Source organism: Plectropomus leopardus, chromosome 2 (assembly GCF_008729295.1).
Source record: "Plectropomus leopardus isolate mb chromosome 2, YSFRI_Pleo_2.0, whole genome shotgun sequence".
NCBI classification, from domain to species: domain Eukaryota; kingdom Metazoa; phylum Chordata; class Actinopteri; order Perciformes; family Serranidae; genus Plectropomus; species Plectropomus leopardus.
The window spans coordinates 19,327,199-19,386,923 of NC_056464.1; the positions used below are offsets into that span (position 1 = coordinate 19,327,199).

Sequence of the window (59,725 nt, forward strand, 5' to 3'; positions counted from 1 at the left end):
AGGAAGGATCCCTTTCAGTCCTATTAAAGTTGCTCAGTGGTGCATTATCCAGATGATCAGTGCCGCGTCTGCATCACAGGCCCCAGCAAGCACACGAGCAACCTCCACCAGCCGAGTCGGCCACCTCTGTTTTAGTGCTCTGTTAACTTAAATGTGGATAAAATGATTTAATCCTGCAGCTCTTTTAGATTAAACAAATCGGACCAAATGCATTAAATCTTGATAGTGAAATAAGTTATTTTTCGGGGGGTTTTGCACAAAAAAAAAAAAAAAAATGTATCCACTGAAATCTTTCGAGACCCATGGCATCATGTGACAAGCTTGGGAGGACTAATTACAATGTTTGGCCACCACGAAAATTGACTTCAAAGCCTGGAGCACTTCCTGGGAGCCTGAGCTTTACTGAGCATATATGCAATGGGGAAATACAACATGAATTTAACCCATCTAAGTGAAACAGAAGAATCTTTGATAGTCAGCTTATGCTCATTGCTGGTGTGAATAAAAACAAAAAAAGCCCTTTAAGATTTATAGTTCCTGGGGAAATTATCTAGTGGGCAGTTCCTTTGAGAGAGTTCCCAGAATGGTTTGGTCTGAAACTGTCCGATTTATCCTCTGGGAACCATGACTGTGCTAGAATTACAATAGTTGTTTACATATTTCAGTCGGGATAAAAATGGTGGGCCAGCTGACTAATTGATGTTGTCATCCATAAAGTCATGGTTCTAGCATGGAGCTGTCTTCACATTTTTTTTTCAGTCACTATTTCAGCCATGTTTAACAGAGTAAACTGGATAACAGTGATGGTCTTCACCTCCAGCAAGAGCTAAAGGAAAATGTCCACACCTGAACTGACAAAGACTTAACTGCAGTATGAAAGCGCGATGAAAGAGCGTCTGTGTGCTTTATATTTTGTAGGGGTGGAGTTTCTCTCTCTGTGTGTGTTTGTGTGTGTGTGTGTGTGTGTAGGTGTAGGTGTGCATCTCTTTGCTCATTCTGTGTTTGATCCTCAGTGATTGTGAGTCTATAAATCCCTTGACTTTCCTCCTCCTGTGAAGAAATGTCTGCTGCTTTGCTTAAGCTGATTCTCCAGAGCTAACCTGTCCTGCCTGTCACACACACACACACACGCACGCACGCACGCACGCACGCACACACACACACACACACACACACACACACACACACAAACAGCGTGAATGAACAGGATCTGATCCATTTCTTCCACCGCTCTGTGTTACTCTATCTCTCGCTCAGTTCAAGTCATGAGATTGCAGTTACAAGATTTGTGTGTGTGTGCAAGTGTGTGCACTGGGGAAGGAGTGAAGTACAGTATGAAGGATGTGGTAAAGCAGCCTAATGGTCAGCCGTGTTTCTCTTCTTCTCTCTGTCGCTTTCTCTGTTGCACCTGCAGAGTTGTGGCAGGGTGACAAAACACACACACACACACACACACTCACACACACACACACACGCACAGAGTTCATATTTCATAATTTCTGACAGACAGTGTGTGTGTTTGTTGGTTTATTAATTGTCAAATGCTTTTCCTGGTATTTCGTGTGGATTATGATGAGCTGCTTCTGACCTGGTGGTTTCCTTTCATGTGTGTTTGTGTCAGTCGGCATTATCAGATTAGATAATCCTTTGATTTCAGAAATAGAGTCTTGCCTGATCAGCATTCTCAATCTCGTCACCTTTCCTCTCGCTGCAGTATTTCTCCTTCTCCCCTCTGCATCACAGTGACAGTTTGGTGGATTATAATGGAAACAGTCAGCATCAGAGACTCTGATACAAACAAGAGCTAAAGAGTTGGAAACACAAGACTAAAATATCACCACTTTACATTATATTGTAAAATTTGCAAAAAGATGCCAGTGTGGATGAAAAGGTGTTGCACCAGGAAGTGCTGAAACCGTTGATATTTAATTGGGTTCTCTTTGCTCCAGAGAAACATTTCATAAAGTGATAAAAAAAAAATGTTAGCTTGAGTCTTCAGACCTTGACAACATTTTAAGGCTTCACTATAAACAGTTATAAGAAAGAATGTGTGATAAACCAGGTACAGTTGTAGAATAAAGACACTGGATAATGATAATATATGTTACCTGCACTTTCAGACATTCTGGTTTTCAACGTTCACAGTCGTGGTTAAGGGCTGACAATACACTGCAGAAATCTCAACAGTTTATTTCTACAGAATTCTCATCAGTACAGCGTCAAAACATTGATCATTCAAGTCCACCTTTGTCTCTTGTCACAAAGTGTGTGACAGCGGTCATTTATAACGACGTGGGGGAAATAAGTGTATCAGCATCATGCAGACAACAAGCAGATGCTGAACATGTTGAGTTTCATTTACATTAATATTTTAGTCCACTGAAATGTTACTCAGAGTTTCAAAATTTCACACACAGCACAGCCCTTGGTGTCTCTTCCCCTCCCTGAAAAAAACCCCCTTTTCACTTTCTTGTGCAGATCTAGAAATGACAATAGATGGAGTGAGGCCTGCCACATTGCACCCTCTGTGTCCTCCCCTCCCTTCTCTCCCCTCCTCCCCCCAGCTCCTCACCACATCAGGATACACTTGTTCTGGTGAATTCCGGTTTCAAACGGAACGCTGCTTTGCTCTGGTTGTCTGCAGGACCAGTATTAAAAGCAGGCACATACTGTCTCTCGGTGGCCCTGTGGTCAGGGAGGGGGAGTCTCCAACGGCCTGTTGTACTCACACACCTTTGAAACTTCACCCGCTCCTGCTTCCTCCCCCTGAGCCTTCCTCCCCTCCTCATCCTTGACAGCCCACGTGCTCATGCTTATCATTACATGAGCAGATTATAGAATGAAAAGTTCCTTCAACTGCAGGCCACAGATCCTCACCTCCTCCCACCTCCTTTGTGCCGTCACATCACTTTTTTTTCCTGCGCCGGTGTTAAATCTGTATGGAGAATAACCCTTATTTTCCATGTTGAAACTATATTGAGAAGTTTAAAAAAGTTTTTAAATCTCTTCTCACTGTACTTTTTTTTGACCTTTGACCTCCAACCCTAATTGCAGTGCCCCTAGTGTTAAAAAAGGTGTCATACAGATGTTTTCCAGTTTGAACTGAGCCTTAAATCCCCTTAAAAACTCTATTTAAACATATTGTAAGTCAAAACTGTATTTTTTTCAGCAGTGATTCTGGTTCACTCATTTGATACATCAAAACCACTGACATAAAGTCACATTTTATCTGAAAAATATGGCTTTAATATGACATAATTTACCGTTTCATCAAGCAGTTTTCACATGAACATGACCAAGTTTTCGTCTTTAACTGTTTATTTTCATACAAAGCACAATATCTATTGTTATGTAGCTTATATACGCAGATTGTTTCTGCCTCTTTGTGTTTGTGACAGAGTTGCAGTTTCTGATTTTTAAGTGCCAGAGTGATGGAGGGAGAATCATTTCCCAGATCTGCTCTTTGTTAAGCAACATTGCCACCTGGTGTTAGACAGAGACACACTTGTATAGTCTCACTCTAAAAGAAGTCAAGATGAGAGATGATGGGCTTTAAGCAGTTTATCTGTGAAAGCTGGATATATATAAAATGCATGACCATCTTTTTGGTCAGCCTTTGGTCTTTGCAGATCCTCTCTGTGACTGAATTAAATCTGAGAAAAGACTGGAAGTTGTATTTTTATTAAAGTGAAATGGCAAAGTGTGTTGTGAAGTCTGCCTTCACACACACAATATTGTCACTTTTTACCCAGACTGCAGCTGATTACAAGGATTACTAGATGATCAGTTAAGATGATCATTATGGATTGATGGATTTTAACTGGTTATAAACAAAATGTGATAAAAACAAACACCAAAACCAAAACTAAAACAAAATGTATTGCAGTGGCCTTTTTTGGATTTGACTTTTGTTTATATTATCTCTTAAATCTCTGTGACCATCATGACTATTCAAATTAGCTTGTGCATCACATAATAATCCCAGATAAGTCTTCTTGTGAATATCTGCCTCTAAAAGTGTAGAGAGCGCTCTATAAGGGCCAGTAATGTGGCATAGAGATGAGTTAGACGTCTGTTATTAATCTGATTCCTTCTCATGGCACACGGTAATGAATGACACAAGTCACAGGGGAACTTCCCTCAGAGCAGAGCAGTGTTTCTCAGAGGGATGTGCTGGCTAACCGCTGCCCAGGCTGGGCTTCCGGCCCTGGGGCAGCAGAGCCTGCCGGTACCCCTCACACCCTGTAGCACCACCACTATCACCCGGCTCCAGACACTGTGCCAGGATACTGTGGTGACACCACCCACACTGCCTCTGTTCCTCCCTTGTCAACAAGACTGATGGATGCAGAGAGGAGAAAAGAAGAGACACATTGATAGTAAATGAGACAACAGCTCCGAGTATGGAGAATTACATTTATTTATTTATTTTTGGGGAGACTAATATAGAATGAGGGATAAAATATGAAAACAAGACTAGGGTAAAACCTAGTATATGGCTGAACCATGTACAGTGGTTCCTTGGTTTTATATTAAATTAAGAGACAGGCTGAAAATAAGGCAAGGTGCCTGTGGCCCCGGGCCCCAAATCACTACATCTGCCCCTAGTAAAAATAATGATAATAATAATAAATAATAATGTGAGCTCAGCGACATGGAGTAATGCACTGTGGTGTTTCAAAATAATTCCATCCAAAGTCTGACTAAAACTGAAACTAAAACAAAGTAGTCTGTAAAAGTCTAAAGAAATCACTTTCCAACCCTGAATATTTGGCTGTTGGTTTATACAGACACTTTGGTGCTTTGAGGAGAAGCTCTGCTCTGTTTGTCCGTCTCTCTCTCTAACCACGTTGCACTGTCGGACGATCAGCTGTTTGATGTGCAATGATGAAACGCTGCTCAAATAATCAGCTGGATTCTACAGTCAAAGTCGTTCACTGCATTACATGATTGTTCAACACTTCAGCTGTCACAATGTTTTGGCTTGAGATTTGCTTTGGTGTCATGAGAGTATGAGACTGACGGTGAAAGCATTTGTCACATGCCTGGATTGTGAGAGTTGGCAACCCTAAAATATATGTTAAAATGCAGAACAATAAACTTAAACACAGTCACATAGCAGAGGGGAGCTGCTTTCTCTAGAGCTGATCATTAACACATCCTCCCTCTGCAGCTCCGGTCGGACCAGGGGATGAATGTCCCTGTGTGACCGGTGGAGGCTGTGCTGCCTGCAGCCGCTATCAGAGCCAAACTCCATTGATGCCAATAGTTTGTGAATCGTCCTACTGCCGCTGATTAACAAATGGAGAATTCTGTCTTTGCAGCAGTATCCAGTCCAACACTGTTACATGTAATATTCCCTTCAGTTTCAATCAGTTTCTGATTTTCTTCTTCTCTTCAAAATGGCAGCAGCACCCGTTCAGACACTGTGACACCTATCAGTTAATAACATTTAAATAAATGTAGGTTTGTGTGTTACAGAAACAGCTGTTCCTCAAACAAACTGCTGAGGTGATCCTCTCACTCTTCTCCGTCCAAAACTGACAAAACAACCGCAGGTGTCTTTGTTAGCTGTCCATTTTGCCATTTTTGTTATCCTGCTTTCAGAGAATGAGGAATAATGTGACACTAATATGGATGTCTCTGTCAGCTTGTCCACTGTTTCCGAACCTATTTAATTTGAAAGAACAGCAGCCAATAGGAAAACAGCTGCGGCACAATGGTGCAAACTCTATCACTCACTCACTCATTCACAGAAAACCAGAAGCCAAACAGAAGATGAAGATGGGTTGAAAGTGAAGGTACAACAGATTTATTTTAACATAAATTGTTTTTATTTGTATTGAGCTGCATTTTAAAGGGTTTATCATGATGTATAAGTTCTTAAAGATAGACATTTTATTTAGACCAACAGGATGATTTGCTCATTTTAAAGTGACCCGCGTCAAATGTTAATAGTTACCTTGAGCTAAAATAAAGCTTTTTTCTCACTCACCAATGTGTTCAGGAGCCACCAGGGGGAGCAACATGGAGCCTTTTTAAACCTTTTCAACCACTAATACAAGGCATGCACACACACACACACACACACACACACACACATACACACACACAAATCAAATGAGAAAGCTGATATGTATAATGGCCTATATGGTTGATTGATCTTGATTACTTATGATTAACTGTCTGCTGTGTGTGTTTGCATCTGTGTGTATGTGCTTTTGTGTGTTTGTGCAAGTATATGTGTAAGGGAGACAAAAGGGGGAAAGGAGCTTGTTGCTGCTTGACAATAATTAAGGCAGCATGATCAACCCTCTTAAATGAAAGCTATTTTATTTCCATTGTGCACTTGTTTTAATGAAGTCAAGCGCATCGTGCACCTCCTTATCTGCTGAGAGAACCACCAGCCCTTTTTACACAGAGATCGCATTATAGGCCTGCTAAGAAGTCCCTTCAGCCCCTTTTACACTGCCTGTTCATGGCGGGAAGATTGCGGCCTGATGCTTCTTTGCTTTTCTGGATGAAAGTTACAGTCTCGGAACCTTTAAGGCGGCAACCGAATTAGTAACAGTGCTGAATCGACCAATAATGAGTTATGCATGCAACCCACCGGAGGAGATTTAAAAAGCAAGACAACCCTGTTCCCCCATTCCACTACTGTACCTTTTATACAGATCAGCAAGGCAAAATAATGGTCTGATAGGTAAAAGGGGCTACTAAGTGTCCTGTATTTGTGTTGTGTGTGTGTGTGCATATAAACAGTGTGTGTGAAATACCGTGGCTGGTCTGGAGTCTGCCCGCAGTGAGTCTGTGTGTTTAGATCAGAGTGCGCTGAGCCCCCTCACTGGTTAATAATAGACACCCTGCTTGTTGGAGGGACTGACAGCTCATCGTGAACACTGCTAAAATAGGTGCAGCTATCTACACACACAGTGAGACACACACACTCACCTCCACACACACAGACAAGCATCACACGTGCACGTCACACACTAACTCTAAACTCCCAGAAAAGCCTTTGTGAAGCTAAGCCAGGGAGAGAGCCGCCCGCCTGACGCCAACTCCGAAAAGCAGGTGAGGCTAAGAGTGTGTTTCTGTGTGTGTTTGACTTGATAGTGGTGGGCAGAGGGTGGTTTTGTGGTACTATGACAGGGAGGTCAGCATCAGTTTGTCGGGCTTCAACCTGGGAAAGTATGAGCGAGGTAAGGTGAGAAAACTGACTTGTCCAAAACTGGGTTTCTCTCTGTTTACTGTCAAACCATGAGCTTTGGGTTTGTTTCTATAGTAATACAGACAGTCCCTAAATGCTCTGTCACACAAGCGACACCTTGATAAAGTCTGAGGTGCTGTCTCACCCAACTGTTAGAGCCTCCATTTTTTCTCATTACAACATCTGACCTAAAACATGGTTGAGCTGTTGCAGAGAATATTGTAATGTATCATGGAGCTTCAGCAGATAGAGGCACATACAGTTTCTAGTGATCATCCATGTATTCTTTTATGAACCGTTTGTTTTGAGTTTCTTCTTCATCGTGTTGAATGCGAATGTGTGGCACTGCAATAAAATCACTCTTTAGATGTAAAAACAATGAGTGTGTAGACATTTACTTCAACAGGCATTCCAGTGGTTAATTAAAGTACCAACTAATGTTTTGTTTAATGTACAATAAAGATTTTGGAAATTTATTACAATAACAACTTCTACAAGGAGTATTTCCAATATCTATTTATTTGTATCACTGTTATGGAATAATGCTTTAAATGTAGTAGAGAAGTACGGTGGCTGAGACTTCAAACAAACTGCAACTAAAATGCTTTGTAGATTCAAAAAAACAAAAGCACATTAACGGAAAAGCCACAACAGAAGTGAGAGTCAGCAGATGTTAACAATAAAACTTGCCTGTTTGAGAAGTAATTGAAATGTTGTTTGCCAGCTAACTATGATTACTATCGCAATGTGATTATCACAAATAAGTTATGTTCAGTATCATTTTTCAGGTTTATGTAATATGCCATCTAACTGTAGGCCATTATGAAGCTAGCTACGCAGTATGCAGTATGTAATTTAGCGAACGTCAGTCAATCGTATGAATTAAATTTTCCTACAAAAAGTAATGCACTAAATCAGAGCATAATCCATGTAATCATGAGCTTCTTATTCATGCATAGCCCATGTATTTTGGAAGGCTGCGATCACTTGACCAATGTGCTGACGGCAGTAAAGTAGGTGGTGATCCCGAGCAGCCCAATAAGGAGGCAGATGTGAAGGAGTGAATTTTAATCATCACCATGTTTCTTTTGCCTAAATCTAACCGTCGTAACTTTACGTCAATTACATACTTTTATGGTAAGGACGTAACTGCATTTGTGGGGCACTAATTCGTAAGATATCATACAAACTGTTGTAAGAGTATACGTTGTATGGAAACATTGTGATGTCAAGGCTGATTTATGGTAGGTCGACTGCTCAATCCTTTTGAGAAGTGTCACTCAACAGAAATTTAAGAGTTGTATATCATTTTCAGTTTCTGGCTTTAGAATTTGTATTTTCTGTTAATGTGCTTAAATGTTTTTTGAAATTGCAAAGTGTTTTAAATATGTAGTCCTTTCAAAACATCTTGGCCAATGTAGAGAAATCCCCAAAGAATATAGTAATGTTGAGTGTAGCCTCAAATAGTTAGTGAATATTGAGACATTAATTTTTGCATATTTCTTTCTTTGATCTATTAGCTGCCATCTGCATGTAACTGATGTGACATGAAAGCTGCTCTAAGTGTAGTTATGTCCACACAGTGACTAAACAAACAAAACTTGGGTTTACGTGATTATCCGCGACAGTTGTCAACATCTTTAGGATGTTCCCACAAAGTTCTTGGGTCTTGTCTTCATCTCCACCCTCTTGAAGGAGTAGCGTTCTCCAGTTCGTCCGTCTGTCAGGATGTACCATGTCCCCCAGTAGATGCCGTTGGTCACCCCACTGTAGCGTCCACGGTAATACCGTCCATTCAGGTTAGCGGCCAGGCAGGCATCGAACCACCAGCCTGCACCATAGTAGTGACCACAGTTTCCAGCTGCGTAACGGTCGTTGTCTCTGTCTGCCGTGCTGAAGGATCTGCCATCATGGTTGTAACGTTTGCTGTAGCTCAATGAGTTGCCTGCATCACCAGAGTACTCCCGAGCTGTTAAACGATACCTGGAAGAAAGAGAAACAGCAAATGACACATTTATCAGGGTTGTGCGTGTTTACCAAGTGGATAAAACACAAACACAATCAGGCATGCACTGAAAAGTCATGTAATTTCTTAAACAAAAGACCCAAATTCCATTTTAGTCGACAGATGCAAAAAGCTAAGAAGCTTGATATCATTTTACCTCGGCCAGGGATGTTATGTTTTTGGTACAGTTGATGTGTTTTTCTGTAGGTTCACACAAAAACTACGTGCCTGATTTTCATGAAACTCAATTTTGGAGTGGATCCAAATTACAGAGTGGATATTTTCAATTTTAGTTAACAAAGCATAGGTCCCTCTAGTTACTACATGAATGCAGCAGATAAGCTTCAGGGTAGAGGAGTGTCTTATTAGTCAAAAATGATTTTCCAGTTGTTGGTCTACTCTAGTTTAAAGCCATTGAAAACATTTTTTCAATCCAGTTTCTTGATTTAAGGGAAGGGGTCCTGCATAATCCAAGTATTTTCCGCCATAGCTTTATTTCATGACCAGTTTGTTTTGGTGGGGTTCAGCGGTAAAAATGTGATTGTACGTACTTCCCATGAACCAGTGACAGTTGAGCAACATTTGAATCAAAACATAATGGCAGTTTAAGTGTTGTTGGCTTGTTTTCCCAGCATTGTCCATCAAACAGAACCTGTGCCTGACACAGCTCTTTTGACGTCTTGATCTTGTGCCTTGTTGTACCAGTTGTCTTGGCCTTTCCTGATCCTTGACAAAACTTGGACTATTGAGAACTGGTCAAGTTATTTCCAATTGCTGACTTGGGATCAGTTGTACAAGTGTTACCAACTTTTCTCAGCCTTTTCATCGCTTATTTCGCAAGAATGATGGCTCTAAGATAAGCATTTGCTGCCACAATCTGCTGACAGTAACATCACTGATAGAAAGATACTCGCTAGCTACATCAGCTACATGAAATGACAAAATGTCCACCATTAATTCTACTGTAATTAAATTTGGTGTCACCAAACATAATTTGAGAGCAGTTTATTCAAAGAAGCACCATACCAATTGTAAATTTTGCAGCATAACAGATAGATAAGTCTTGTTTAGAAAGATTAATTCTGTCCATCTGATAACTCCTTATTCACTATTTTTGCATTGGAAAGAAAATATGGCCTATTTTGATCTTGAATAGGACTTGATTTGCTCTGGACTTGGTCTTGCCTTGGTCTCAAATGTCTTACTTTTTACTCAGACTTGCCTGGACCTGGTCTTGGACTTGACTTGGACCTGACTAAGTTGGTCTTAACTACATTCCTGCAATCAAGCCCAAGCAAACTACAAGCACATGATCTCAGTGAAGCAGAGTGCTTTAAGACAGTTATCCACCTATTGCAGAAAGTGTGTGTGTGTGTGTGTTTGTGTGTGTGCCACTGCGGTGCATTTCACCTCTGTGCCTCTGAGGCAACTTTGAAGTTGTTGTAGGTAGCTTGTCGTTTCTGCTGGTGCCAGTCCTCCAGCTCAATGCGGAGTTGGTGTTGGCCAGTGGAGGTGAGGGCGTGCAGCGCTGCGTTCCCCAGCCAGTGCTCTCCCTGCGGACCACCAAAGCCCTCCTGGTATTCCTGCCATGTCCTGTTGAAGTCCAGTGAGCCGTCCCGTCGATTCTGGATCACTGTCCACCCACCGCCTGCCGTCTCCATGTCACATTTAGCCTGAACCAAAACAAAGACTTTGATATTATAACGCTGAGATTTTAGTGATCCACAGATAGCATACACATCTCTAAAAGCAGAGGAGTGTGGTGAGGGTCTGTCTGTGTGTTTTACGAGTGTGGTGCATTTGAAATACCTCCAATGCTGGCCCGTGCAGGTCAGGCTGGATGGTGTAGATTCCATTCTCTTTGATCCCGAGCCTGTAAATCTCTGCACAGTCCTGAGGATGTAACCTTTCCAACGGGGCTACTGAGAACCACACACACTTTTATTCAACCAATACTTCCGCAACATCTGTATCATGTGGTCACACCTGATGCCCTCACCTGTAGGTGGATGTTGTGTGATGCTTTTTAGGAAAAGCAGCAGGTCTCTTTCCCCCTCTCTTCCCACAGCTGCACTCTCTGTCAACCATGAGAAAGATTAGGTCATCAGTGAGACTTAGGGGTTAAAAACTGAAGCTTTGTCTTAATATGCAACATAGAGGGATTTAGTTTGTATGATGTCTCTTAAATCTTCACATCGTGAGCCATATACTGTAGTATGTGTGTCTGTGTGTGCATGTACATAGAGTTTTTCTCATCCCTCTCAGTGCAGTTAAATTCCTATGCACTCACCTATGACCGACACTTAACAGGCCTCATTGAGGTTCTGTTTACTATGTGTGGGGGAGTGACTGTGCTGGCATTTCTGTGTGTGTGTGTGTGTGTGTGTGTGTGTTGCAGAGGTGGGGGATATAAATGTGTACTACTCACCCAGTCGTTTGGCCATCGCCCCAAGGGCCTGGCTGTGACAGTGGAGGTCACACTCTGTCAGCACAGCTGCCATTAGTGCCAAGATGGTCCCTAGGGAGTTGTTCTCCTGGCCCCCGTGACTCCAAGGGCCCCCTGTTTCCTGGAGAGAGCGCATGCAGCGCTGCAGCTGAACGAGACGCTCCTTGACACCTCCAGTCTGCAAAGACAGTGCTCACAGGTACTTCTTCATAAGACACTGCCAAACCCTCTTTATTCATCACAGAAATTTCATACCCATATATGCTGTTTAGTGAAATAATGCTGTAAAAAAATGAAGCTGTGCATGTGCATAATCTTGTATCTTTCACTTTGGAAAATGATGCTTCAAAGTCTAATCCACACTCAAAATTTACAGTTCAGTTGTCTTTGTGTCACACTCAATCTGTCTCTCACACTTACATCAGACATTGTTGTCACGTCCCTCACACACACACCTGTTGCAGCATGAGCTCAGCACAACCATATGATGAGGACATTTTTAAAACAGACCTAATTTTATCCCTTCTTTGATTGCTGACTGTCAGTGCTCCATGGCTGTTAGGTGGTGCCAAGTTTAGTGTGCCGACTGTCCCGTGAGAAAGGACCTGCTGACCTGTGCCTGATAGTACACTGCTCGTTGTCCCTGATACTGGTGCCGCTCTGCTTCAGCTCTTTCAGTGTTTCTGAACCACCTCATTGTTACATGGCTGACAAATATCTGATTAAAAGTAGCATTATCTGGCCTTTCTTGGAATAACACTTAAAGATTTATTAGAAACAATGAGTCTCATTTAAGCATAGCACATGCTTCCCACTACACTGTAAGGGATGTCGCTCACCTTCTGCTGAACCTGGGGGAAATCATGCCTGGGCTCCACCCTCCGAGGAGCATCTGAGATGGCTGGAAGTGAAACCCCCATCCTGCAGGCTGCTGTCCCAGTTTGACCCTCACAGGCTCCGGTACCCATTCCTGCTCCTGTCCCAGGCTGGATGGGAGCAGCCACCAGACTGTCCCTGCAGGGAGGGTTTTTGCAGGCCGGAGATGCATGCGAGGACAGCAGTGCTCCCACATACAGCGACAACAGAGGAAGCAAACTGAGAGAACTGAGTGGAATCATGGGAAAGTGCAGAAATGCAGGCTTGTCTTGACCTTTGTATTAAACTCTTGAGCAGTGGTCCACCTTCTCCTCCAGAGGAAAAACCTTCTTTCTCCGAGCTGTAAGTTGTTGATTCTCAGAAAAACTATCACTTCACTTTTGCTATATCTCAACTGCCTCTTCAAGTGGAAAATAATCGCTGACTTGCCCTTTTTTGTTTTAGATTTTTCTATTATTTTCTACCCTTTGAGCTTCTTTCATGGTCTTCTTCCTCTTCTTTTTTTCTCAGTTCATCTCACTGACGGTCCTCCTCTTTCTCCTGCTCTCTGTCTGTTAGTGAGGTTGCTTTGGCTCAGATTCCTAGATAACTGCGGCACTCTTTGCTGTCTGACACGGACTAATGCACCCACCCCCTGATGCGTGCGCACACACACACACACACACACACACACACACACACACACACACACGCTGTCCATCTCCTTAACTCATCTCATTCTCTCTCTCTTAGACTCTCACACAGCCACACGTTTGCATACAGACAGACAGACAGACACACACACACACACACACACACGCAGGGTAACAAACCATCTCTCACAGATTAATGGATCTTTTATAATGCTGTGGATGAGCTCTTCGCCTGCCTTTGCAATTATTCCTGTCTCACATGCTGTATGTTCATGCTAGAGTCACTATCCTTTTGAGAACCCCATACCCATTCTGAACAGACTTTAACCTCCTCTCGCCCATCAATGTGCATACGCGGCAATGTTTGCAGAGATGAAAATGCAGCAGATGCTTAAAGTATGTGGCTCCTTTCCTGCTGTGCACCATTTTCTCACTCACGTCCTTTTGTGTGGCAGTGTTTGTGTGTTTACAAACGCGAGTTCCAAAGAGGCCATAAAGACTTGACATTCAATAGGACCGAGAGGACAGGAATTCCTCTATAAACACCAGTCATCAGGATTCTGCAGAGGCACACTCCCACTAACAAGGAGCACAAACACACACATGTAGTCACATTTGCACATGAACACAGAGCAGGATGAAATCAAGATTAGATCCTTGGAAAAATAATGTGAAGCTGTTGCTCTGATGAACCAATGACAGCTCTCTGAACTTTAAAAAAAATTAAGGTGTGATTTTAAATGAAGACTCAAGAGAAAGTCAGAATCCTAATTTTATGTTACTAAATTCACACACTTTTCTCTCTGTAAATAATTAGCCTGTTTAAAAATTATTTTAGATCAATAATCAATGTAACACTGGGAGTATAGTAAACGATAAGATCTTTACAGATGCTACAGTTTGGAAATTTCTCCAATTTCTTTTTAAAAATGATTTTGCATTCATTTATTGATTAGCAACAGAAGAAAGAAGTGTAAAGGAGCCAGAGTTAGCTTATATAACTTTATTTCATCTGTTGTCTCTAGCCAGATGTTATAAAGGTACCCTCAAAACAAAATAAAGTGGCATTTCTATTGAAGTCAATACATACAATATAATACACCACATTCACCAACGAACAATGCCACAGTAAGACCAATGGAAAAACTATATGTGACTATTGTGAGCTAATCATGGTCCGTTACATTCAAAGATATAGTAACTTAAGGTCAAGCATTTTGTTATTAGGCTATAGCTCAAATTAATTTTGTGTATGTGTTGCTAAGAGAATAAATTTGTGATTGTGACTGACAGATGTGCAGCATTTGCAATGCAAACATTTCACATGTTATAAATACAGTTCTGCTGTTGAAAATATTGTGTTTTTGTCTGTTACCAGAAATCACATTTCCCTACCTAGTTATGACTTTGCAGTGCATCATGACTTGATATTATTATATCAGTATCTCATAGTCCTCCAGGATATAGAATCAATTTCAGCTGGCAGCTAGCTAGCAATTTTCAGTTTAATGCTCTATCAATTTAATGTTTTTGTAATGTGTTATTGTATCCCAAAATGTTTTGTCATATTTTAAAGGGATAAATGAAACTGTGTTTAATTGGGTGAACAGACAAGCCTTTCATCACATCTGTCAGAAATGCATTTTTAAGATATAACATGACTGACACATACAGCAGCAGGAAGACATTTTCTCTCATGGACTAACAGTCTGCAGACAGGCTGTAAAGGCTGACCTGCATCCCCATCTTTGCATGTATCTCCAACACTGTCTGCAGTCAATACCACAGAGTGCTGTGTCGCTCTACAGAGGTTCCAAAACATGAATGTGGACTAATGTCCAGGACCATCAATTCACTTGGTTCATTCATTCAAAGTGAATTGACACTGTCCTCTAGTGGTGGATCATCACAGCTTTCCATCACATGAAGATAAAAAAGTAGCACTCATGAGGGGAGAAGTTAAAGTACTGTAAGAGCGACCTCTCAGAGCGATGAATTCATATGCACACACGTATCCTATGATGATCATGTTAAACTGTCAAAAGCTCCATAAAAGTTACTAAATGATCCATGAGACTGTTTCCAAGGGCGAGAGTGGACTTTAAACCTCAGCTTTCAAATGGGCACTACATAGATTTTAAGTTTATTTTCATGGTCATGTCTCCATGTGACAAAGTCTGAGACCTGATGATGTCGTCAGGGTTATCTTAGCTTCGGCTTAAGGCATAAACATATTGACAGAAAACGTGATGGGCAATAAGGAGAAGGGGTGGGTGGATCAATACCCAAATATATATGTAGGCTATAGGCTACAGATAGAATGTTTTTATTTTGAAGATCAATTATAGCTTCAGCAGGATCAATCCTACAAAAAAGATCAGTTTCTCTATTCCACAATTGTATTTCATGAGAAAAACAACCCATGCAAACAATGTTCCATTATCCTGAATACATCCAGTGCATGCATGTTTTGCTTTTCAAATGCTGTGTTCAATGTCCAGGTATGTATGCTAGTAGCCTCATGAGATTGATATTTTAGTTCAGTTGGGTCTAGAAAATTGGTAAATGTTGCATTTTCAAACTTTAATTGGTCACTATAAGCTATTCCTTTCAGCAAACTGATTATTCACCTCATAAATCATGACCCTATGTGAAAATAGATAAGCACTTTTGATAATAAAAATGATTTGCATCGGTGATTAATATCAGCAATTCTGGCCCCAAGCGGAACCTGAACATGTAAAGTTTACAATGGTTGCTCTATCCACCAAATTGCAATATTAGTATACCAAGCATCAGCTGCATCTACAGAGCCAGAATGATGACAAAGGTGAACAAGATTGTGAGTGACCAGAGGCAACCTCTCACCTGCTCTCCTCATCTGTTGGGCAGTAATACTGTCCTCCTGTATTCACTATAAACAGTTCTCCACAGTCATTAAGTTTTTAAATGGGTAATGCACCAGCATTTTTTCCCAGTTTTCCAATGCAGTGTGGACACTTTTTTCCTGGTCTCAAAAGATGTCCAGCTGGTCTGGTGTGTTTCCCACTACATAATTCTTGAGTGAGCATAAATGAAAAAAACAATTTTTTGGTTTGTGTGACTTATGTGATATTAGTATGTGTGTGTACTGTATGGCATGGACTTTGTGTTTATGTGCTAAAATGCCTCCTTATATTTAACAAATCTATCCATCTGTTTATCTATCTATTCCAATCTAACCACTGCAAAAATAGTGGTGATTTTTGGTCTTTTATTAAATTAAATAAATATTTGTGGGCGGAGATGATCAGTGCGCGACGTGTGACGTAGCACGCAGGCGTTGTTTTGGAGGAGGAAGTGAAAGGGGAAGAGAGAAGCTGGGGGTAACAGAGAGTTAGCTCGCTGGCAGGCAAGCCTTCAAGAAAAGTGCCAAATTTACACACCGTTTGTAGATAATCTGCCTCGTCATTTACGGCACGATTTTGTTAGTGTTCACGCGAAGGGTAACACGTTTTTGTAAGAGTTTGAAACAAGGTATTGCCAAATTAACGCTAGCTAACGAGTTCGGTGCCAGCGAGCTAGCGAGCTAGCTAACGTAACGCCTAGTTAGCCACTAACGCTAACTGTCCTGAACAATAACAGCTAGTTAGCTAACAGTCAACTCTGTGCCCGTCAAGAAGTCGCCGCTCCGGTGTGTTACAAGTTGAAAGTAAGTTGTTGAGATGACTTGTTCATGTACACAATGTTTGCTCACTCATCTGTTCGTGTCATTGTCCTATTAACGCCAACGCTGTAACAGCTAATGGTGGTGCAATGTTTTTCGAGAAGCTGGTTGACAAAAACAAGGCCGTCCCGTGGCTCCTCCGGGTCCATAAGGAAGGAGAAGCGGGGAGAGGAGGTCTGGCCAACACAAGATGGTCAAAAGATGCCCCCTTTTGTCAAATGTTGACAGAGGGAACATTTATTTCGCTGCTTTAGGTTTTACTTGTCGTCCACGCAAATTGAGATGGAGGGTGCGGGCACACTCAACCTTTCACCTCAAAATCAAACTGAGCTTTTGATTCATCGTTTACCTTCGTGGATTTTAACAACATGTCCCGATGTTGGCAAGTGTCGACTTTATATAATCTTCTGTCGACAAGCTTGTGAGAAAAACAATCGGCGTTTCTGCCGTATGTTGCCGGGCCGACGATGTTTTTCTGCGTGAAGTTGTTTTTGTTTCGGTTGTGACTCATAAGTCACGCAGGTACACGTCCTTCAGTTTACTAGTTTGATCACTGGAGTTTGATTTAATGGTCTCGTGTGACAACAACGCCCATATCGTGTGCCAAAACGCTTGCCAAGATGAAGTCTAACCAGAAATCAACTTCCATAAAAAAGAAAAAAAAAAGATCTTATTCAAATTTAAGTGATGTCTTAAATCTTGTTTTTCAAAGTCATACTTCTTGTGTAAGGTTCAAAGTATGAAGACTGAGACATTTTCTGCTCTGTCATTTAGTTTGTAATGATAAGTTGTAGTAGTTGACAAATGCTGACTGTATTTGTTTCTAAAGCACCTGCCAGGTAGATTTGATCAGCTCTAACTGAAGGCTTGTGTTGGCATGTGTGGTTAAATCTCTCGAATTTAATTGTTCAGCACAACTTAGATCCATGGAGGCTCTTCATTGTTAAACGTCTGAAACTTTTTTCCACAATTAACATTGTAGCATACCGAGCTGCCTCTCATTTCACACTGCACAGTGTACCTTCCAGTTTGTTTCCACAGCACTGGAGTACTTACTGTAAGTGTTTAAAGTTGAATGTTTAGATTTTTCTGTAGCTTCATGTGGAAATCATTAATTTTCCTCAAAACATTTATTTTTGTCACAACATCAGAGGGCACAAAAATATGTTATATTGTGTAAATGTAGGGGACAACTCCTTTTGTATTAATTTCCTAAAAGAAATGTTTTGCCACAAATGATGTTGTGTACAATTAATGCTGTTGTATCATTAGCTTTATTCAGGTATTTTAAAGTGATTTGTTTGCTTTTTATTCTGTTAATGTGCTGGATTTCGACCATACTGATTTGACCCCTTTTGTTAACCCGGGGTCACTGAACCACCTGTTATTCACATTTTGGGATCCAGCCAAGATGCATGTTACGCAGCTAACCAGGAAACATAAAGTTGGCCCAACTTGATACATGAACTGAAGATGGGTCTGAGCATTGTGAAACATCTGAAGCCATCCAGAGCTATATTTAGTCTACAGTTTGTTTCTGTGTGTGGGTGTACCTGCATAATCCATATCAGAGGTGATCTGTGAAGTCTCGCTGCTTGTACCAGTGATTTACAGGCGCTGGGGTGAATATGTCAGGACTTTCACTTGAGTACAACACATGAATTCATGAACAGTTACATTTGAATATTTGAATGCAAAATCACAAAATGAAAGAATTTACACAATTATTTGAGCTTTTTCAAACAGCATGAAAAAAAATACTAAACTGCCTATGACACATTAACTAATTTAAACCAGCAGTACTAATTTCTTAGCACAGAATAATGACAAAGGACACATATAAATCCAGACACAACAAATTATTTCAAAGAAGTACATCTTTTATCAGAACAATAAACCAGTACAGTAAATGCCATTTTCTGCAGTGACATATCATCATGTAATTCCACAGACCTGCAGATAATGTGTAAATAACCTCACATTTTTAAAAATATATTTATAGAGATTCATTGAGTTTGTCACAAATTGCTTTGATACTAGTGTCACTGAAATGTGCATGTTGGTGTATGAATGTATTTCTGAAGTCTTGAGACAGAATAACGTGAACTGGTTTTAATGGAAACCATCCACCTGATTTCCTAGTTGGCACTCAGGAATCAATGTCTAACGCCGAAAAAGGTTAAAGACCTGACTTGAGTTTCTTTTGTTATCATGTGACTGTGGTCTTGGCATGTCTAGACTTTAGTGTTGTGCTGTTGCCTCTGTCAGCTAATCTGTCACTGCCTTACTGTGCTTCACGTACTGTGCTTCACAGAAAGGCGGTCACTGGAGTGCTGCGCTCGTTCCATACAGAGAGAATGCAAGTGTGTTTTCCAGCTCCTGGTGGGAACTGAAGTGTTTGTGTCTTATAGGCTCAGTTTTAGAATTTGGATTCAGTTTAACAGCTCATGATTCAGTGTTAGTTTAAACCAGAGTTGTGTTTTTTGTATGTTTGTCTTAAACTATTTAAAGTAAGTAAGTATTGCTTATGTTCTATAATTAAGTTGCACAAAAAGCCTGTCTGAGGCAGCAGATCTGTTGGCATGTCTGAAATGCCTTTTGTGATTATGTATGTTTGCTTACGGAAAGAGCTGATGGTAAGTGGTTTCTGCTAAACCCTTGATTAACATGCCATTGTGCTTCACTGCCAAAAAAAGAATTAAATATTAAATACTAAATATTAATATTACACTCAGAAATACATCTGCCAGTTTGTTTTTGCAAACAGTGTATAAATACCCATGTGTTAATTTAAATGTATTGAGTATCAGTTAAGATAATCTTAGGTGTTACAAGGAAATGTTGTATAAAAGGCCATATATTCCCACCAGAGTGCTGCCACTGCTGCCATTCTCACTGAGAATATGCACCCCTACAGAAGACTTTCTAACTTTTTCTTCACATCAACAACAGTGTGCTGGACTGACACAGATAAGACAGAAGTGTGAAAAAAGATAAAGCAGCCCCTTATGAAATCAATGTTTATTTAACTCTGTTTAGCCTATTTGAGGAAGGATTACAGATAACCCCACAAGATTTGAACGTAACCAATTTTTGTTTATTTTACTGCCCCACATTTCATTTTGTGACCTGAGTTTCCTCCATTAAACGTGAAGTCGTTATATTTTTGTATGCCATGATGAAATCTTTGAAGGTTGGGGGAATACTGTAGATTAGCAGAATGAATGATGATAGGAGGGACTAAAGATGAGCCTATATCCCAGACACCAAGTATCATGATTGCTTGTGTAATGCATCTCATTGTTCCCTTCTGGCATTTCTACAATTACACCGTGAACTTACTCACTTTTGTTGAACCATTGTTGAATGAATCACCTCCCCAATTCAGAAACTTTCAAGGGAATGTCATTTACCATAACCCTGAAAAAATATAGTACTGAGAAACTTAATTTATTGTTATTTGAGTACATAATATGGAAGTAGGCACCTACTATAGCCAGGTACAGGTATTATAAAAAACATCAGTTGATAGCATTTAAACAGGTTACTGTAAAGAGAGAAAAGAGTTTGTAGCCCGCCATGACCAAACGTTACCAGTACAAAAAATGGGAATTACATCAGCTAGAGAGGGGCAGTACATAATTTGTTCTCGGTGGTGTATTGTGCAATAAATCAGTGCTGGCTTACTTCATTTTGACTTTGAGGAAATGATTCACTTTATTGCACTACTAACGACTTCATTTGAACATTCACAAATACACAGATTGCCTAATGGTGAATTACAGCTAAAAGCAACTTCACTTACTATGTCTTTGACTGACTCACCAAAATCATGGAGAACAGCAAGATTTCTGTTGCTTTGTTGGGGAACACCCCATGTTACGCTAATTTATGTTTTTAAAAATGACATTTAAAGGCCCTTCTTGATGCTATCACTTCATCTTATTTGATTTTCATCAAAAGGTGTTTTGTGTGATGCAGTTATGTGTGAATATGAATTAGGACTGCAACTAACAGTTGTTTTCCTTATAAATTAATCTGCGTAGTAATTTCATAAGTAATTGATTGATTGTTTAGTCTATAAAATATTTTAAAAAAGTGAAAAATGCTCATCGCCTTTTCCCCTGAGCCCAAAGTGGCATCTTCAAATTGCTTCTTTTGTCCATCCAGCAGTCTAACACCCTAAAACTCTTTATTTACTATCATAAATGAAATAAAATAAATAGTTAATTTTTTTTATTTAATTTTCCTGACAAATTAGTGTGTAATTTCAAATTTGAAAAAAAAAATGTTGTTAAAAAAGAAGACACTTTTACTATAAAATGAATGAAACAATGACTTGATTATCTAAATAGTTGTCAATTCAATTTTTAATGAATTGACTAATTGTTGCGACTCTAATATGACAGACATTATTGCTTTTGCTAAATAAATGCAGTGTTCCCCAACTCAGGCTGTAATGCTGGTCCGCTTACATAATCGCCCTATTTAATCAATCAGATATAATGATATCACCATGTGTAGTGACAGCAATGTTTTCAGAAAAAAATGCCAGATATGTCATTGCATTTGTGTAATATAGAGTGAGTCCTGTAGGAGGTAACTTCCTGTGGCGTGTGAGAGAGAAAGAGAAAGAATGATGTGTTCCTCGTGATTAACCCAACAGCTTAGAAAGCACATGACTGGAATGAATGGTATTCAAACCTGACTGGTCCAAGGCCATAAAACTCTGCACACAAATTTGTAGACGAATGTTTTCCAACGGTATGGTCTGCACAGAAACAGATCAACCTTTGTATTGATTTTATTGTCCCTGAACAATAGAAAACTGGTTATGATGTGAGATGAACAGGTTATGAATCCACTTATGAGTGCTCAACTTTTTGCGGTTTGTCTTTCTGCAGCTGTGGAAAAATGACATCCAGGAAGAAAGTGCTTTTGAAAGTCATCATCCTGGGAGATTCTGGGTGAGTCACAAAAGCACGAGATATTTCTCACCTACATGTCAAAACCAGGAGGGAAATCATCAGTAAGGTCTTTTCTAAAAAAAATAGTTTTGTGGGAAAAAAACCCCCAAGTACTAAGGTATTATTTTTATTCTGACATAAATCATTGAAGAATGGTTTGTATTGGTGTCACTTCCTTGTGGGAAGGAGTTACTGCTCTGCCATAAGCTGTCTCCAGGCAGGAGAGCATGCTAAGTACTGCAAAGGAGTGTCTGAAAAGTAATTACGTAAAGGGAACTTGTTTCATAGCCTCTGATCAAGTTACTTTAAGTGTGATTACCATTGTGATTCTAGAAACAAGAATATCTACTTCTCCACCTCTACTGATCATGAGACATGTTTTGTCTGTGATACGGTAGCAGACACTAAACTATGGCAATGTTCCTTCTCTGCAAAAAAAAAATCATCTACAGCACTGTGAATATGGGTGCCAAACAAGGGGAAACATTCACTGATCTAAAACAAACACCGGTAATTACATCACTTCTACTATTGCTTCCCTTTAAGTCTGAAAAAAGGGAACATTAAGCCACGATATATTGTGAAACTACAATAAGCAAAATCCGAGATCGTATCTGGTCATTTCTCACAATTATGGGCCCCATTTTCAATGCATTTTTGTCCTATTGTGATAAAACCCAGATGTGTTTACCCAAATAAATGTGTTTCTGTTAGCAGGTTAAAAAATCTGTCTTAATTTGTTCAATGCAAATCAGAGTTAACACTACAGCCCAGCGAGTGGTGGTAATGCACCTGAAGCTCTTTGATAACTGCCAAAAACATCAGAAGTGGAATGATTTATCCACTTCATTAGTTCAGTTTAAACAAAAAGAAATATAACTAGGTACCTAACACTTATTCATAAACTAGCACAAAAATACTGGTGAATCATATGAATGGACTATCAGAGAGACAAACATTTTGCTCGCCCTCTTGTTTTCTAAGAGGTTTTCCAGGTAAATAGGGCATAAAAACTGAATGCTGCTTCTCAGTGTTTAGTATTGACTCGGAGGACACTAAGCTGACCTTTATCAGACGATCTGAGAGGTCGGGATAGTTCATAACAAAGCAGCAGATCAGAAATATTGTTTGGCCCCTAACCACTGAATGGTTTAGGGCATTGATTTGTATAGAGCCGTAGCACATACAGATCAATTCACTTTCACCTACACAGATCATTCGGTGGTTGAACTGATTAGTAATCAGTCACTCTGCTGTAGCTTTTTCCCTCTGGTGCTTTATAGGTGACAAAAATATTAATGTTCATTGGAATTCAGTGTCACTTCAGTTTCCATTATCACATATAAAAACCCTGTAAGTGGCTCTTTCTCAACCAGAGTTTCAGTGGAATACTGGTTTCACGTTTCATGGTATGAAAATCCATGTTATCATATAATGTTCATGGGGCTGCGCCCGACTCATAGTTATGCTAGTTTGGCAGTTTAATATAAATATTCCACGTTTCGTAGTTTTAACGTTTGAACGGCCTCAGTGGTAGGTTCAGTGAGTGCTGTAAATTCAGCACATTTAAGCAGAAGGTCTCTTCTCTCCTCTGTGCTGCTGACTGCATCTACGTGTATCAAAGAGTAGCATGAAAGTCCAGAGCACTCACTCCATAGGAAAGTCTGGGGACCAAAATGTCTCCAGAGGCACACTGCAAAGCACACTGACTCGACTCAGTCGACTGAGGGGGTCCAGCTGATAATTGAGATCTTCGACTTTCAAAGGGCTACATGTTCATTTGTTCAAATATGGTATTTAAATAAAAATGCAACTGGACAGAGAATCTCACCTGCACATCTCCTTTCCTCCTCAACTACAAGTCAGAGTTTTTACATAAACTATTTTTAGAAAGTTGTTTTAAGTTTGAATTATAATGAAACATTTGTTCAACCAGAAAAAAACCAAAACAAACCTCCTGTTTTTATCCCTTTAAAGGTCACTGTGACTAGAGGTGTCCCGCTCTGACTGGAAGGACTGGTACTGGACCCAATAGGCGCATTTTCATAACTGTTAGGGATCGATTATTTTGAGCACGCCCCCTGCCTGATCCTTTGTTTATATCCGCCATCATACAGGGGTTGCAAACAGAGCGTGATTTGTGGCAGGTTTTATTGTAATGCTGCTACTAGATCGAATTTCTACAGACTCAATATCAAATGACTCAGATGTGGATTGGAGGCAAAAAAAGTTCAGGACATCCATAATTTTAACCGTTAATAAGAAGAATAGTGTAATACTGTATATCGTGAAACTGGGATATTTTGTGATCATACTACTACTCTTACTACTACTACTACTACTACTACTACTACTACTACTACTACTAAATGAATCTCGGTTATCTAAAAACTGCATAATTCATACAAGTTATCAGTACCACCTAATATTTTTGCCCTTGGTTTAAATGAAACGAGTATCTGTTATCCTGCTTTCTGTTGCCTTCTACTCAGTGTTGGAAAGACCTCCCTAATGAACCAGTATGTGAACAAGAAGTTTAGTAACCAGTACAAAGCTACAATAGGAGCAGACTTCCTGACCAAGGAGGTGATGGTGGACGACCGGCTCGTTACAATGCAGGTAGAGTACGAGGTTACGTCTTGGAGGAAAGAAGCAGTTGTATTTGTACATTCCTTTTACTAGACACATTACTGTTTTGCATAAACTCCACTTCTGCAAATATTTGTAGCTCTTCTGGTTTGTCCTATTGTCTGTTTATTGAACTTCTTGCCTCCGTTTGGCTGTGCAGATCTGGGACACAGCTGGCCAGGAGAGGTTCCAGTCTTTGGGCGTTGCGTTCTACCGTGGAGCAGACTGCTGTGTGCTGGTGTTTGATGTGACTGCACCTAACACCTTCAAGACACTCGACAGTTGGAGGGATGAGTTCCTGATCCAGGCCAGCCCTCGAGATCCCGAGAACTTCCCCTTTGTGGTGCTAGGCAACAAGATTGACTTGGAGAACAGACAGGTTGGTTTCAGTGGATCATGTCTCCAACATGACCTCATTTTTAAATTATCACCCATCCTGAATTCAAAAGTCAGATTCCTCAAACACTTAACTACATTAATGGGTTTTTGTCTGTGAGTGCTGTTGAAATGCATCTGAGCACACAGCACACAGCACTAGTGTGGCTACTGCAGTGTGCTGAGCCCTCACAGGGCATCGAGCCCTCAGAGACTTTTATTGACATCACTGGCTCAAACTGCTGTATCAGGAAAGACAGATGACTTTACGTGGGCATAATAATTCCTATTGGTAAAGTTCAAGGCTGATCTAATCTTGAAGGTAGTAAACATCAGTGTTTGTTACACACTCTCAGTATGGCTCAATAATATATATCATATTTTTAGTATTTGATTAGATCAAATGCAAACAAATCAACATTGTACCTTCCAGGGTTCAACAATAAGGATTGCCTGATTGCCTGGTGCAAAAAAATTGCCACCTTGGGATGGTACATCTAGTTTTTCCAGAACTAATGATGGAAGTAGCTCAGGAGTGGGCCATCTTGCTTCCTTTACATCTCTGCCTAGAGTTGCACATGCGCATGACTGATTGGGCATATTCGAGAAAATGGTGGTGGGTAAAGACAGAGTATATGAGCTGAAGTGTAGGCGAGCATTTCCTGTGAATAGCAGTTAATACAGGGGATGTAAGAGGATGTGGGCAAAACTCCCAACTATGTATTGTGTGGGGTGCAAGTTTGCTAGTTTGAAAGTGAGGCGCATAAAACGGTGTCCTTTTTCGAAGGCACATCAAGCTTTAAAAAAAAAACAAACAACAACCCAAAAACAAAATGTTGCTGGAGTACCATAAGAAGAGCCGACAGAATCTTATTTGCATGACAGCGTTAATATTTGTTATGATTTGTGAAGAAAAAAAAGCACCCTGACTTCATAGGTCAAAGAACTTGGCACAGTTCTTGCTGCAAGGTAGATTTTGTATTTATTCTTCCCAGCTTTTCTGGACCTCCGTCATTTCAGTTTTTACTATCTAAAGTGTTCAAATGTTCATGCAAAAAATGTTGGTATGATATGCATCTTCACCACTCGGCCACTATACACCGCTGTTTATGACAGTCTTTAGAGTCCATAACGCTGGACAATGAAACGTTATATAGTACCTGTTGTATTGTACTTCCATTTTTCTCCACTATGTTGACCTTATTTTTTAATGGTGTATGATGATCTTAAAACTGTTTACTCAAAAAAAGAATGATGTGAAAAAATATTAATTTGAACATTTCTGACTAATTTTAAAATGAGTTTTCCTTCAAAATAAACCATGAACCCATCATTTCAAATTCCAACTTGCTATATTGATGAATCTCTTCCTCTAAATGCACACAGGTAACCACCAAAAGGGCTCAGGTGTGGTGTCAGAGTAAGAACAACATCCCCTACTTTGAGACCAGCGCCAAAGAAGCCATTAATGTAGAACAGGCATTCCAGACAATTGCACGTAACGCCCTCAAACAAGTGAGTACAACTGCTAGAAATGAAAAATGAAAGGGTGGATATGTGTGCTTTTTAATACCTGCACCCCTCAATGCAGTGTCTGTACAACTATGACACTGAATAATTCAAAACCCAGTCTATATTAATTTGTCAGTTTGATTTCTCCTGTGTTGAATAATTTCTCTCTTTTGCTGCCTTTCAGGAGACAGAGGTGGAGTTGTATAATGAATTCCCAGAGCCCATTAAACTGGATAGGAATGACAGAGCTAAGCCTTCAGCAGAAAGCTGCAGCTGCTAAGGGACAACTTGGACCATCTTCTCTCTTGGCTTTCTGAAACACCCTGTCACCAGTTACATCACCTGCACCTTGCTCCCAGGGAAAAGACTTCCCTACTGGTCTTCCTCCTTCGCGCCACTGTTCATTCCATCGACACGACCCCTCACGCAGTACGCTGCACACGGATGTACCCCACCACTCACTTAGAACACAAATTAATACACGAGCGTACACTCGCTTACAAATCCAGTGCCCAAAGATCACATGAGAGAAGAATGACACCCTTTCTGACCTCACAGTCCCCGACTCGATAGTGAGTGATCTCCTGACCCGCCCACCCACTCTTCTGACTGTGGCCCCTGACTCTCACACCGGGGGGTGGGGTGGGGGGGGCGTGCCATGTTCAAAGAGTGCAATTGGGAACTCTCGATGGACTGGCTGAAGCTCTGTAATGTGAGATGATGTTGGCTAATGTCAGCATCCCAAATATCTTTTTCTCTCTTTCTGTTTTCTCTTTGCTTTCTATCGCCCAGCTGTCAAATTAATCGAGTTGAACTTTATATATATATGCACACATATGCATATGTATGTATATATATATATTATTATTATTATTTTTTTAATTGGCTAATGTTATTTCTTAAGCCGATGTGAAACACATGCTTGCTTTTTGCACTTTCTTTTTATGTTTTTGCCTTTAAATATTATAGAGGGATGACTGATTTTGGGCAATGTCTGCTACCACACACCTTTTGGTAAGCTTCAAATAATACCTCCTCACTTGTTTTCCCTGTCAAATTTAACCCCTGAGAATCTGTTGAGCACCTTGGTGATTGTACTGCCTTTTCCTTTCAAGGTCGTGTGTTAGTGGGTTTATCACAGCCTCACTCTGCAGAAGAAATGTTCCTTAGTAGACATCAAGTAAAAGCTGATAACGCAGTCACGGTGTAAAATATGGATTAATTCCTTGATATATTAATATTTGCCTTTTATGTAACATTACTTGTACTGCTACTATTACTGCTGTATGTGTTATGTCCTTCATCAGACATCTTTCAGCGCTTATGGAATTACAATACGTGTCACCAACACAGCATACACTTGTCTTCTGTCATGTCTTTGTTATTGCTGTTCTCTCTATCTGCTTGTAGCTCAGGTTGGCTAAGTACTTAATATTTTTAATGGATTGTGCATTACGGTGTATAGATGATAAAGGTAAATGGTTTATGGATTGAACTGAAATGGATTTCCTCTCTTTCCATTTAAAGAAAAGATCCAACTTTTTGCCCTGGTATTACTCCTTCTCCTTATAGAAAAAAAAATCACTGCGATGCCAATGATGTTGTCAAAGAAAATTGGGACATCAAATAATAAAACTCTTGATTATATCAATGTTTTAGCATTATGTGTCTCAATTTCTGTTTGACTGTTAAGTTTATTTATTACAATTTATTAATTTAACCAATTTAATAGTGGATGCTAAAATTATTTTTCATCTGTTTTTTTCAGGGATCCCCAAAGTTCTTCTGCTGGAGGGCCAAAAACCTTGTGCCCCTTTCTCTGCTTCTCCTTTTTTTGCTTTTCACACTTAAACCAAACTGACCTCCTTTGCAAAGTGTCACTCTGTCCACTATGCTGAGATTTTGCAAAAAAAAACCAAAACCCAATATTACCTCCAACTAACACCTTTTTTTATCAGTCAAAAGTAATTGGGGAAGCAGCTTATTAAAATGATCCATGTTGAATTGAAGTCAAATAAAGGTCAGCATGATAGCATCAGCAAACTGTTTATCTTCCCTATATAACTTCTATTCATTCAATGTTGTTTCATTTTTTTCCCCCTTGTTCTCCCACATCCCACCTACAGTGCCCCCGCCCCCCTTTTTTTGTCCCCTCATTCCATTTTCCAATGTCATTATCACTCAGTGGTTTACTGAGTTGTAAATTGAAATTTCACTTACAGCCACAGCATAGATCCACCTAACTTCTAGATCAAAAGTGGTCCAATCAGTCAGAATATTCACAAATTTATGGGTTTGCATGGCCTTAAGGAACCGGTACAGTTTCTGTTTTCATTAGAAGGACTGTCCACGCAGTGTCGTTCGTCACTGTAATGGTTAAGAGTTCCAAATCCCTTTTGTTTGTTTTAGTTTTTGCGCCTAATCACATTAAAGATATTAAGTCTCTAAAATATCAGACATCCTTAAAAAAGCACACGTAGAATATTATGTGTGTGTGTGTGAGAACATTTTATAATCCCATAGATTTCCTAAAAAGACCCCTGTGTCCTAAATGGTGTGGCTACAGCCCTGCTCAGAGCCACATGTACCTTCCTGTATGCTCCAAGAATCAAACAGAAATTGCATTTGTGGGTCATTAAGCATTGATAAAGGTCATTCTGGAAAGTACAAAATTAAACGATTTATTTGATCTATTCAGCCTGACTATGGGTAAGACTATTGCAGAAACTCAAAGTGAAATATGAAATAACCCGTTGAACAAATATTTGATTAAAGAAGCAGGTAGACTGGTGTAGCATATTTTTATTCATCAAGCTTTTTTTTGATGCCTTTTCTTATGTTATTACTGAAAAACACAACTGACAGACTTTTATATTTTAGATTAATAATATTTACTGCAAACTGATAATTTCGTCATCTCGGCGTTTTATTTTGGATCCTGCTAACTGTGCTTTAAACTAAAGCAGGTCGGAAGCAAACTTGACTTCCGGTATGTTCACGGAAATGCGAAAGTAGGCTGTATGAAATTGTAACTACTTCCGCCTTCAGGGGTCTGACATTCAGAGAAATGGTAAGAGAAATTGAACATATGTACTGATTAACCGCAGTTTTACTATTACATATATATGACCTTGTCGATATTGAGTCGTCACGGTTTCATGACATCTATACAGAAAGACGCTGCTCGTGTTCCCTAGTCTAGCTGAGCAGGTAGTTAGCTGACAGGCTAATGTTAGCCGGTGTGTGTAGTCTGTGGTCCTAGCTAAAAGAGAAAACAGAGCTAGTAGAATCCTACTTCGTGCATACAGATGGAGATAGAATGTTACCGATGGTGGAAGTTCCAGAGAACACTTTGTTGCTAAGTAACGTAGAACGCGAAGTGAAGTTACAATGATACCCACAGATTCTTACAGTTTGGAACATTTATTTTCACTCAGATATTTGTAGATACTTAATGAGACACTCAACGTCGACATAATATGTGCATTCGTAATATTTCAAGCCCCCTTTTACAGAGGCTTTAAAATAAAATCAGTTTGTGAAATGAACAGATGTTTCATTTTAAAGCCAACATCTGCCGATACCGATGATGTGCCGAGATTATTGTGCATACCCAGTGTTTGTGTTTGCTTAGCTAGAGTAAGGTCAGATATGAGGGTGGTCTTAGAAACATTATCTGTGGAGTATAGTTTTATTATTATACCGGATGTCAGTATATATAATAAGTGGTTAAACATTTCATTTGAGTCACTGTTTGCTGATAATAGCGTCTGTTGATTTACCAGTCCAGCTTTGTTCTGGAAAATATCCCTGAGCAGTATGTCTTTCTTAAGCACATAAGTTTTGTTAGTGTCAGTGCAGAGACTTTAAATCAAACGGTTTGGCTCTGAGGAAGTTATTAGTTAATTTGTGTTGCAGTTAGTTCAATATGTACCCAATGAGATATAACTAAGTGCTATAGTGCCCAGAATGAAACGCCACACGTGATAATTATTAGTGTCAGTAACACTTTGACATTATCTTTTTGTGTAAGTCTAGGTTTTAAGGTTAACATGTACACATTTTAATATGTTTTTACTTAGTTTGCACTCTTCCGGGTGGATGAATGAGTCTTGTGCAGAGCATTATTTTTGCTGGAACTATATTTCGTTAGAAAATAGATAAATGCATTATACACCACAAACTTCTTTTTCTTTCTTTAATGGAAATAGCAGTTTTCCTGGCATTGAAGAGTTGAGTTGAATTGCTGGTTGTGTCATGTGAAGACCCCACAGAAACAACCAAAAGCCCGATCTAGATTGAGACTTATGCGTTCTGTTACCTCATACTGTACACGGTTATCAGGTGAAGTGAAACTAGGGAGGAGTGTTTAATTGAACTATTCACATATCAGTTTCAGTTGCACCTGCCTTTAGATTCAGATATTCTTCTTTAGGAATGAATCTCATATACTCTCTTTTGCTTTCTTCCTTCAGACGGCAACATTGCGCCCATACCTCAATGCCGTGCGTGCTACCCTGCAGGCCGCCCTCTGCCTGGAGAATTTCTCCTCCCAGGTGGTTGAGAGACACAACAAACCAGAGGTAGAAGTACGGTAAGTCTGACACCTGGGAGGGATTTAAAACCGAGCAGTGCATTTAATCTGAGTGTGACCTGCCTGCAGACATTGTGTGTAATTCTCCCACTTATAGGAGCAGTAAAGAGTTGCTCCTCCAGCCTGTGATCGTCAGCCGTAACGATAAGGAGAAAGTTCTGATTGAGGGCTCCATCAACTCTGTCAGAGTCAGCATTGCTGTGAAGCAGGTAAGTCGGTCAACCTGCTGTTGTGGTGCATATGATCATGTGTTTATACCCTGATGCAAAACAGATGGTTGCTTAGCAATTAGTGATGTATGTGGTTGATGTAACAATCAGAACTACATCTGTATTCTCGACTATTCCTTCAAAATAGGCAGATGAGATTGAGAAGATTCTGTGCCATAAATTCATGCGTTTCATGATGATGAGAGCGGAGAACTTTTTCATCCTGAGGAGGAAACCAGTAGAGGTGAGTGGGAGTTCCTATTCCTATTCCTTCTTGTGCGGCCTTCAGGTACCTTTTTACACGCTGTTAAACCTTTTGAACCTTGAGCAAATCGATTTTTACTTAACAGTTATGGAAAATTGCTCAAAATAGCACAGTAAGCAATGAGTTGTCCTGTACAAGGTAATGTGGAACAAAAATCAGCTATTTTGCGATGTGATGTGATTAAACATTACAAAGTTGTCTAGTTAATGTAGTTGGGAACAAGGTAAAGTTATCAGGAGACATGTTTTATACTGCTCAGAATCACCTTTAATTGTTAGATCTCTTGAATGCACCATGACTGAGTGGTAAATGTCAAATAAAATTTGCCACTTTGTTTTTAAGCCAGTAATGTTCTCCACAAATATCCAGAAAACATGCTGGAAAATTATTAGTTTCAAGTATTGGGAACCTTTATTTTACAGTTGTGTCAGTTGTTTGTGTTTAAAGCTTAAAACACTCTTTTGCCTTCCATCTTTATTTCCCAGGGCTATGACATCAGTTTTCTCATCACCAACTTCCACACAGAGCAGATGTACAAACATAAACTGGTGGATTTTGTCATTCATTTCATGGAGGAAATTGACAAAGAGATCAGTGAAATGAAGCTGTCTGTCAATGCCAGGGCTCGTATTGTCGCCGAAGAGTTCCTCAAAAATGTAAGTTGCAGTTTTTCTGCATTATTCATCACACAAGTGGTTTTTGCATTATATTGACATTTGGGTATCAATGACTTTTGTACAGTAGGATTTGTATTCTGTCAAGTATTATGCTGTTATTTTAGGACCTGTCTACACATATACAGATATTATTAAAAATGATATTCCCAAGTTCTAGAAAGGTTATGATATTGCTTTTAGATGCACTGTAACTTAGACATTGTTTTTGCTTTACTCCTACAGTTCTGAGAAAGAACGAGAAAACCCGGACATACATTCCTTTTGCAATCTTGGCCGTCACTGTGGAGCTTTCGCATCACAGAGCTCAGAGCGCACAAACTCTGATCAGCCAAGGGAAATCGAGAAACATAAGACGTACAGTAAAGATGTACTAGCCAGTGGGGTTTTGCCCTTTAACCTCAAAATTCCCTTTTGCTCAAAAGTGTTGACATTTGTATACAATGAATATTCACACCACATATTAATTTCTGCCTATATAACATTAGAAGTCAGGGCAGGTCCTTTAAAAAGGTATATGTATATCATGAGCACAGGGTTATATGGATTTTTTTAAGCGTATATATATATATATTTTTATCTATCTATCTATATCTATACATAGATAGGTAGATATATCTATAGATATATATTAATGTATGATATGCACATTTAATTTAGCTATGTTTTGTTATTACAGACCTTAAACCAAGAGGGCAATCAATTGGTGTACTTTTCTTGTATCAGTCCACAGAATAAAACCTATTGTACATGGAAATAATTAAAGTAAATATACTTGCTTAAATTGAAAATAAATAAAAAGATTATTCTTTGTATTTTGACAATTATTATTATTATTATTTTGCTATTCTATCGTGGTGTTATGAAGCACAAACAGCAGCAGTTTGTACCCAAAACATTGACGGTTTATTGAGATTTTGACAACCAGAGACAAACAAGGCATTTTAAATGACAGTTTCTTCACAGTAATGTACAGTATCAAATGTATAATATTACAGAAATTGTACAGAGTTCTCCAGTACCATGAAATACATGTTCATATACATAGAAAACTTACACCAAACAAACATGCGTGTACAGTTTGCACAGTGCCTTTTCACTGAGGCATTCATCGAAACAAAAACATCATTGGTCAGTCAAAGGCTGCCCTCTCTTATTGAAAGACTTATAACTTCAGATTTTTCATAGCATTTCACCATCCATCCCAAAAATCCTTTTTGGTTTCATATTATAGTAATAAAAAGGACAAGCCTGATCCCAAAATTTCTGATTACAGAACATAAGCTACATCTGTGCCAGTTGCATTTACATTTTTATTTTCATCCTTTGTGGTCACTTCTGATATGTTTTAAGATCGATACTAATCTTTGTTTATTAAGAGTATATAACTTATATGGAAGCCCTGAGGCAGAAGACAAAAACAATCTGGTGATTTATTATCGAAGTCTGATCTAATTTTTTTTTCTCTTCTGTGTTTATGACTTAAAAATTTGTCAAAAAAGGTTAGGATGATCTTTTTCAATTCACTGAAAATTATTTAGACAGAAAACACTTGGAATTTCTTTTGTTACACCATATTACTAAATGGACTTTTCTTTCATATATGAAAACAGGTTTTAAAAAATTGGATGTGCACCACTACCCCATGCTCTAATTAGGACACAAAACATTTTTTTTCTAGGCGAGTTTGATCCTCATACGCTCTAAACACACAAGGTGCATATACTTTGTGTTAACAAGTTATGTGACATTACAGTCTTGACTTTCTTTTGGTTTGATTAGCACTGACTAAATGTACACAATGCACACCTTGTTATGAAAAAAAGTCTTTCTAGTTTAAAGAAGTGACAGTAATGAGTTTTTTTTTTTTTTCCTGTTTTCACAGATGGAAAAAAAATTATCCAGGTAGAAATTTTTTTTCCCACCTGTTCCACCATTGCATTTTAATCTTTTCAAGAACATTTTTAAGAAGACTATCCTGGCAAAAAAAAAAATCATAAGTCATAAACACAAGAAAGGAATCATTTCATGTCAGACTTTAAAAAATGATAACCAATTTTTTTTTTTTATCCTCACTTGCCCCCCTCGTAACCACAATGGCATTTTTAATATAACTCAACAACTACCAAAGAAAAACACAGTTTAAAAAAATTCTAATGTTCATTCGTGGTGGGTTTTTTTTCAACAGTCAGGGATTTAAGACTTTTATCACAAGCATTTTAACTGAAGTATTTACAGTCTCTTAAGATTTTTTGTGTGTGTAATGATACTTGTTTTAAACAGTAAAAACATCAGAAACACTGAAAGCATATGGCAGTATACACAGCACAATATACAGTAAATATTAAATATAATTACGGAAAAAGGTTCTTAAAGATAAAGGATTATTGCAACAACAGCAAACCCACATATGAAAAAATATTGGCATTTTCCTTTAGTTTTCCTCACTGGGAGTTGAGCTACAGTGGCAGTTCAGTGAAGTTCACAACATGACAGATGTAAAAAAATGAATGAAAGTGAAAGCAGTGAAAGTGCAGTGAAAGTGCTTTTTTAGTCAGGGTAGTTGAACAGCACCGCTGTAATGACGCAGTCCAGAGGTCCAGGCAGAAAGTCTGATAAGGTTTCTGCAGGAACCTTTAGTTAGAGGTGAGCTGGGACTGTTTGCAGAGCGTCATCTGTGGAGCGCTGCACATTCACATTCTGAAACATGAGGAGAGAAAAGGGCCGAGTTATAAACTGACATTGCTTATCTGACATTTACACACTGACTTAAATTCATTGAGTACTTCCTTTATACTCAGATCTTTAAAAACAGTATAGTTACTCAGATATAATTTGTTTAACTGAGGCAGGATTAATGCTTTCAGCTGGTATTAACAGATATATAAATGGATGTTGTGGGGGCTGTTACAGTAGTTTCCAAATGACAGTTTTTGTCATTAAATACATCTCTTTTCAAGACATTTAGGCATGCTCATGGCTCAGAATTAAGTACCACAAAATTATCTAAATGACTATTATTAAACAAGACTTTGCAGGTAAAACAAAAGTCAGAATTTTACTCTAGATAACTACTGACATGTTGAGTTTTGTTTAATCATACATTACTTATTGCTTTCCTGAGTAAAACCATTCAATGTTTTACTCAAACCCCCACTGACGTGTAGCACGCAGAGAAGTGTACTTATGGACATATTATAGTTACTGTCTGAATGACTGTAACTAATCACTGATGTATTCACCAGAAAAAACTAACAGGAGAAAGAGAATTTTTCCAGTTTGGATTTTTATATTTACAATAACTTTCACAAACACAAAAAATCTGAGACACAAAAAAAGTACATTCAATGAAATGAAACATGTCCTCCAACAATGTGTTAACACTATCAGTGATTTTGTAATTTTATTAAATATCATTTTAAACAGTAAACATGATTCAAGCCGAGGTCTCGCAACTGAAATTTTAGACAGGATTCTGGAGGTCACTGCAGATTACGCAATCACATTTCAGCAGTAAACAAGTGTTAACATAGAGACAAGGTTTAGCTTTAAAAAACAATTCTGAATGACAATTATATTGTGCGTCAACTCATTTGCAAAACAAATATATGTTGAGGTTAAATGTACCTGTCTCTTGTATATGTAAGCATAGTAAAAAGGTGTTAAGTAAATAGAATTGGGGCAACAAAGAAACTGTTAAATGCTACATGCTTTTTAAAGACACATTTAAAAACAATATTAATGTTACGTGGTTGTTTTCACGTTCCCTCCTTCAGTCACGATCATATTTTTTATGCCATACACATAACACATTTGTGTTCTATACTTGTGGGGAACTTCATTTACCCTAAATTGAACTTATCCCTATCCTTATACCTTTAACCTAAACCTAAACTCAACTCTAAAACCAAGTCTGAACCCTCACACAGCCCTTTAAAGGGCCAGCCTAAATGTCCTCACTCCCAAGGTCTAAGTCAAATTGGTCCCCACAAATATGGACACATGGTACATATGCACACATGTGCAGGCACATACACACACAAACACACACACACACACACACACACACACACACACAGAGCTGTGTGATTTGTCCTTAATCTGGATTTCTGTTGTGTTGTTCGTACGAAAATGTAACACTGAGGAAAATATGGTTGCCCTGGAAACAAAACCAATTTGAAAGCATATGCAGCATTTGAGTAAAGAGTACATTAGTTTCTTTCTGAATGATGAATTTTGCATTATTTATTTTTGAAACTAACTTCCTTTGTGTTCTGTGTGGTCTGCAGTTTTTGTATTTGGTTCTTTTCTCACTTTGCAGAGTTTTGTCTAGAAAATGTCAAACTGAAGATGCGTTCTGCATCTTATCTTGTTTGTCTCTTTTCATGTGTTTTCTTTGCATTGCATTAAGCTCTCGGGGCTGACGAAGAAAAGGACTTAACAGACAAAAAAAACCCCAGCTGCTCAGACTGAGAGACAAAAATGAAATGTGGAAAAAAAGTGCTGACACGATGGAGGTAGAAGTGATGTCACAGTTGTCTTGATTGCTGTCAAGGATCACTGGTGAACGGAGACTGAACACGGCTTCCTCTGCTGTGTGTGAAAGATTTACATTCTCTGTGCAATAAGAAGAGAGGGACGGATCAGCACTGACTGCGAAGTCTGCTTCAGGAGGGAGATGGAGACTACATTTGATGGAAGATACAGTGTGCCTCTTCAGAAATCATCAAAGAACGTCACACACAGCTTTGACATTTTAAGTGTTTACTGCGACACATTCTCCCAATCGGGTCCTCTGTCACGGATGAGGTGGATGGAAAACGCAGCGAGGTCAATCAGCCATGAAGCAGATTTAAGTTGTCATCTGCTGGAAGACATTTCAGTGTGCTGCCTGGGATACTTACCTCTGGTCTGTCTCTGTGTGTGTTCACAGAGTCCACGCCTAGATAGACAGACTCCACTTTACATCCTGAGAAGGATAAAACAAAAACAGAAATTGATTAGACCAAGTGGAGATAACTTGTCATGTGATTATGTCTCAGTAATATTAATTGTTGTTCTTGTAGAATAATTTTGTGCGAAGGATAAAACCATAAGTCCGTCTTATGTTTAAATACTCGTAATTGACTTCTATGTATATCAAAAGAATGTTAAAAAAAGTCAGAAAGACCACAACTTTTCTGTAAGATTTCTGACAACATTCTATAGTATCACGTTTTTGTGAGATTTTTGACGACATACTATACTGTGATGTTTTTGAGAAATTTTTGATGACATACTGAAGTTTTTATTAGATTTTTGAGTATAGTATGTTAAAAACCCCACGAAAAACATCAGATTCTCAAAAATGACCCAAAATGTCCATTGACTGGAGCGCGCTGCTGAAATCACATGGTGAGGACATAGATGACGTCACGCAATGCATTACAGGCTACCTGAACTTTTGCATAGACAATGTTGCGCCAGTCAAAACAGTCGCGAACAACAAGCCATGGGCCCCCAGTGACATCATCAAGGCCCTCCTCAAAAAAAAACCCGGGCCTTTAAGGAGGGGAACATGACCGACCTGAGAAATATTCAGAGGGAAATAAAACTGCGCTCACGTGAGGCTCAAGAGTCCTACCGGATAAAAGTCGAACAGAGGCTGTAGGACAACAACGCGAGAGAGGTTTGGGATGGTATGATGAAGATCACATTTGGCAAGAGGGGGAAGGGTTGCTGAAAAGAGGGGATGTGGAGAGAGCAAACGAGTTCAACCTCTTTTTCAACCGATTTGACTGCCCAGCCCTGGCAGCGTTTTTCTAACCCCTCCTCTTCACCACGGCTACTGCCGCCACGACGACCGCCACCACCACAGCTGTTGCTGCTGTGACGACCACGGCCGACACTGTTGCTGCTGTGATGACCACAGCCGACACTGTTGCTGCTGTGACGACCACAGCCGACACTGTTGCTGCTGAAATGACCATAGTTGTCGCTGTTACCGCTGCGACGACCACAGCCGACACTGGTGCTGCTGCGACGACCATAGCCACGCTGTTGCTGATGCGATGACCACCACCACCATTGCTGCTGCTGCTACGACCACAGCCGACACTGTTGCTGCTGTGACGAACACCACCATCGCTGCTGCAACGACCACAGCTACAGCTTTTGCTGCTGCGACGACCACAGCTACAGCTGACGCTGTTGCGATGACCACAGCCACCGCTGTTACTGCGACGACCACAGCTACAGCTGACGCTGTTGCGATGACCACAGCCACCGCTGTTGCTGCGACAAGCACCCCGCTGTTGCTGTGATAACCACCACCGCTTCGGCTACAACCACCACTGCTGCTGCTGAGAGAACACCGCCACTGCTGCTAGAATTACCACCACCGCTGCTGCCGCTATGACAACCACCACTGCTACTGCGACCACCACCGCTGCTGCTGCGACGACCACCCCCACTGCTGCCACTGGAACGTTCACCGCCATTGCTGCCACTGTGATGTTCTTGGCCTTTTTTTCGACACTGTACGGTGATGTTTCTCTTCAAGCTATAATATGTCAATTTCAGTCATTTTTTTAACATGTCATACTTGACATTTTTCAACACAATATAGTATGGCGTTTTCGGCTATTTTTTTGACATGCTAAATGATGACGGTTTTGGGCCTTTTTTGGCCTTTGTTTCCACTTTGTATACTATGACGTGCCTCCACAAGCTATAATATATAATTTTCATTTTCATTCCATTTTTATGATGTAAAAATTTGACATTTTTTGACCTACTATACTATGACTTTTTGCCATTTTTTTAATGACATAATAAATTAGGAGGTTTTTGGCCTTTTTTTGGCATTTATTCCCACGTTGTATAATATAACATGACTCTACAAGCTATTCTATGACATTTTCAACCATTTTAGGAGTAGTCCAAATTTGTCTTTTTTCAACATGCCTTTTTGGCCATTTTTTTGACATGCTATATTATGAGGTTTTTGGCCTGTTTAGACCTTCATTCCCATGTTGGATAGGACCACGCTTCTCTACAAGCTATTGTAAATTGGACTTTTTTCGACATATTATACTATTGCCTTCATTAGCATTTTTTTGACATGCTAAATTATTAGGTTTTTGGCCTTTGTTGGCCTCTATTTCCACTTTGTATACTATAACAAGTCTTTACAAGCTATTCTATGTCGTTTTCAGCCATTTTTAGGAGCAGTCAAAATTTGACTTTTTTCGACATACTATACTATTGCCTTGTTCGCTAATTTTTTGACATGCTAAATTATGAGGATTTTGCCTTTTTTTGGCCTTTATTTCCACTTTCTATACCATGACACGTTTCTACAAGCTATTCTACATCGTTTTCAGCCATTTTTAGGAGTAGTCAAAATTTGACTTTTTTCGACATACTATACTATTGCCTTGTTCGCAATTTTTTTGACATGCTAAATTATGAGGATTTTTGGCCTTTTTTGCCTTTATTTCCACTTTCTATACATGACACGTTTCTACAAGCTATCTACATCGTTTTCAGCCATTTTTAGGAGCACTCAAAATTTGACTTTTTTCGACATACTATACTATTGCCTTGTTCGCTATTTTTTTGACATGCTAAATTATGAGGGGATTTTTGGCCTTTTTTTCCTTTATTTCCACTTTTTATACCATGACAACGTTTCTACAAGCTATTCTACATCGTTTTCAGCCATTTTTAGGAGTAGTCAAAATTTGACTTTTTTCGACATACTATACTATTGCCTTGTTCGCTAATTTTTTTGACATGCTAAATTATGAGGATTTTGGCCTTTTTTGACCTTCATTTTCCACTTTATATATACCATTTGCATCGTTTCTACAAAGCTATTCTATGACATTTTCAGCCCATTTTTTAGAAGCAGTCAAAATTGACTTTTTTCGACATACTATACTATTGCCTTGTTCGAGGATTTTTTTTGACATGCTAAATTATGAAGGATTTTTGGCCTTTTTTGGCCTTTATTCCCACTTTGTATACCATGACACGTTATTCTACAAGCTATTCTACATCGTTTTCAGCCATTTTTAGGAGCAGTCAAAATTTGACTTTTTTCGACATACTATACTATTGCCTTGTTCGCTATTTTTTGACATGCTAAATTTATGAGGATTTTGGCCTTTTTTGGACTTTATTTCCACTTTGGATACTATGACACGTCTACAAGCTATTCTACATCGTTTTCAGCCATTTTTAGGAGTAGTCAAAATTTGACTTTTTTTCGACATACTATACTATTGCCTTTTTGACGCTAATTTTTTGACATGCTAAATTATGAGGATTTGGCCTTTTTTTGGGACTTATTTCCACTTTGTATATACCTATGACACGTTTCTTTACAAGCTATTCTATATCGTTTTCAGCCATTTTTAGGAGCAGTCAAAATTTGACTTTTTTCGACATACTATACTATTGCCTTGTTCGCCATTTTTTTGACATGCTAAATTATGAGGATTTTGGCCTTTTTTGGACTTTATTTCCACTTTGTTTACTATACCATGACACGTTTTCTACAAGCTATTCTACATCGTTTTCAGCCATTTTTAGGAGCAGTCAAAATTTTTTTTCGACATACTATACTATTGCCTTGTTCGCCATTTTTTTGACATGCTAAATTATGAGGATTTTTGGCCTTTTTTGGCTTTATTTCCACTTTGTATACTATGACACGTTTTACAAGCTATTCTACATCGTTTTCAGCCATTTTTAGGAGTAGTCAAAATTTGACTTTTTTCGACATACTATACTATTGCCTTGTTCGCCATTTTTTTGACATGCTAAATTATGAGGATTTTTTGGCCTTTTTGGACTTTATTTCCACTTTCTATACCATGACACGTTTCTACAAGCTATTCTACATCGTTTTCAGCCATTTTTAGGAGTAGTCAAAATTTGACTTTTTTCGACATACTATACTATTGCCTTGTTCGCCATTTTTTTGACATGCTAAATTATGAGGATTTTGGCCTTTTTTGGACTTTATTTCCACTTTCTATACCATATACACGTTTCTACAAGCTATTCTATCATCGTTTTCAGCCATTTTTAGGAGCGTCAAAATTTGACTTTTTTTCGACATACTATACTATTGCCTTGTTCGCCATTTTTTTGACATGCTAAATTATGAGGATTTTTGGCTTTTTTGGACTTTATTTCCACTTTCTATACCATGACACGTTTCTACAAGCTATTCTACATCGTTTTTTCAGCCATTTTTAGGAGCAGTCAAAATTTGACTTTTTTCGACATACTATACTATTGCCTTGTTCGGTATTTTTTTTGACATGCTAAATTATGAGGATTTTGGCCTTTTTTTTGGACTTTATTTCCACTTTCTATAATACACGCATTTCTACAAGCTATTCTACATGTTTTCAGCCATTTTTAGGAGCAGTCAAAATTTGACTTTTTCGACATACTATACTATTGCCTTGTTCGCCATTTTTTTGACATGCTAAATTATGAGGATTTTTTGGCCTTTTTGACTTTATTTCCACTTTCTATACTATGACACGTCTTTACAAGCTATTCTACATCGTTTTTTCAGCCATTTTTAGGAGCGTCAAAATTTGACTTTTTTCGACATACTATACTATTGCCTTTGTTCGCTATTTTTTTTGACATGCTAAATTATGAGGAATTTTTGGCCTTTTTTGGACTTTATTTCCACTTTCTATACCATGACACGTTTATATAAAGCTATTCTACATCGTTTTCAGCCATTTTTAGGAGTAGTCAAAATTTGACTTTTTTCGACATACTATACTATTGCCTTGTTCGCTATTTTTTTGACATGCTAAATTATGAGGATTTTTTTGGCCTTTTTTGGACCTTTATTTCCACTTTGTATACTATGACACGTTTTACAAGCTATTTACATTGTTTTCAGCCATTTTTAGGAGTAGTCAAAATTTGACTTTTATTTGCTTTCCTTTATTGCCTTGTTCGCTTTTTAGGTTTTTAGTCATTTTTTTTTTTCGACATGCTAAATTATGAGGATTTTGGCCCCTTTTTTGGACCTTTATTTCCACTTAGTATTATACATGACATACAAAGCTATTCTACATGTTTTTCAGCCATTTTTTAGGAGCAGTCAAAATTTGACTTTTTTCGACATACTATACTATTGCCTTGTTCGCTATTTTTTGACATGCTAAATTATGAGGATTTTTTGGCCTTTTTTGGGTACTTATTCCCACTTTCTATACATGACACGTTTCTACGCAGTCTTTACCAAGCTATTCTATGTCATTTTCAGCCATTTTTAGGAGCAGTCAAAATTTGACTTTTTTCGACATACTATACTATTGCCTTGTTCGCATTTTTTTTTGACATGCTAAATTATGAGGATTTTGGCCTTTTTTGGACTTTATTTCCACTTTGTATACTATGACACGTCTTCTATAAGCTATTCTATGTCGTTTTCAGCCATTTTTAGGAGTAGTCAAAATTTGACTTTTTTCGACATACTATACTATTGCCTTGTTCGCCATTTTTTTGACATGCTAAATTATGAGGATTTTTTGGCCTTTTTTGGACTTTATTTCCACTTTGTATACCATGACACATTTTATACAAGCTATTCTACATCGTTTTCAGCCATTTTTAGGAGTAGTCAAAAATTTGACTTTTTTCGACATACTATACTATTGCCTTGTTCGCCATTTTTTTGACATGCTAAATTATGAGGATTTTGGCCTTTTTTGGACTTTATTTCCACTTTCTATACCATGACACGTTTCTACAAGCTATTCTACATCGTTTTCAGCCATTTTTAGGAGCAGTCAAAATTTGACTTTTTTCGACATACTATACTATTGCCTTGTTCGCCATTTTTTTGACATGCTAAATTATGAGGATTTTGGCCTTTTTTGGACTTTATTTCCACTTTCTATACCATGACACGTTTCTACAAGCTATTCTACATCGTTTTCAGCCATTTTTAGGAGCAGTCAAAATTTGACTTTTTTTTCGACATACTATACTATTGCCTTGTTGGTCGCCATTTTTTTTTGACATGCTAAAAATTATGAGGATTTTGGGCCTTTTTTTTGGACTTTATTTCCACTTTCGTATACTATACACGTTTCTACGAGCTATTCTGTAACATCGTTTTCAGCCATTTTTAGGAGTAGTCAAAATTTGACTTTTTTCGACATACTATACTATTGCCTTGTTCGCCATTTTTTTGACATGCTAAATTATGAGGATTTTTTGGCCTTTTTTTTGGACTTTATTTCCACTTTGTATACTATAACACGTTTCTACAAGCTATTCTACATGTCGTTTTCAGCCATTTTTAGGAGTAGTCAAAATTTGACTTTTTTTTCTCGACATACTATACTATTGCCTTGTTCGCCATTTTTTTTGACATGCTAAATTATGAGGATTTTTTGGCCTTTTTTGGACTTTATTTCCACTTTGTATACCATGACACGTTTCTACAAGCTATTCTACTTCGTTTTCAGCCATTTTTAGGAGCAGTCAAAATTTGACTTTTTTTCGACATACTATTACTATTGCCTTGTTCGCCATTTTTTTGACATGCTAAATTATGAGGATTTTTGGCCTTTTTTGGACTTTATTTCCACTTTCTATACCATGACACGTTTCTACAAGCTATTCTACATCGTTTTTCAGCCATTTTTAGGAGTAGTCAAAATTTGACTCGTTTTCAGCCATTTTTAGGAGTAATCAAAATTTGACTTTTTTCGACATACTATACTATTGCCTTGTTCGCTATTTTTTTGACATGTTAAATTATTTGGATTTTGGCCTTTTTTAGACTTTATTTCCACTTTCTATACCATGACACATTTCTACAAGCTATTCTACATTGTTTTCAGCCATTTTTAGGAGTAGTCAAAATTTGGCTTTTTTCGACATACTATACTATTGCCTTGTTCGCCATTTTTTTGACATGCTAAATTATGAGGATTTTGGCCTTTTTTGGACTTTATTTCCATTTTGTATAATATGACACGTCTTTACAAGCTATTTTATGTCGTTTTCAGCCATTTTTAGGAGCTGTCAAAATTTGACTTTTTTCGACATACTATACTATTGCCTTGTTCGCCATTTTGTTGACATGCTAAATTATGAGGAATTTGGCCTTTTTTGGTCTTTATTTCCACTTTCTATACCATGACATGTTTATGCAAGATATTCTACATAGTTTTCAGCCATTTTTAGGAGTAGTCAAAATTTGACTTTTTTCGACGTACTATACTATTGCCTTGTTCGCCAGTTTTTTGACATGCTAAATTATGAGGTCATTTTTAACGACAAACTAAAGTATGACATTTTGGGGTCACTTTTTGACGACTTATTATAGCATGACATTTTGGGGTCACTTTTTGACAACTTACTGTAATATAACATTGTGGGTTATTTTGACAATATTATGATGTTTTAGGGTCATTTTTGAAGACAAACTATACTATGACATTTTAAGGTAATTTTCAACAAAATACTATGCTATGAGGTTTTGGGTAATTTTTGATGACATACTATTCTATGACGTTTTTGTGCCAATTTGGGTCTTTTTTTTTTTTTTAAGAGTATTTGTTGGTCTTTTTATTGCCTTTAATGGACAGAACAGCTTGAGAGTGAAATGGGGGCATACATGCAGCAAAGGGCCGGGGCGGGAATTGAACCTGTGGCTGCTGTGGCGACGATACAACCTTGTTCTATCCACTGAGCCAGCAGGTGCCACCATTTTGGGTCATTTTTGACGACATACTAAATATATTATGTCTTTTTCATGAGATTTTTGAGGACATACTATACTGTAAAGATTTTGTGAGATTTTTGATAACATACTATACTATGACGACATACTATATACTGTGACATTTTCGGGTCATTTTTGACGGCATACTATACTAAGACATTTTGGGGACATCTCTGACTCCTTTTACTCTATATATTATATTCTTTATTGTCTTGGCTTGACTGGATACAGAGTTTGAGAGACAGCTAGAAGTTGGTGTCTGATACTTTCTGAAGTTATATGTGATTGCAACTCACTAATATTATATGTCAATATCACACAACTCACCATAAGCCATGGGGGTCAACTTCAACACTGTGTGCAAATGGCACTTAAGATAAGGCAATTCATCTGTGAAGACAAAGACAAAGTTATGAAACATACAGGAAATCTCAGGGTCAGGATTACATTTTCATTGAAGCTGCACAAATGGTGCTTTTCAGTCCATCGATATTTAGCTACAGATTTTTTCTTTTTTAAATTAACCCAATGTATATAATAAATAAGTAAATAATCAAAAACTGTCAATAAACTTTGAAATGTTGTTCATTTTGCTTGTTTTAAGTTGTTTATACCTGCAGTCTTGTCAAGGAAATATGCAAGAAGACAACGCATGACGGCCTGATGACAAATGACCAGAACATTCTCCTGTCTCTCCAACTCCATGATCACAGGCTCAAGTCGCTGCACCAGGTCTTCATAAGACTGATGGAGAATCACAAATCCGTCAGAAACACTTTTTTCAGGTCACAAACAAACACATTCACCTCAAAATAAGAGAATTGAAACATATGGAACCAAATTCTCACCTCTCCTTTAGGATACCGGTAGCGGTACTTGTCTTGGTCTCTCAGTGCAAACTCCACAGGGTAATGCTCCTGGATCTCCTCATACATCATTTCCTCACACACTCCCTTTGTAAAGAGAGGAGAAGATGTGTTCAGCTTAGGTTTACACATGCTTTAAAAAAGGTCTCTGGATTAATTTTGATGAAAACAGACATGAACATACAGCATCTATTTCATTGAGTGACTTCCATTGTTCGTATGGCACGCCCAGGCACTCAGCTGTCTGGATTGTCCTCTTCATCTGACTGGTCCACACTTTTAGATCTTTGATGTTCTGGTCCTGTATGAATTTCCCCAGTGTTTTGGCAAACTAGAACACAAGAGATCAAATCTGTCCAATCAGAAAAATGATTTCCCCTCAAAAGCCATATTGACATACAGTTTACATTCAAACCCACATGTGACACAAACACGCACCTCATTTCCTCTGGCAGACAAGCCAGAGTCTCCTCCGATCCGCCCCTTGATGTTGAGGTCGCTCTCCCCATGGCGACACAGGTAGATAGAGCGTGGCGTGATATGGATGTTCATCAGGTAGTAGACAATTCGGCTTTGGATGTGGTCAAGGACGCGGTTCACCAGGTAACGACGGCCCACGTCCATGATCTTTATGTAGGACAGATCCCTGGAAAAACAGAGCCAGTCAACCATCTGTGATCTTGAGGAGGTAGTTTAATCTGATCTGGTGTTATTTGTGTTTCCTCACCTGTCCAGAACCTCATCCAGAGGCTGGTAGGAGGACTCGTAACACTTGATCCTCTTCATGAAGTCCTCAATGGCCTCCTCTGTGTTGCAGTGTATGTAGTCTGGGCTGCCCAACTTCACTTGCTACAGAGGGAGACACAGGGCGACTGACTGACACGACTTCCAGTATTTACAAGACCAAGTTTGTTTGTTTGGATCTGAACTGGAGTTTGAAAGTCTTCGTTATCTACCTTCATATTACCCTTTTTTTTAAATGTTGCAATGTTGTGTTATCATATGCAAGGAGGAGTGAACTTGTCACATATCTTGTCCAAGTCCATTGTTTGTTTATTGCATTTCTGATTACTTATACCGATAGAATAAAAAGTGAAAAGGCTTACCACTATATTTTGAGCGATGACATCTGGGTCCTCACATACAGACTCCACAAAAAATACCTGCATTGAAAAGACAATATAGTAAACATGAATACCTTTAAGTCAAAGTGACTGTGTACAATAATACCTTGCCTTGGTTGACATACCTTGAACCCATTCTGCTCAGCAAACTTGACAATGGTCCCTCTTCTTTCTCTTGTTGTATTTGTAGCATCAAACACCTGAAAGCAGGAGAAAAAAACTCTTTATGCAGCCCTGATATGTATTGATAATATGACCATTTGCTATGGAGAACTTAAAGACAGCATCAAGCACTCACTGCCACCTGTCCTCCTTCGACGCTCAGGTACTGCCGAACATCATTAAGTGCTGCCAACGCACACTGACTGTGGACGGACAGCAGGCACAGAGAGTATTGTAAAGACTTGTAGTGTTGTGTTCATTAACCAACTAGTTAATGTATATTTCATTTAGGCAGACACACGGGAAAAGTTTTAACCTCATCTTTTGTGTAGAAAAACCACATGACACGTTCTTGAGTTGCAATGGTTTGTTAGAGGGGTCTCTTAAAAGATAAAGACATCTTGAGCCCAACAAGCTCAAGGAAGACAGAAGACGATAAAAGGCTGTTTTTTTTGTTTTTTTTTAACTGTGTGCAAAATAAGTCAAAGCAAAACGGCATTTACTCCTGTGTTCATTAATATATATATATATTAAATGCTATGATTTCTAGCCATACAGCTGGTAGTCATCTGATCTATGGACACAATTTGTTCATCTTCTGCTCCAATAAATGTACTGCAATGCCAATACTTTAGGATACAGCACTGTAGTATGATTCAGTTACTGTATATAAGCATAAATCACAGTGGTCGAACATGTGCCGTAAAAAGCCAACAGTCTGCAGGTTTTCTTGCTATCTCATCATCTCAGCAGGTGACTACACAGACGGCCTCCTTCTTTCTACTTGATGAAACTGTCAGTGAGCAGATTTTTTGATTGGTATGAAAACCTAAAGACTACTGGCCCTTCATTGCTTGTGACTGTCCAGTCATTGTAGACTTACCGTCTGATTTTTAAGCCCTCTTCATTATCTGGACGGAAGAACTCGAAGGACTTGTAGATCTTCAGACACTCCCTCCGGTACTGGCCAACATTGAACTCTGTTACAGATGAGAGCTTGTTATTTTTAAATAGATGGCGTATGGCTGGTTTATACTGTTAACTCATACTGTATGTAAATATATGTGTGCCTGTATGTTTTTGGTGTGTGGCTGGTACCTTTGGTTGGCACACCTATCCAGTTTAAGTAGCGTGTCAGCTTCTTTGAAATGTAAGTCTTCCCACGAGCTGGAAGTCCAACAGTAACAATGAGGGTCGGGCAGTTCGTCATACACACTGTGTGACAGAGAGAGAAAGAAACACCGACTTTTAATTAAACTCACCTCTCCCACATTTAATTTGCTGAGCATGGCTTGTCAAGATTTTTTTAGTTCAGCAAGAGTTTAATTAGTTTTGAATGTTGCTCATAATTACACCAGACAGTGAGAACATTTGTTGGAACGATTTCAGCTCACTGTGTGTGGCAGTGACACACATTACTGCAGAAAATCACCTGCCAGAGAGCGGGGACATCATTACTACAACAACTGTGACAGTGAATGAGCCACAAGATTCTCTTGATGCTGAAATGTCTCAGCAGCATTTTGGGTTCATGTCGGGGCTCAAGACTAGCTTTTAATGAGACAACAAGGGATGACACATGGTGAACAAACAAATGGATATAAGGATGAGATGAGCATGAACATGTAGACAGCAGAGGGTGAGGTTAATTACAAACAGCACCATATTGTACTGTGCGCCGCATTGGACCCCCAAGTTTTTAAAATTTGAAAGCTGTACCTGAAAGTTGAAGATATTTAAAGTATATTACATTCCATTATCTACATAATTTTTGTTCTTATTTACAACAAAATTATAATGCTCTTTCTGGTTTTCTCTACTAGTATTAAGAGGCAAGAATCACCAGAGTCCCCAAAAAAAGATTTCACAATACAATATTATTGCCATGTTAAAAATTTTGCAATATTCTGAGTGTTGTAAAAAAAAAAAATACTGGGATATACTGAGATTTCTTAGCTTTATTTTTAACTGCAAAATATATCTTATAAAGAAAACTATATCAACATTGTTTTATCTTTTAATATAAAGTTTTCGGTCTGTTCATCAGCAGTAAAATGTATCCAAAGGACAGAAAAAGTAATTGATTTTATTATTCTAGTAGACTGCTAAAATTTTTATTTGTATTTTACATATTTATAGGTTAAATCATTTTTAAAAATCGACACTTGGCATCCGTGTATTGATACAATATTGCCAAGTAAAATACTGCAATATTATGCTATATCGATCAAAGTTACATCGACAGCTTTTGATACAGATGCAGATGTCATTCAGCATTTTACAGCCCCTGAGATGGCTGGCTTAGCCATGATACCTGCCATGTGTTAACTGCACAGCCAAAGAAGACTGCAAATCTTAATGAACTACCCAAAGATCACACGCAGTGTGTTGAGCACAAATGTAAACTTTGCAATGTAGTTTTTGAATGATATGTCAATTGTGGGAAAGATGAAAGACAGAAAATAGCAAAAAAAAAAACCCAAAGAATTTTCAATTTTGGCTAGACCAGAGAAAAATCTTAATAACCAGCAGCGAGGCATCTAAAGTGCCATAACCAGCAGATCCAAGAAACTGGGTAGAAAGAAAACTGAATGGCAAGTTTGTAGGACACACACCCACTAAGTGTGCTCCTGTTGCCCCTGTCAGTGGATCCTTTGACCCATCTGAAAAAAACTACACATAATCCCTCTATTTCCTGTACTTACAATTGTAATATTCCTGCATCAGATTTGCAGATGTATTGCTGTGTTTTACATTCAGCAGCTGCATATCTACCACAGCATTCTGCAAAACCCTGACTGGTCTCACAGGCCACACTAGAGCTGGACAAAAGTCCACCTCAAACACTTTCATCTGCTCTGCTATGCCTTTATCCACCCGTCCAAAGCTTGTTTTTTCCCCTTTTGCCCTCTCCCAACACTCCTCCAGGACTCTCTTGGTTGGGGGGTAGTGATTGTGTACCTTCAGCCCTACCCAGTAATTCGTCCAGCTGTTTCCTGTGAAGCCACAGTCCTTCTCTTCACAGCATATCTATGCCCTCTCATCAAAAAACACAGCAGCCACTGTCTCTTTATTAACCTGAGCTCTCCTGACCTCATATTCTAAACAGAGAACCGGGTCCATATTGCCCCTGCCTCTCCTAAATCCACTTTGGTATGCGGCAACCAATCCCCTCTTTGCCAAAAAGTACATGAGTCTTTCATTAAGCATGTGTTCCATTAAATTGCATATATGAAATGTCAGAGCAATGGGTCTGTAGCTTCCTGGTTTACTAGGATCCTTCTCTGGCTTCCTTATCGGGACAATGCCTGCTTCCTTCCAGCTCACAGGGAGCCTGTCCTCCATCCAAACTTTATTGTATAATAATAACAACAGTTTTTATTCAACCCTCCCTCATTGATATGTGAAAGAATTAGCTCAAAATGCAAAACTCAAAACTATAGAAAAACAAAAATTAGTAGTCACAACCTGGAGCACTTCTGCAGATATCCCTGCATAACAGTTTCCTCCTAAAGTTCACTCGAGCTTCACTCACCTCACAGACCTTATGGGACAAATGTTTTAGGTTTGATTTCCTAAGACACTCTTGCAGTGAGTAATTTATACTACAAAGAAAAAAATGATTGGAGGAAAAGATGAGGAAGATGTTTTGTGCTGGATGCAGGACTGGGCGGTTTTAAGAGAAAAACAAGTAAGAGAGCAGAGTTTGACTCAGCAAAAACTATCCCACCTAAAAGACAGAGTAAATCAGACTGAGAATGACTGGCTGGAATAAAACAGCTGCTCACTGTCACAATTACTCCAACAGGTTAACACCCATAGGACATGTCGACTGTGAGTGGGGTAAACTGATGCATCTGAGTCATGTGTGTCTCATGTGGCCAAATCCAATTCAGGGAGCTTGCAATTACTCCGCTATTCAAAGGTAAAATACCACCATGCATGTGACAGTCATTGGAAAAAATGAACCAGATGAGCTGATGCAACACGTCCAAGCGCCAAAAGGCAAGATTATGTGTGCGCAACATCAAAAACATAACGGATAATTTCGCATAAGGGAGTGTCTTTGAGTTCAAACACAGACTGGATCCTGGATTATATTAGTACATCTTAGAGAAAAACATGAAAATAAAATAAGAGACAGGATATTAGCAGATGCCCCCCATCAACTCCCAGTCGCATCCTTTGCGACACTTGCCGGCCGGCTGCACCTTACCCCGTCTCTGAGCTATGTGCCCGTTTCTGCACGGCATCCAGATCTTCCTGAGCGGGTTCTGCATGAGCTCCCGCGGGGAGTTTTCCAACATGTACTCCTCGTTGTCCAACATCCTGGATGTTGGATCAGTAATGTTACCCTCCTGGTGTAAAACTGAGGCGGTGGGCTGTAGCCCCGGCAGTCTGATTCAGCAGGCTGCAGGATGGATGTTAAACATCAGCTGAGAAACAGCAGTTTCCCATTACCGTAATGACTGGAGTGTGAGCGCACCAGAGAATGAAGGAGCAAAACAAAGAGCCAGGTACAGGATGTGACTTTGCTTAAACGGCGTTTTAGTCGTGTTATTTTAACCTCATGTGACTGCCTCAATACGTGTTTTCAACTGTTTATTCAATTTATGTTACAATGTTGTTCAAAACATTTATCACAGTCTTGTTTCCAGTTTAAAGTCGCCAATAGGCTCTTGTCTCAGGCATTATATTTATTCAAAGAACACACACACACATGTGTGTGTGTGTGTGTGTGTGTGTGTGTGTGTGTGTGTATACATATATATATATCTAACGTAACTTCAGGCTTGTCCAGAGCTGATAAATATAATGGACATGATACAAGACCATGGAAAAAGTATTCCGTTATTCACAGAGTGATAACTTCGGGTGTTTGGGAGGGAGAGGGGTTGTTTTTGGTATGTCATTATGACATGTGGTCTTGGTGACCATGCCTTTTTTATTTAGTCTGGCTTTTAATTAATGTAATTCTCATAATTTATTTTTTTTTCCAAATATTAATTTGTTTTTTTTTAACCTTCACTTACAGATTTCATGTCATCGATGTCATTTTATTTCCTAATCTTGTCCTTTTTTGCTTTAGTGTTGCATTTTTATTGTGAATCACTGTGAGCTACATCACTCGTATGAAAAGTGCTTTATAGTCTAAACAAAGTTTATTATTATATTTGTATGGCACATTTTTGTATGCTCTTGTAATTCTTTACATTTTAATGAACTTTCTTTTTAATGCAACGAATACAATTCCTTAAATCTTTTTTAAAAACAACTCCAGCCCACGTGACAACATGCTGATGCTCATGTAAGAAAACAACTTCTCAAGTGCTACCGTAATGGCGCGGGGAGTGAGCAACAGAAACTGGAGAAAGCAGACGTGGAAGAAAAACAAGCGTAGCTCTGTTCACATGGAGCACACATGGACAGTGTATGCAGCTGAGACATAAACCAATCAGAAAAGAGATGAGGACCCCGGCAGCCAATAGGAGAGGCGGGTCGGGAACAGAGGAGGGCGTGCTGTGAAGCTGACTGCTGGAAGTGCAGATAAACATCATCACGAAAACTATCATGGCACACCAGGTTCACACAACCCAGTCACGGGCCCCACAGTCCACATCACACAGCTTCTCTGTGACAAAAGTCATCAACAACTTCAACATCTGACATTGGACATAATTTGACAACAAAGGATTGCAATCAGCTGCTAATAGCTTTAACAATAACAACAAAACTATTCAATGTTCGAACCTTCATAGGCTATTTGGTAATTAGAATAATTATTATTTATTCGTTAATTATAACAATAACTAATAATCATTATTATTATGTTGGGGAAATACTGTTAAATCTATTGTGTATGTTAAAATTATCAACTGATTGCTGAAACAAATAATTATTTTCATTATCAATTAATCTGCTAATTATTTTTTCTAATATTGATTCATTGGTTGATCTATTTAAACAGGAAAAAAAACAAGGTTTGCTTAAAAAATAATTGAATCCATGAATTACTTATCAAAAATAAGTCGTAACCTTCTGTCAATTAGGTTACCCAAGTAATCCCCTCAGCTCCAGACAGTTCATTCATTATATAAAGCAACCAATTAATCATCAGAAAAAATAAGTGGATCAATTGATCATTACTTTTTAACTTACACAGTAGATCTAAAAGATTTTTTTCCGTGGCTGACTTTCTCTTAAAAATCAATGATGATAACAACAATACCAGAATTATTGATTCTTTTCTCTTTTTGTTTTTTTTTGCTAGAAAATGTCAGTACTATAATATGCCCAGTATAGCCTAATTTCTCATGGCAAGGTCTTCAAAATGTTTGTCTTGTCCAACAAAGAGTCCAAAACTTCAAAGATTATTCACAATTGTGAAAAGTAGCAAATTGACATATCTGAGAGGATGAAGTCTGGGCTTTGGAATGAAAAATAACTGAAACAATTAATCATTTTTTAAGGAATAATTATCTCCTAGTTTTCTGTTAATAGTCAAGTAACCTTTCATCCTCAGAAATTTTATTCATTAATATCTTGTGAACTGAATATCTTTGAGTTTTTGGACAAGTATTGTTACAATACTTGAAAACTGATCTTGTCATATGCCAACTGTAGGCCTATTTACATACGCTTTGCTTCCATTTCATTTACCCTGGGTCAGATCTGCAGCCAGATATCTGTGAGGGAGATAGTTTATCATACTGCCACCATACTTCATTAAACCACTACAACAAACTTCTGTACTCAAATTCCTAAATATATATGAGACAAGAAGCAGATGAAGCAGCCATAGACAACACTTATCAACAACTATCTAAACAACTGGTTCAATTTTTATGAGTAATGACTGAATCATGTCGAATTTACAACCTCCTGACTTGTAATGAATGTGGACGTCTGCGTTGTGTTTGTTCTCAAACTGATGAGACGTAATGTAATGTCAAATAACACCAGGTGGCGCTGTGTACTCATTTTTAAAGGCCAGGAGCTTGGATTTCATTGTAGCAGAAAATAAAGTTGATACAAAGATGAGAGATGTTACTGGCAGCTGTGTTATCAGTTCAACATCCACAGTGACAGTAAACACATCCTGAGGTCAAAGGGCACCGCCGTCTGAGACAGCCAGCGTGTCAGCAGGACTAATCCCATCAGACACCACACTTCAGAGCTTCGAGCAATAGTCACACACACATGCGCAAACACACACACACACACATTTTCATTACTTCAGTGCATACACTTGACTACAGTATGGGTCTTCAAGTTTATAAGCGTTATTTATTTATTTTTTCAACCACTTATTTAAAAACTGTTTGGCGAAGAGTCAAAGAATTTAACAGCCAAACTGTTGAGGAAGCACACACGACATCAGATATAGTTTTGAAAAAAATACAAATGTACATATTAGAGATGCATTGTTCTGATACTGATATTGGATAGGGGGGGCAATACAGACTCAGATAGCTGTATCAGGTATCAGTGACAACTGGTCCCATTCATTTCAATTCTACTGTACTTTAACATCTGATGACACTTCCTGCACCGACAACTTCTATGTCTACCTGCTGTACCTGCACCTGTTAATATTTTTTTTTCTTTTACAAAGTTGCTGGTGCACAATTTTATAATTTTAACAATAAACAGTTTAGTAAATGAACTGTGTGTATTTGTTTGTTGCATTTTGTTTCACAATTAGGAAAGAAATGTTTAAGTCAAGCCTATAATGTTACTTTACACATGAAAGAATGATCCCAGTCACTTTCACACAGTTAAGAATACAGATTATTGATTACATATTGGTATCAGATTGATACTCAGTATCAGCCAAAACGTAAAGCCCAGGAATCATATCAGCACTGACAAAGTTGGATCAGTGCATCCCTAATAAATAAACATTAAATAAAATATATCCTGTATTAAGCATACATAACTTCTCTAATTTGACCTGCTGAATAATACAGCATGTAGAATATAAATTATTCGGGTGTGTGTTAGTGCCTCACTGAGCAATCAATTGGATAAATGGATAAAATAGAAATTATAAAAAACAAAATAATCTCTCTTTTTTTATGTCTAAATGACACTGCAGCAGCATGCTCGTCTGCCTTTTACTCACCATCAGTCATCTATTCCCAAACCTTAAAGATACACTATGCAGGATTTTCCTAAAAAAAAAAAAAAAAAAAACACAGTGTATGCCTCCTGTTGCATCCCTGATGGAATGTAGTTTTTTTTATTTATTTTTTTGAGAAATGTAAAAGATTAGACATCAAAATGCTGAATAACATAGATCTTTCATAGCTGACAAATGCAGATAACAACTATGTATAGTATGACCAGCAGCAGTGTTCAACAGCGAGGCGAGTAGCAGCAAGTCGATGCAGGTGTTCACGACTTGTTCAGATCCTGCATTTACTACGCAGCAGTAAAAAGTATGAATGTATCTATTATCTTATGGAATATGTATCAGACACAAAATAAAACATAATGTAGAGTCTGTAATCTAAAAGCACACCCAGTTGTTTTAGCTTAAAAAGATCAGGACCTCATTTTGATCTCTGCAGACTTTCTACACTTCATGGATAAAAATATCTGTGTGATGCATTGACCCTCCAATTTGCTGCTACATCAGCCTCCACTCTCTTGGTAAGACTTCCCGCAATATTTTGGATCCTGACTGCAGAGATTTGTCAGGTCTTTGGCAGTAAGGTCTGGCTTGTGGTCTGCGTTTGAACTCATCTTAAAGGTGCCTGATGGGGTTGAGGTCAGTCAGGACTCTGTGACATCACCTTCACCTGCATAAAACCTAGAAAACCATTTCTAGATTGAATTAGTTCTGGCAACAGTTTGGGGGAAAATAGCTTTCCTTTTACAAGGCGACAGGGCTCATGTACACAAAGACAAAAGCACACTATTGCCTAAAACATCAGTGAATGATTTACCATCATAATGACTATTAACTAAAACTGGGTCTAGCCCAAACCATAAAAAACAGACTCAGAATAAAAGTATGTAGACACTGGACATGTGTATTATCAGTCTGTAAGTCTCTATCATCTGATTTGTCTTTGCAACACAGGAATATTTTCATTACTGACTCTATTAATTTATCATCATTGATCTGATTACTTGTAAAAAAAAAAAAAAAAAATTAAAATTAAAAAGTGTGAAAAATGCCCCAGAAGCTCAAGGTGACCCCTTAAAATTGCTGCTTTTTCCCCCAATCAATAGTCCAAAACAGAAAAAAATAAGCCAAAAAAGAACAGCAAGCCTTCACACTGCAGGAGCTGCAAACATCATTTTGTGCATGACTTAAACAGTGACATCATTATCAATAAATTCTCTGTCAATCTGGGCTGATCTTTCCTGCATTTATTTATATGTATTGTAATCCAGAGTCGTGTGTTCCTTTTGTGTCACATGCTACAGAGGATGACAGAACAGGTGAGTCTTAAACAGCAAGAATAATGTCTCCATTGTACAGAAATGTTGCAACATCTGCAAGCAGTAAAAAAAACATATAAAAATAAGAGAAAACAACCTTGCACTTGAATGCCCCCACCCAGATGCAAAACACCAGCAAGATCAGTGCAGTGCGCAGGCGTACAATGACTGCATCGGCATCACACAGACATGTAGGCTACAGCAGCTCTGCCTGAAGCCTATAATGAGATTCTGAGTGAGCGGGTGAACTTTCCCCCAGATAGAGAGCAGACACAGGGAGGGAGGGCTGTAGAGTGAGCCAGCCAGCCAGCGAGAGAGCGAGTCGATGAACAAGGATGAGAAGGGTTATTTATTGTGATTATTTAGAATAAGGACAGAAATAAAAACGGAACAAAACAAGGATTGTTGGGTATAATCGAGAGGTGGAAATAGAGGGTGGAAGAGGGTAGATTTACTGCATTTGGCAGCGTCTGAGGCTCAAGGAAATATCCTGAGGGGTATAAAGCTACTGTGGAGTACATGTAGGGATATGATCTGTGTCAGGTCTGTTGCACCCACTGAAGCATATTTCTCTTCATCTGCAAACATATATCCACTATGTGAGTACTCCAGAGACAAAGCTCACTCAATGCTTTCACAACCTGTGTCTACTTCACATCATATTTAAATCTCTGTTAACAGCAGAGACAGCTTAATATGGATGTTATTGATGTACTGGACAGCTAAAATACAAAGTTGCTGTATGCATTTGTTCCTAAAATAACTTGACCAGACACCACAAATACACATGTATGCAACTTTCTAGCATGTTTGTCCTGTTTTTCTGCTTAGCCCCACCTCTCTGCTGGCACACAGACAAGCCAGCAGAGCACATCTCGGACACACCAACACAGCCTGAGCCCTGCTCATCCCTCCTGCATCTGCCACAACAGCTCGAGCACTTAAACCACTGTGACCATATTCGTACAAGGAGCAGCTTGTGAATCCCTCCCTCAAAATCTATCAGAGACTTGTTACAGTTTGTCCTCTCTGCATGATGCTGGTCAATATGACAGCACAGCAACACAGTGTGTAACAGGCCCTCCGGGCTTCATGACAGATAGAGTTACGCAATTGCCTATTCTCATAATAACTTGAGTCATTGGATTATATAGTGCATAGCATTAGCTTTGGTTCAGATGCTGTTCATATTCACATAATCCCCTGTGGTATGTTAAGTATTGTTAACCTCAATAATAATGTAATAGACTGACTTCATGCAAAAATAAACAACAAAAGTTCAGGTTGAAATGTCCATTTACCTTTGACACAAGCCAGCGCTCAAATTAACACTGAAATCTTTTATCCATCTGCCCCAACAACTGCTGCACATGAAATCTTTTTGTAGCTACAAGAATCAGCAATAAAAAAAAACCCCACAACATTTAAAAGCAAGTTTTTAAAAACCAAACTGTTGTGGTATTTTTAACAGACATTGTGTGAGCCATACGGAGAGCTCCTAAATATGTGATGATAATGCTGAAAGACCTGCAGGGACAACCAGCCTGGAGGTGACAGTATGCCAGAATATGATGACAAGTTTCGCTGTCCTCTCCTGTCACAGCACAGCGTGGTCAGACAGCATTTCCTCAACATTACCCGAGAGCAGATCCACAATAACAATCATCTCCAGACATTTCTAGAACATTCTTGAGTACAAACTCTCCCAGATCTGCTGGGGAGGCTCTTTGACACAACATGATAATCAGAAACATGCTGTTTGGAAAGCTTTTTGAAACAAACAAGTCGTGTTTACATTCTGTCAGCCCACCAGTTAGCTTCCAGGCTAACAACACAGCAGCTGCAGCAGCAGATGAAAAGATGGTCGCTGCCAAAGCATCCTTGGCATTTGCAAACTATTTCTTTCCTACGCGAAAGATGAAATGCCCAGTCTTTCCCAAATGTAGCGACTGTGTGCCGCAGTCCGTCCCGCCTCTCCTCGGTTGGAAGCCCCTTGTCAAGCTCTGAAGCATGCCTACGTGACACAGCCTTGTTTACTTCTTCCGCTCGCGAGCCCAGCTGCTCCGGAGCACTCACTGCACACAAAATCCACTGACAAAGAGTGCCAAAAATATATGTAAGAAAACTAAAAGTGAGTCTGCACCCTACCTGCTCTGTCCCGCGTGCTTCTCGGGCGGCATGAGCCCCTCATGGTCCCAGTTTGAAGGCTCTTCTTCCCAGCGTGCTCAGCACTGTGAGTCTCCACAGCAGCGCAAGCAGCAATGAATGAAGTGCGCTGAGAGTGGCGTGCGCTCGTTATCGCGTCCATACGCACGCATGCACATGCACGTGCTTTTTTTTTTATTGTGTAGTTGTGCTCATGTGCCTCCATTTATTTATTTAGACTGTAGATATTTGCACTGTAACTCCAACTTCTGCACAAGTGTACAATCCCTCCATTGCACCTTTTAAACATACATTTTGTGTTCTTTATATTCCATTTTTTTCGTTTTATATTTTTAAAACGCTTCTATTATCTTTTGTCTCGTACTATTTAAATTCAACATTTTTATTCTTCCTTTATTTTAAATGTTTTGCACCAAAACACCAAGTCAAATTCCTTGTATATGTAAATGTACTTGGCAATAAAGCCAGATTCAGATTCTGATCTTTGCCCCTTCTACATTGTGTTTTAGCCCTTTTTGTGTATGAGCCATCACCAGTCACATGTGCACCTCAAGTGTGTGCATGCAGATAACCCTGGACCACAAGAGAGAGTATGAGTTGTATGCTATTAATTTTACTAGTTGTAAATTTGTTGCAGAACAAAATATCATCCAAGATGGATCCAGCATTAACACATAATCATCAGGCCCTGTCCTGTGGGGGAGTAATGTGTCAAAATGTAGAGATGGTATCCGCATTAATTCATTTCCTACATGGTGCAGATCAGTGGTGTAGAGATGGGTGTACTATATTGGTAGATGGGTAGGTTACCAAGAGAAAGTGGGTATACTCTCATATTTATTCCAACAGCTTTTCTGATAGGGTGGTGCAGGGAAACCATAATCACTCCTCAAATTGATCTAAAACATCCCATTTCCTATAAAAAATACATACAGAAAACAAATGAAGATTCCCCTCCATTCACTTTTTTTTTTAAATTCCACTCTGTATGTATGTGCATTGTTTAACCATGACAAACAGTTAAAAGGCTGTGATTTTTATGTATGGGAATTGTCCTGTTTTTCAGCGAGAAAAAAAATACAATAATTGAGC

The 59,725-nt window shown here is 38.8% G+C and overlaps 4 protein-coding genes across 8 annotated transcripts; 2 read left to right on the plus strand and 2 right to left on the minus strand.

Moving 5' to 3' along the window:
• Positions 1-7,709: 7,709 nt before the first annotated feature.
• On the minus strand, positions 7,710-13,756 carry si:ch211-157b11.8 (fibroleukin). Of its 3 annotated transcripts, none has more exons than XM_042497275.1 (6): positions 12,501-13,756; positions 11,644-11,839; positions 11,215-11,292; positions 11,025-11,098; positions 10,626-10,888; positions 7,710-9,193 (listed from the first exon to the last, which is right to left on the minus strand). In XM_042497275.1, exons 1-6 carry the CDS (start codon positions 12,777-12,779, stop codon positions 8,851-8,853), a joined length of 1,233 nt encoding a protein of 410 aa, XP_042353209.1. In that variant the 5' UTR covers positions 12,780-13,756; the 3' UTR covers positions 7,710-8,850. The 3 variants fall into 3 exon arrangements, with proteins under 3 accessions (XP_042353209.1, XP_042353201.1, XP_042353192.1); XM_042497267.1 differs by having other exon boundaries at positions 11,025-11,134; positions 12,501-13,755; XM_042497258.1 differs by having other exon boundaries at positions 11,025-11,137; positions 12,501-13,754.
• Positions 13,757-16,517: 2,761 nt separating this feature from the next.
• LOC121955965 (ras-related protein rab7-like) lies at positions 16,518-27,011 on the plus strand. Its single transcript, XM_042504066.1, has 6 exons — positions 16,518-16,860; positions 21,780-21,842; positions 24,335-24,461; positions 24,631-24,849; positions 26,232-26,360; positions 26,542-27,011. Exons 2-6 carry the CDS (start codon positions 21,790-21,792, stop codon positions 26,635-26,637), a joined length of 624 nt encoding a protein of 207 aa, XP_042360000.1. The 5' UTR covers positions 16,518-16,860; positions 21,780-21,789; the 3' UTR covers positions 26,638-27,011.
• Positions 27,012-29,325: 2,314 nt separating this feature from the next.
• Positions 29,326-32,914, plus strand: arpc4 (actin related protein 2/3 complex, subunit 4). Its single transcript, XM_042495196.1, has 6 exons — positions 29,326-29,427; positions 30,833-30,951; positions 31,049-31,160; positions 31,309-31,404; positions 31,911-32,081; positions 32,325-32,914. The coding sequence occupies exons 1-6, from the start codon at positions 29,425-29,427 to the stop codon at positions 32,328-32,330; spliced, it is 507 nt and encodes a 168-aa protein (XP_042351130.1). The 5' UTR covers positions 29,326-29,424; the 3' UTR covers positions 32,331-32,914.
• Positions 32,915-34,029: 1,115 nt separating this feature from the next.
• Positions 34,030-58,714, minus strand: pfkfb4b (6-phosphofructo-2-kinase/fructose-2,6-biphosphatase 4b). Of its 3 annotated transcripts, none has more exons than XM_042504090.1 (14): positions 58,616-58,714; positions 48,113-48,229; positions 47,898-47,994; positions 47,151-47,217; positions 46,978-47,052; positions 46,835-46,891; positions 46,456-46,577; positions 46,167-46,374; positions 45,913-46,059; positions 45,711-45,815; positions 45,477-45,606; positions 45,190-45,252; positions 37,004-37,068; positions 34,030-34,799 (listed from the first exon to the last, which is right to left on the minus strand). In XM_042504090.1, the coding sequence occupies exons 1-14, from the start codon at positions 58,656-58,658 to the stop codon at positions 34,740-34,742; spliced, it is 1,356 nt and encodes a 451-aa protein (XP_042360024.1). In that variant the 5' UTR covers positions 58,659-58,714; the 3' UTR covers positions 34,030-34,739. The 3 variants fall into 3 exon arrangements, with proteins under 3 accessions (XP_042360024.1, XP_042360010.1, XP_042360018.1); XM_042504076.1 differs by lacking the exon at positions 58,616-58,714 and adding an exon at positions 51,231-51,421; XM_042504084.1 differs by lacking the exon at positions 58,616-58,714 and adding an exon at positions 51,231-51,421 and having other exon boundaries at positions 34,030-36,716.
• Positions 58,715-59,725: the final 1,011 nt, after the last annotated feature.

Bases quoted from the DNA above. Each gene is read 5' to 3' on its own strand.
- arpc4 (XM_042495196.1), top strand. The intron at 31,161-31,308 runs GTAAGTCGGTCA...CCTTCAAAATAG, and splicing joins TCAGCATTGCTGTGAAGCAG to GCAGATGAGATTGAGAAGAT. The intron at 31,405-31,910 runs GTGAGTGGGAGT...TTTATTTCCCAG, and splicing joins TGAGGAGGAAACCAGTAGAG to GGCTATGACATCAGTTTTCT.
- LOC121955965 (XM_042504066.1), top strand. From the start codon at position 21,790: ATGACATCCAGGAAGAAAGTGCTTTTGAAAGTCATCATCCTGGGAGAT. The intron at 21,843-24,334 runs GTGAGTCACAAA...CCTTCTACTCAG, and splicing joins ATCATCCTGGGAGATTCTGG to TGTTGGAAAGACCTCCCTAA. The intron at 24,462-24,630 runs GTAGAGTACGAG...TTGGCTGTGCAG, and splicing joins ACCGGCTCGTTACAATGCAG to ATCTGGGACACAGCTGGCCA.
- si:ch211-157b11.8 (XM_042497258.1), bottom strand. From the start codon at position 12,779: ATGATTCCACTCAGTTCTCTCAGTTTGCTTCCTCTGTTGTCGCTGTAT. The intron at 11,840-12,500 runs GTGAGCGACATC...CTGTCTTTGCAG, and splicing joins TCCCCCAGGTTCAGCAGAAG to ACTGGAGGTGTCAAGGAGCG. The intron at 10,889-11,024 runs GTATTTCAAATG...GTTTTGGTTCAG, and splicing joins TGCACGGGCCAGCATTGGAG to GCTAAATGTGACATGGAGAC.
- pfkfb4b (XM_042504076.1), bottom strand. From the start codon at position 51,342: ATGTTGGACAACGAGGAGTACATGTTGGAAAACTCCCCGCGGGAGCTC. The intron at 48,230-51,230 runs GTAAGGTGCAGC...TCTGTCACACAG, and splicing joins GCACATAGCTCAGAGACGGG to TGTGTATGACGAACTGCCCG. The intron at 45,253-45,476 runs GTATAAACAACT...TTGTCTTCACAG, and splicing joins TTTCCTTGACAAGACTGCAG to ATGAATTGCCTTATCTTAAG.